Source organism: Dysidea avara, chromosome 15, assembly GCF_963678975.1.
Source record: "Dysidea avara chromosome 15, odDysAvar1.4, whole genome shotgun sequence".
In the NCBI taxonomy this organism is placed as follows: domain Eukaryota; kingdom Metazoa; phylum Porifera; class Demospongiae; order Dictyoceratida; family Dysideidae; genus Dysidea; species Dysidea avara.
In genome coordinates, this window is record NC_089286.1 from 11,473,911 (window position 1) to 11,545,999 (window position 72,089).

Genomic DNA, 72,089 nt, shown 5'->3' on the forward strand with positions numbered 1-72,089 from the left:
AATCCCAACTCCTGGTACTGTCTCCCTCGTTGTTGAGTCCTATACTATGACCTCTTCCACATGAAATATTGTTTCCTCCAGTTACTTCAGTACTCTAACATCTACGCAACCTTGAAAGCCACCTAATCATCAACTTGATTTCCATCAGCTTTGAATTGACCAGTTTTTTAAGCTAAGTAGCACAAGCTATATTTTACAAAATAATCAATGGACATTAATTGTACCTACACACAGTGGCAGATGTAAGCAAGGGGCTCTTGACACCCTCTCCAAAATTATTAGTATACATGTAAATAGTACTCTTTTGTCATCCAGTGATGTTTTATCTTTCTATTTAATAAGTAAAACCCACTATATTTAAGTGTTGTATAAAAGTACAAAGCTAGTTGTGCAGATAGTGTAAAGTTTGGACAATCAATTTCTCATGTTTACTATTGCAAGTAAAAGTCATCTGAATCAGGTGATCTCAGTCCGACCCATACGTTGATAATTTGTTACTTACCAACTGGTGGTCCTAGTGTTCACCATCAGAGTCATTCACACACAGAGTGATTTTGAGGGTGACAACTAGCTCACCACAGTTAATGTAATAACACTGTCACTAACATAGTCCTGGGTATCAATTCTTGTAAAGGTCACTGAATTGTGTGACTTTGAGAGTTGATGTCTAGCTCCATACCAGTCTATGTGGACCAGTGTGATGAACCCTGGATCAAGCAACTAGAAATAGTACAAATGTTTGGGAGAATAAAGGACTACGATGTGCTTGAACAAGTCTGAATTAGAGTGTAGTGGTTCACAAATCAGTTCCACTGCACTTGTTTGTTAATGCATACCTAAAGTGATGGGACCCCTAGTTAATTATGTGTAGAGTTGATTTTTAATGTTTGTTACTAGTTTGCATCATCTTTGTTAAGTGATTAGTAAAAATCTGTGACAATATCATGTACTCCAAAACAACACTTCTTTACTTGGAAGAAAGCTCAAACCTCAGGTTAGCAACTACACTGAACATTGTGCACGAAAAGTTGATATAAAGATGCACTCTGATCACTCCTAACATTCATATGTATGTTGTTAGTGATCTTAGACTAGGATTTTTTTTCTTCCATGTGAGAAGTGGTACAACTATTGTGCTTTCAAATAAGCCAATGACAAAGTGTATAACTATGCAGCTATGTATTTGTAACAAATCATAGGTATAATCACAAATTACATAACTCCAATACAAGTATTTGTGCTGAAATTATCTGCTGATACCAATACTAAGCATTGAAGCATGGACTAGTTGAAATTTTGCTATTGTACTACATAGATAGATAGCTATTAAAATATCACAGTAATTGTGTAGTTTGATTGATCTCAGTTCAATCAAGTTTCAAAATATTCATTGTATAAACAGCTAAACATGATAAACATCATTGTGGATTTGTAGTGGGTAATTGATTATGTGGGTAGCCAATTTTTAGAACTTTTCATGAAAAAGCAAGCCATGTAGTCATAAACTTATTTCTTTAAGAAACAACTGCACTGTCATTTAATTAAATTACAAAGAATTAATGTGCTCTAATATATTAGAATACACACATTGGAAAGAGTAACAAAGGCTTTGTTTCACTACTTACAGTAGGGGACAAAATAAAGTTTACATATCGTTTTTTAAAAACGATTGTAATTTTGTATATGTTCAATGGTTATTACGATTGAGTAGCCTTTAAAACGATAGTGTTTCAAAAGAAAAAACGACTGTATAATCGTTTAAACTATGATGCAAGCGTTTAAACTATGACGTAAAAATGATTGCGCAACCGTTTTCACGAACACGAAAAGGTGCAAAACCATCCTTATAAAGAAAAGGCGGTCCTAGTTCTGTCTTTTTCAAGACTTGCAGAGGATAACATGGAAGGCGAAAGACCCGTGGGTGCTCGACGAGCAATGGCGCTAATAAACGAAGAAACTGGTAAGCCATTAGTGGTTTGTGGGATATCCCCGTAGCATTAGAGTAATTTGTTGAATAAACTTTACACCGCCCAGACATACTAACACTAGTCCATTTATGTGTAATGTGTTAATATTATGCAACTTCCTTTTAGAATGCTACAGCCATTACGTAATTTATTGGCCAGAGGGAAGCGTTTCTTCCATTAGTGCTACAAAAGTGAAGCCAGAGAAAGTGGCCATAGGGGAGAAGTGTGAGGTTGGCAAAAGGAAATATATAGGCACTGTGGTTGCTAGAGGTAACACAATTTATATATAAAATAATATACAACATTATATTCCAGGCAGTAAAATTGAAATGGACAAGCTAGAAGACAAGTTCGTCACTGGTGAATGGGTTCCACCGGGTATCACTCCAGCAGCACCAACTACAAAAAAAAAAAAAAAAAGAGGAAACGTAAAGAGAATAAAGAAGCAGAAAAGCCAACAATAAAAAAGAAAAAGAAAAGATGCAGTATGCAAATCAGAATAAAGTGTATAATCACTTATAGTATACGTTTTATTTGTTACACCTACCTCTGAAGTAGGGTGTAGCTCTCTAGAGGTCCCAGCAACTAATTCCTCAAGGTCATCCGTGATACCTGCACCACCAGTGACAACATCAGCCAGTTCACCACCAGTGATGACACCAGCCAGTTTGGCTGCAGTGACGATGCCAGCCAGTTTGGCTGTAGTGACGACACGAGTTAGTGTGCCACCAGTGACAACACCTGTCAGTTTACCGGTCAATCTTCCAGCTGTTACATCTACAGTGGTGGCATCATCAACTAGTTGCAATTCAACATCCTTACCATCTTTTAGCAGCTTCCCTTTTGTACCACCTACTACCACAACAAGCAGTATCACACCAGATATGTTCAGCTCATTAGTCGAAGAAATGACATCTCCACAGGCTGACAGGATACTTGATGAATTAAGATACATGGACGCTGGTAACTGGGACCCATACGATGAGCTTGCATACATCAACTCAGGTATCACGTTTTGATCTTACAGAAATGTATTCATTGTTATTACATACAGGCTCCGAGGATGATGTACCCTACACCTGTAACAACAATGGCAACATCAGCATCAACAGCAGCACCAGCAACAACAATATTGGCAACGACAGCACCATAAGTACTGACAACAATGGCACTAGTAACACCACTGAAACTCTCCAATTTTTGGCTTCTTCTATGAAGCAAGTACTGGAGAACCAGCATTTAATAATTCAACAGCTTAGAGCTTTTGAAAGTACTTTACATCAAATAAATGGTAAGTACCTTGACATATGTTTTCAGTTGTATATTTTTTTCAACAGTGTGTGAATCCCAGTCATCGACAACCACCTGCTTTGTTAATGAATCAGCCAGAAGTATTCCATTACCTACATGTACACATCAATTATCACCATCAAATCAACACATGGCAATGGATCAACAAATGTCAGCAGCAAATCAACAAATCAACAAAGATCAACAACAAATCAGCGAACATCAACAACAAATCAACGAACATCAACAAATAATCAACGAATGACATCAATGACAAATCAACAAAGATCAACAAGTAATCAACAAATGATAGCAAACCAACCTATAGCAACAGACCAACAATCATCAACATCACCTGCTTGCATCGAGATACCGATATCCAACAATGCTCATAAATATGGTATGGTTTCATCAAGTGAAATCAACAAACGTAGTTTAGTAGATCCAGACATCATTGTTGCCAAATATAAATGGTACCATGTTGAAAGTAAAGTGTCAATACTTGCACAACGACTGGCCCAGAAGTCCTACTTTGGCGATGCTATACTAGGTAGATGCACTGTTGGGGGATGTAAAGAACACCTTGCTCTTCCCATAGTGGAATTAAATCAATTGAAGAGGAGGATTTTTCAATTGTTTCCCGAGTATTGGCTGGACCCCATCAAGTTTGAGAAGACGTGGACTGCTTGTTCGTACTCCATTGGCCAACGCTGCAAACGGAAACGAAACCACATGTAAAACTATATGTGTCACTACAATATTCAATAAGTTATTTACCATTGTATGTATTAATGTTTAATACACAATTACTGCATTATTGTTTATGTATGGCGGTGATTCTGCTTAACTTACCATTTGATGATGTGAAAGTATCTTTTTGAAGTGGGATCCGCTCTTTAAATTGTTCACCGTTATCTTGTAACATCTGCTTGATTCCAAACTTTAAGCCACGCGGAAACGAAAAATGTTCCTTCGTGTTAATTAGAAACTTTTCACATGCTAGTTCTAGAATGTTCTTTTTCTTCACTTGAGATGGTCTAGAATGTTCTCTAGCGCGTGTGTGTGTGTGTGTGTGTGTGTGTGTGTGTGTGTGTGTGTGTGTGTGTGTGTGTGTGTGTGTGTGTGTGTGTGTGTGTGTGTGTGTGTGACCAACTGTGTGAACTGGGAGAAGTTTGTTTTGACTGTCAGCAACCTTCCAAAGGGGAATACTGAAGAAGAGCGATTGTCCGGGTGAGGATCCTTTTACAAAAAATAATTGTAACTGCTTAGGCTACAATTATATATGGTACGCCATCTTGTTTTGTTTTATTATCTGTTTAAATACTGAGTGAAAATTTTTCTTAAGATACACAAAGGTAGAAGCTATTAACATACAGTATACAGTACGTTATATTTAAATATCCATAGTTAGTATCCTGTAGCAGCTCCGTTTACTTCTATAACTTTAGGTAATACTTTTTTTAAGTGGTTGATATATTTTAAACATTTTGTAACAGTTGAACCGTCCCAGAATTCTTTGATTCCATCTATCAGTTCTTCTTTTGTTTTAGGTTTCTTCACACGTCGGATGTACTCCTTCAACTCATGCCAGAGATTTTCAATCGGATTGCAGTCTGGCGATTCGGCAGGTGTTCGCCACCAGGTGACTTTATGGTCCTTCAGGAACTTCTTAGCATCATTGGATGTTGTGCTTTGGATCATTGTCTGCCATTAGACGATGTCCATCAGGATACACCTTTTCAAGGAAAGGAAGTAATGTTTTGTCAAGTATCTCGATGTAGAGAGTGGCATCCATTATCCCTTCAAATATGCATATCCCGGTCTTCCCATGCTTGCTGATTCCAGCCCAGATGTGAACTTTTACAGGATGTTTAGCTCTGAAATAATAATGTACAAGTTTAAAAATTTATCAATATTATAATTATTATTATTAATAAGTACCTTGGTTTTAGGCGAGGTGGTTCTCTTGTCTTTCGGCAGCAAAAGCGCTTGTGGGTCTCCAGTTGTACGGAGCACTCGTCAGTCCAGACAACATTGTCAAATGCATCACTCCTGTACTGCTGTGCCCACTCCAGACGTTTCAATTTGTTGGCTTCACGGATAAGTTGACAGTACGCACTTCCCCTGAACGTCCATCCCAGAGCTGTGCGGCAGCGAAGAATAGTTCTCTTTGAATTGTTATAGCCCATTCCTGTTAGCAATGCGTGTAACTGCATCGCTGTTGTCTCATCATCCTCCCTCATCTTCTCCTCAACGATCTCCTATATTTCAGTTGTTATTTTCGAAGGTCTTCCGGAACCAGGGGTTCTTGCAATGGATCCCGTTAGCTTGAACTTCTTGATAAACTTCACTACCCCATTTCGTGATGTCTTGGTGGTTCCTTCTTCTTTGAGGAGCTTTGCAATTGTAGGAGGTAGTAGGCCACGTTGATGGTAGTACAAAATTCGCCGTCTCTCGTACCAAGAATACACCATAGCTAGCTACTGTATTACTCACAAATAATTGCAATAAATCACACTATAACTATTCACTTGATGCTTGCAGCTTTATAACAAGATGTGTTACAGTTAAAACGATTAAATAATTACGAATTAGCTATGCATGCACTGCATCGTTTTTACTACACGTTCGTTTTTTTCGTCTAGCTAGCTAGCTAGTTGAGAAAACGATAGTTTTTGCATATAGTTACAAAAACAATCGTTTTTTTTTGCATGCAGCAGCTGTAAAAACGATCGTTTCGTGAAAACTGAACGAAAGTAAACTGATTACATTACAATCGTTTTTACTAAACAAAATGTAAACTTTATTTTGTCCCCTACTGTAGTTAGCCCTACTTTATTTGTTAGTCCTACTTTATTTCCTGCTGGAAACTTAGCTAGAGATTGTTTAATAAAAGATGTAAGTGTCTACTGGTGGTATCTGAACCTTGTATTACCGATACTGATCCGACACTACAGGTATCGGTATCGAACCAATACTGGTATCGGCAGTGATACCAAGACTGGTATCGGTATTGGTCTACCTTTATTTTAAATTCACATGTTTAACCATAAATAATTATAAACTTGGTTTTAAACGCTTCTCCAGTATAAATAATATATTGCACATCTATGTCTATTCTGCAGCTGGCAAATATTTATTCCCATACAGTAAATAAGTGCTGGAAAAGTGAGTGTGGACAGTGCATTCCACCTTTTGTTATCTTTTACACCGCTAATGACCTGGATAGAAACCTCCTTTGATCAGCTTTTGGATACAACCATCCATTGCTTGTCTATGCAGGTGAAAAGTGCCAGTATAATTTACTATTGAACACTTAATGGCTTCTACAATACATATTCTATTGATTTTATTTCTCAGGTTCTTTAAGCTTAACATGAGTAGTATTAGGCTTGAGCCTATTATGCTCAAAATTCTACCTATTGCTCCTTCCAGAACTCCCCAAAAATTTCTCCTATTCTTGCACATGTTTTGGTAGTGCAGGGGAGTATGATTGAATGCTGGTGCCTCTGGTGCTATGCCACCAAATAATCCACAGACCTTCTGCATGATCTGTGCACATGAAAGTTCACCCACACTCTTCTTTGGCCAAACAGCTCAATCATGAGGCATCCAAATGCATATACATTTACTGCAGTCCAAACTACTATTCATTTTCATTTACGTACATAAGGGATATGCCCCCTTTCAACTCCAAGTGATAGGCTATTCCTGGTTGTGTACGAGGCCTGCACCATTGTCTGTTAAGTTAATGTTGCCTTGATCCTGTCCATCCTTAGGTCTTTAGTGCCCGATCATTTAATATCCTAAGTCTTCCTCCAGATCATCTGTTTTTGTTGGTGACGGCAGTGGATGATGGTGTCAGTGACACCATGTCTACTGCTTCCTTGACCGCTCCACTATCTTTAGCTAGCAACATCAATGGTACAATAGCTGGAAGCAGGGCTAGAGGGTTTGCAACTCCTGGCATCAGTGGTGGGTGGAAGCGGTGGCTGTAGAGGATGCAGTTGTGGTGGACAAGAGGTGCCGGCGGTGGAATTGCGACTGGTAAAGGTATACTGCCTCGGCTGTTTTTTTTTTTTTATCATTAGATCTATCTGTTGTTTCACAACTAAGCAAAAATCATTTGTATTAATTTTTTTTGTAATCTAGCCTTTATTACACTAAGAATTCAAATAATTGATATAATTTTATTACTGAACTACTACCGATACACTTAATACTAGCTAGCTATATACTTAAAATCTCGATTTTCATGAGAAGGCCCTAGACAGTCTTCATAGTGAACATTGCAAATAACAGCATCCTTCCGGGTTGCCACCTTCCACCACTGGGACCCTGTCTAGTAAAGTTAATCATTACAGCTCACTTCACAGGTTCTGGCATACTACTTATGACATGTAAAGAAAGAATCTCAGGCTTTGGACAGTGCTGAACCTTGAGCTCCAGCCAGTGTATCTTCCGCACACCTTCCCTTCCTGTTGTGATAGCCCCCAACATAGCACTGATGTCAAGACATTCCACTTGTTCTTCAGTTTTACGAATATCTTCACTGTTGCGATGGATAGTCATTCACCGTTACTTTTTTTGAAATAAGTTCTGTACAAGTTTTTAGGTTACAAAGTTGAGTATATTGGAAATCACGTAGCTCTTCGAAGCTATGCAAGAGAATTTCAGACCATGATTAAAGATAGCTCAGTCAGCACTTGGAAAGGTAATTTATTTTTTATTTGTTTTGTCAATAGGTTACCAGGTAACAGAACAGACTGGGTAATTATTTTCCTGGCAGACTTGGGACCTCATGAAACTTATATGTTTTATGGTTTCAAAGGGATGGTTGAAGACTTTACCATTGCTCACCCAGGCTACACTACCATCCAGTCAGAGTGAATGGCAGTGCAGTGGAAATGTTTTTAGTCAATTAAAGCACACAACCTCTGGCCACTTGTCAGCAACCAACTATAGAGTTGGAGAGCTTCTGTGATTACAAAGGGTAGCATTCATGGCAAGATGTATGCCATAGGGGAGGCTGCTGTTTACATGTACAGTGGCCTCTGGCTCCCCTGCAATCACTCTGTGAACTGTCACTTATCTTTTCCTTCGCACAATCTGGAATTGCAGCATGGGTGTGCTACTCTGTGCTGGGTGTTATATAGAATTACACAATATCAGTTGCATCACTTACCCTCAAAGTATTGCATACTAAAAACAAATCCACATAGCTTTTCACAGCAATATCCCAGGTAGAACCCTTGGTCTATTACCTCAGGAAACTTCATTAAGTGTTGTTTTTCATTAAGCTCTGTTGCATTAATAAATCACATCTCACATCTTTTTTTTCCCATACAGATTTGTCATTAAACAAAAACAAATGGAATGTTTATGCAGAAAAGAATTAAACGGTATATACCTGAGACAGTCATACTTGTGTAATGTTTAAACATCTTTCAACAATTTCTTCCATTATGATACTGGCTACAGAACAAGCAGTTCCAAGGATCATTAGTTTAGTTGGTGAGCAATTCATATTGGACGATTATCCCAGTTAGTTCCACAATAGTAGAATTTTTGGTATGTGACTGTTTCATTGCCTTAATGCATAAAGCAGTAACTTTTTTAATCCGACCAGACCCTTCCATTAAAGGTATCAATGTTTCCAGTGTTAATAGAATGCTATTAATATGATATTCATCACTACCAACTATCAATGTTGTCTATACAGCATCAATTTTATATACCAAAGACTATGAAGTTTGGTGTTCCAGTATAGATGCCCCCACTTTGAAAGTGACAGAAAGTGTAATTGCAGCTTGGAGTCCTGGAATACTGCAAGTACAGTGGCAAAAATCTTAAGCCAAACAAACTGTGAAAGGCCATTTTATGTGATTTGTGATCAATAAAGATCATCCTCTCTTTCTTTCAGTGATTGTAAGGCTGTATCAAAAGTAGTTATATGTAAACATACTTCATGATACAATCCACAGATAACTACGAAACATGGTTCACAAGTGCGGTCCATCCAAACTAATTCTGATTAAAATATTCCCAGTCTTATATGTTAGAATTCATTGACTCTTATCAAGCTGTTAGGAGTTGGAAGTTATTGTCGATATATTGCAGCTGTGTTTGTAGCATGTGCCAAATGAGCCATTACAAATGACGATTCATACTGAAGTTTGATGTATAAATCAGTATACTTTTAAAGAGTGAAAGGTAGACAAAAATATTTAGGGTAAATTTCATTATAAATTATAATTGATATTGTGAATAAATGCACAGTAATATAAAGCATGCTTTTGCAAATAGCTTGGTAACAAATACCTAGTGCGAAAATGGTTAAAGTTAAAATTGTAGATATAATTTTATTGTTACAACTTGTTGCATGCTTTACATTTCATGTAAACTAGTAGTTTTTTACTGATTGTTTATTCTTATCAAAATAGCTAGTGCACAAGGAATCACAAATTTGGACAACCAGTGAGGAATCACTAACTTGGATAACCAGTGGGGAATCACAAATTTGGATAACCGATGTGGAGTCACAAATTTGGATAACCATGCAGTGAGGAATCACAAATTTGGATAACCAGTGAGGAGGAATCACTAACTTTTTGGATAACCAGCAAGGAATCACAAATTTGGATAACCTGTGGGAATGCAAATTTGGATAAATGTGCATGACCTTTGAAGTATTAAATGAGTGAATGAGAGAAATGATAAGTGATGGAGATTATTTCACTGTATGAGGAATTTCAAATTATGATAGCCTATGAAATTAAATACAAATGGCTACAGATTATGAAGACAACTGTAGATATAGTTATCATTAGTCTGTTGTTACCTACTGTCTATTGTACAATATGCCTCTTTAAGGTGCTCTACTGTGGCCTTTCGCAGTCAACTTGTTTTGGTTAGCTGGAAGTCAAACAAAATGACTGATGACTTGGGCACCATATCAGTCCAGTCTACCACTGCTCTGCCTTCTTTCTTTTTAGCAATCTTCTAAGGCCTTGTGTAGCTACCCTCTAGCCAAACAATATCCAAATCATCACCACAGACATCAGTAACTCTTGCCACCAGTGGACGTTGGTCACAGTTGAATACATTTAATGCAACTAGGTGCTCAGCTTCTATCAAATTGATGTTGTCTACGGTGACCACGTTTCTTGTTGTTGCATTTGGCCACCTGTATGCTCCTGTATACACCTACATATATAGAATTGGCACATTGATTGTAGTTGATACAACATACTGTATACAGTGGAACCTCAGTTATCCAGACCCAACTTATCCAGATTCTCGGTTAACCGAACTACGAAAATATTTATACACAGTTTCAGAGATACAGACTTTCACACTTATGAACCACCCCGGTCCCAAGGGGTTCGGATAACTGAGGTTCCACTGTATGTGAATACAAAGCATTCTGTATACACATAGACAGATCAGTGCTGGCCACTGTAAAGTGCTAATAATAGTAATACTAAAAAATAAGATTTAGCTACGTATAGGTACTCTACACATACAGTAACTATATTACACAGCAACACACACAGACACCATATTTTACCAGTTATTAGCAGTGGTTCACTTATAATAATAATAATAGCTACCCTTGAATAGTATAGCCACCAATGCATAGTAGTCAGCATGCATGCTTTTCCATGCTAAACGTTATAGTAGCAACAGCTATTAAATGTAGTTTGTTGCCTCAGCAATAAACAAAAGTTAACAGGCTAGCTTCCTGGAGTGGTGGGTCAGGAGCAGAAATCAACTTTTAGCACCATCTGTCATCTGGTTGCATAAGTGCATATCATAATTAAATTCCACATTCCTTTATAGTAGTGGAATTGAGTTGTATCTGCCACAATTGTCTAATTGTGTCATCTGTGCATTTGGTGCCCGGTTTTAGTTTCTCAGCAATTAGAGGTCGAACTAGAGAAGTTGGAGGTCTAACTAGAGAAGTTTAACAGGATAAACCGTCTTTGGCCATTCTGAGCTGCTGCTGCTGCTGCTAGAGAAGTCATAAGGATAAGAATCGATGAATTTTCAAATTCACTCTCAAATGAGTCACAAAACACTGGCTGCTTTGATAGTGGAGTTGAAAGAGGAGTTGAATGCATTGGTAGTTGCCACTGCAGCAATGAACAAGGTGATAAGGGTGGGGTTGGTTCACAGCTACTTAAGCTTACGTCAATGTAGTCAGAGCCATAATATGATCCCATATGGGGGAAATGCAAAGGGAATTGACTGGTTATATCAGTTGGTGTAGATTTGAATGCCTGGCTGAGGTTAGTTGCTCCAGTTGGGTCAGCAAAACTTGTAGTGTCATCCAAAACAGCGTAATAGTACTGACTGTAATGCTCGAAGTCTAGCTCATCCTGCTCCCTTTCAAGGTAACTGGCGGCCTCGTAGTTTGCTGACATCACAGCGCCGGGAGAAACTCTGCTGGCGGCGAAATGCGGGCTGAACCCACCTAAACGTCCAAGAATAATACGTACAATATTAATAAATTCTTCAAATCACTGGTGGGGTGAAGCTTTTAACAACATTAGAGTTTAAATCCGCCATTTCGTTGGCCAAGAAGTAAATCCCGCTCCTAAGCAACTTAAAAAAAATTAACGAGCCCATCCCTCCCGATATTTTTTTGCAATAAGTCACTCAGATGGCAGGTTGATAGTTGCGTAACCGGTTTTATTCAGCGAGTTTTTCAATGTCGTTTGTCCAAGGCAGCTGCTTCTAAAGCTTGAGATGAGGTGATTCTTCCAGTGTTTGTCCTGTACTATAATGCCTGGAAACAAACGTTGGTATTTTGGACTACACGGCGGGACTATTTTAGTTCTCAGTGACGGAAAGGAGATTACCACCAAGAATATACCATTTGGTCCGGTGAAAGAAGTTTTCTTCGGCGCAGAACACCCCAAAGCAAGTACCTTCAAGGTTTATGCTCTTGAGGTCAGTTGAGTCAGTAACTATACAGACATAGTAAAGAATCTATGATGTAGCTAGTTACCGTAAGGCGTGAAATATTCGTGGGATACAAATTTTCGAAATTTACACAGTCTATGTAGATACAAGTGGTATGGAAATCGATGTCACAACCACGAAAGTTTGTTAGCAATCTACGAAAATTTTAATTCCACGAAAATTTTTCTCTATGCAGTACCTTGTATGTTTGTGCATTTGTGTAGCTATAGCTATTTATAATAATATATTCTTGGTAGCTAAGGAAAAGTGACGTAGCTTCCATCTATACAAGTAACCTAGCTGCCTAAAAAAAAGCATGCATGGGATGAAGACTTTAAAGACAATATTTAGAATCAAAATTCTAACAAAGCAGTCGCATTATCTTTGCCTCATAAAGCAGTCACACCTCCTCAGTCACAAATTTTTCATTGGTTAACTAGTTTTCTATGAGACAGAGCATTGTGCATTGATTTTATTGTTAAATATAACACAATATCTGTAGATTTCCTTTACATCTGGCTACAAAGTTATTCTAAATCGACAAAATTTTGAATGGAACAGATCAGATTTTAGTGAAAGATTCAGGAACACAACTACTGCAGGGGACTTCATAAGTGTTTGGAACAGGATAACCAAGTTACATGCATCTGGGGGGTTTGCTGAACCAATTGCCTCTGGCTATGTGAGCTCTTCGGAGAACATGTACAGTTGTGATCCAACTGAAGGATCAGTTAATGTGGTTGCATCCACTGGTGTTAGCAAGCGTCAGTCATCAGATCCAGACAGTTCTCTACCTCCTTCAAAGAGAGCAGCGACAACATCATCATCTTCAGACACCGATTTGACACACGAAAATCCAATTGATGATAGGATATTATCAAAAAAGAAAGGTACAGTATGTATAGGTACACATGGATACTTTTACTGTCATAATGTTATTACATGCATGCTTATAAGTACATACATACCTACATAAGTACGTATGTACGTACATGCAGTGGACCCTTGGTTATCCCATTGATCGCAGGCAATGATAAAAGTGTTCAGATAAGTGAATTGTTTGGATAACTGTAGCCCCATACCTCCTAAATAGAGCAGTGATTTCTATTTTGGGGGAGATGTATGTATGTATGTATGTGTGTGTGTATGTATGTATGTCTGTCTGTCTGTATGTATGTATGTATGTATGTAACATATGTCTGTGGCGTACGACATATATGTACATACATACATACTATGTATGTACAATGTAAGTACACACACACACACACACACATATATACACAATAAAGAAAGGTCCAGGGTGTATGATATTAATTATTGCACATAGGACTGTTCCAATTACCAGTAACCAATTTGGTACAACCACAATCAGAGACACGGCTAATTAGGAAACTTGACAACACATTTGTTGAAAACCTCAAGAAATCCATTGAGGCCAATCCATCTGGTCCAGGAGTTCCACCAATGGCAGTCCTCTGCATTGGGGTAGAGGAGTTTCAAGAACGATACAAGGACTCCTACAGATATGAGGTTTTGGGAGGACAGCACACAGCTGCAGCTAAAAATGAATTGTTGAAGGAGAACCCTACTAATCCTTTTTATAAGCATGTGTATGCCGAGGTATAGTTGGGGCTTGATGATAAAGAGGCTTTAAGGCTAGCATCACGTCACAACTCCAATGGTATAATATTCAATTGTACATGCCATCTCAATTCGATTTGTATCACTAGACATACATAGTTTATCCTTCAATGTGTAAATGTGTGTAATTATAATAATGGGATTAAAACAACTGAATTCATGTATCCATCAGCATGTGTATCAGGTGGCACACACCCCTATCACATAAAATACTTTACATAATGTATTTGTGTACACAGCTTGAATCCTGCCGTGCCATGCTTCATAGCATGAATCCAGATGAAGAGAACCCGTCACCAACCAAAAAATGGAAGGACGTATGCCAAGAATGTATTTTGCCACTGGTATGTTGTGTTTCAATTGAGAGTTTAATCATTTGTTCCTCATAATTTTCTTTACTTGTAAAGACAAGAAATTTTTTGGTTTAACAAATCACCAAATTTGCAAGTTCCCGAACAATGCGAAACTGTTATATGATCTGATATAATTTGAGTATATCTCTTATAAAAAAGAAGCTATGGACAGAATGCTTGATTGTTGTTTTATCAAAATGTGTGAAATTAATTTAAATAAAATCTCTGAAATGTTCAACCGAGTATATACTCCCACAAATTTTGCATGTGTCTATGTGTATGTATAAAATATGGCCACACAATTGTCATATACTTGTTTGTTTCTTACAGGGAATGTCAAGGACTCAATGTGAAAATGTTTTCTCTCAAGCTTCATTTTCTCAACAAGTATGGGAACAAGCAATCCAAGTGATTGATCTCTTTGAAAATGGAAAATTAGACAACCAGAAGGCTGAAGAAGAAAAACCTACTCTCCAAGCCAGAATTTAAGCCACATCACTTTCAATGCCTGCATAATCTTAAACCGTCTTTTCAAAAGATGTACTTGAACAAGTAGTGAAAAAGACCATTACTTTATCAAAAATGAAGCAAAAAGCAAAAGAATACAGAGCCCTTGAGAACATTAAGAATGCATTTATGAAAGTCACCCGCTGTTCCAGTTGGCAGGAAGCTCAAGAAAGATACCCTAGGCATACAACAGAGCAAAAACTTGGCCAATTTCTTTGATTGAACTTTGTTAACAACGTTCCCGAATCATTTAAAAACTTTTGCAAGTCTGGCTCTACTAGCAGAGAAGACCCCATTGTTACCAGTGCCATTCAGGTGTATCAGGGTGCAGAGGCTGCAGTAGTTGAAATAGATTTTAGTTACCTTGAAGATGCAGCAATTAAGAGAGTGTGCCCAACATACTCAGGAGCTGGATTAATTTTAATGAATATACCAACAGTTAGTATACTGTATTGTTGAATTGTAGTAATACTGTATGTAAACATAGGGATGGACAGAAACACAGGTCAGGGAAGTGATCCTTGGGTCCAGGCAGTTGAATAGTGTAGAGACTGGACTGGTATTGTACAATGTAGCTGTGGTCTGTTCTTGCCGGGATAAGGGTGCACTGATAGAAGAGGGACTGAAGCAATGTCTAGACCATGTGGAAACAGCTTTTTATTATGATCAAAGCGTTTCATGTTCAGGTACATAATGTAACAATTTGGAATGCATGTACAATAACAGTATCTAACAAATCTACAGGTAGTGGGCTGGAATTTGTTGAGGCTGTAGGACTTGTTATAATTGGACACTTCTTTGGATGGGCAACTGAAAAAAGAGCACTACACAGAGAAACACCATAACATGTTTGTTGTTGAAAACAGATGTGAACTGTTACGTAAACTTATGAAGTTATTTTCGTATACTGGCCAGACAGTTGTGGAAATTGTAACAGAAACAAGTTATTCTGGTAAGAATGTTATACATACAGTGGAATCTCAGTTATCTGAACCCCTTGGGACTAGCGTAAGTCTCAAAAGTCCATACCTCTGAAACTGTGTATAAATAACCTTAAAATTTAAAATAGCACAAAGAACATTAGTAAAACTTCAGTATTATTCAAATACCATAATAGAACAGTCACTACTCTAATAAAGATAAGTGAGTTTCCACTGTAATACATGATTTATAGTATGTATACATTGAACTGGATCCTCAAAAAACTTTTAACTCATGGATAAAATTACATACAATCTTGAAATTTGGCTCACTTGTAGTGCTGCTGCTTGACCTACTAAAAAATATTTCTAACTTTTTCATTCAAATGTCTGACATAATGCTTGCAGCCAATCAAAATTTTCACCATAAATTTCCTGTGGGCAAGCCATAAAAGTGCAATTTCCATTACAGTGTTTTCCTCAACTTGTAATGAAGCCAAAGCGTACGTATCTGTTGTTGACACCTTTGCTGTTACCACTAATCATCTGGTTGGGTGAAATGTTAACTCTCTTGCGAAAAAATCCACTTTTGATTTTTAGCTGTTTTTCAGGATCCAGCTAAATTTGTACATGCTATAGCTATATGTATACATGTTTCAATATTAGTGTATCATTTAGCACTTAAAATTTGCACATAAATACCAGTGCACGTGTATCTACTGCTCAAATGCCAGCTCTAGTTTCATAGGTCCAGAATACAAAGCCCCTTTAATGATAAAAGTGTTTAAATAACTGAAAACGTACATTGAGCTCTGTTGGAATACTCTAAAAAACATACACATGTACTCAAAGTACTCTAATAAAACACTTCCAATTTCGGATGAACAAGCTAGGGTATATGGATCAACGAGGTTCAGATAACTGAGGACAGGCATAGTGGGATTTTATACAACTATATATAGTCAGTTTGTGTTCGCCTGACTCCTGCCAAATTTGGTAATATCAAGAGGTGAACGTTTGTTCACTCCCAATGGTTTTGTACATATGTTTTTATGTTATAAATATGTTTGCACGCCTGAATCGTCTATACTAAATGTATGGGGATATATATTTTATAGTGACATAACTCACTTGTTCTTACCAGTATCAAAGGGCTTTTTGATAAACAGTTCTGGCATTTGAAGGGCTTCACGGCCCCAGTAAATGCATGGGCAGCTGGCCAATGTAACAAAAGCAAGGGCTCAGGTGAATGCGAACCAACTACAGCTACCCATCATATTACAAGTCATTATAGTTTCCAACTATAGGGAATACAAATTTGTGGTTCCACAAAATTGAGGTACAGTAGTATTATTTATGTTGTGAATTGAGCTAATAGGTTCCAGGAAGCACAAATTTGTGATTCCACTAATGTACCTCTAGCTATATAGTGTGACAATTAGCCATGTTCTGCACTAGGGAATACAAATTTGTAATTCCCACAGCTTACTATGATTAAATGAAAATTGTATTGCTACAGTTCACAATGGGTCAGCTGCTTTGAGAGGAGGCCGAAACTACATAGCTGTAGTTCCGAACAGAGAAATGGCAGCACAGTTGAGAGGTGAACTAATTTGTGGGGATGCTGACCCAGATGAAGACTGACTTGTTGTGCTGTGTATTATGACTGTATTCAAACAGTTGATACTATTATGAAGAAATTATTGACTGTACACATGATGATCTATTATTCATAGTTTATATAAACTGATTTATGCAACTATATAGTGATTTGCTCAAATCAAGTTTAAAATTAATCACTGAACAAATTCCACATGGTTATTGGTTCATATAGAGCAATTCAGAATGTGAATAAATAAAACAGAATGTGTTTCCATAACGGAAACATCCAGCAGCATTCACAAGAAAACGTCTATATAGAACTGTAGTGACACTAAATTCCTAAATTGAAAGTTGGGTCAAATTGCTGCTAAAGGCAGCAACTACGCTACAAACATTGGCAGGGATAATGCAAACCTCACAACTATGCGAACCTTAGAACAGCTACAACATGTGCCATCAATGACATAATCACTCATCCACAGATTAGAAACAAACATGACAAGTAAGTAATTCTGTGAAAGTCAAATGGGTTGCAGTAGAATTGGACAAGATCATTCAATTGCCGCTCACTGCACAATATAGCCATTGGTTCAGGTGCACATGTTACATCTTGTACAACATATCATGTATTACAGTGACTATTGCTGAAACAAGATATATTCACCTCTTGCTGCTTTCTCTTAATATTGTGTGCTTGTGTCCTATCTCTTGGTAGATCTCCTGTATTTCCAGCTAGCATGATTCCTCCTTTCTGTATTTGTAACAACTTCAGGCGAACTGTGTTCTAGTTCTGCTTTAAGCATATTCTTTTACTCCTATAAGGCTGGGTATTGCCTCAAGTGCATGCAGTGTTAAAATAGAAAACAAACTAAAGCATTTTTGAAGTGAACTTGTATTCAAGGATGGATACTGTAGCAGAAAAAATCCATAGTAGTGACTGAATGATTGTATATACTTTAGCTTGTTTTTAAAATGACACACACAACTTATCAAAATGCTCTCAATTCAATCGGACAGTGTTTACTATGTAAAATTTTCTATGTTAAAAATACAACCTCAGGTTCAGCATCAGATCATTTAATTCAAAAAATCTCATGAGGTACATATACAACAAAATTCCTGTAGTGTTCAATATCTGAGAGCCAAAGTTTACTTAATCTTTTTCTAAATAGCATACAGTGGATCCTCACTAATCCGAATGCTCGATAATCCGAACAGTACAAATGACTGTTTTATTAGAGTAATTGAATTAGGTTCTGTACATAATCAATGAGTTCACTAATCCAAACAAATTCACTAATCTGAACAGACTTTTGTCAACTTGAGAACAGAACTGTTCGAATTAGTGAGGATCCACTTAACTCTTTAAAATATCTCAGAAAGTGTAATTTTGTAAAATTTCTAAGCTGGTTTACTTTAAAATAATGTGTACTGCCAGCAAAAATACCTGTTGAATCTGTTGAAGACACAATTTGTGAGAAGGTTATTTGTAATTGTCATTGTATGATACCACAAAGCACTAACAAATTAAAACTGCATGGGTGAATGTTAGGCAAGTAAAGACTATAATTAACAAAATGATGTTAACATTTCAACCAAAGTAACTCCACACAATTACTGGCACATTTACTTTATGTGTGACCAAGAGTATATAATGGGGAGGGTTCATGTACTTTTAGTTGGTGGCTATAGCTCCATGAATGCATATATTCAAACTTGTTATCAATTAAATAAACTTTGTTTGGTCATGTATTGTATATCCTATTCAAACAGGCAGAAGAATTGTACTTTGATGTATATAGCTTTATATGAAGCTTGCATAAACATGTTGTGATGCACATTTGATGATTATTTTATCACAGTAGTTGAAGTGTTAGGACTGCACTGTATGGCAGTATTGTTACTACATATATTTGTGGTATTGTGCAGTAGTACAGATTTGATTTGGGATCACTGCAGTTTGTTGTATGGTGTTTGATGAATGTATGCAACTCTTGAGTGCTGAGCTTGTCTTCAGCGCTTTAATGCACTTTTATGACCTACATGTAATTTCTCAATCATACATCTGAACTTATAGTTTTGAAGAAATTTCCTCTTAGCAGTACATGGACAATCTTCAGTTCAATTTAGCTGACAAAAGGCAAATAGGATCTCTCTTACCTCTTAGGCTCTAATGTAGCCAATCAGATCATAGTAGAGAATACCTCATTTATGTAGCATAACCCTTGAATACACAGAAAAAGCCATTTATTTACACTTGGAGAAATTTCTGGCTGGGAAACTAGCCAAATACAATGACCTGTTCAAGACATCTTGATGTGACATCACCTACTATTCAAATTCTGTATGCTATTCTCTTATGCATACATGTGCACGTGCACAAATAGTCTACATGCAGCAATAAGATAATATAATCACAATAATGTCTGTTAATCAAATGGGCAGCTATATCGAAATTTTCAAGTGATAACTGGTTCTAACCAATCCAAAATTGGCTTAGCGCTATAGCTATAGTTATAATAGTTATGTAGAAAGGAAGGCTACAGTGTGACAAGCCAGGGGCAGATCCAGACTTATGGAAAGGCCCATAATAAAAAGCATATTAGGCTGGAGTGCATTCCCGCATAATGCTATAGCGCTAACATATTAGGTGGATATAAATTTTTTTAAACTATCAAGCTCAATTCCATGAAAATAGATCAATTTACCATATCAGTCCAGTCACTTTGTAGTGAAATACTCTAATAGAGCATTCAGAGCATTCACTGATTAAAATGATCCAAGATTATTGTAAATCAGCCTAGTAGCATATTGCAAACATAACGGGACAGTGAAGAGCATACTTATATAGGTGAAAATTTTGGGAAATTCCTGAAAGCATTTTGGGCAAAATTGCCCCCTAGGAAGTTTATGAGAAATAGACTCTCTGAGATGGAAATTGAGAGTGATTTCAGCACAATTTTTGACTCAAAATAATCACTCTTAAATTCCATCTGAGAGTGTGTAATTCTCAAAACTTTTCCTGGGGCCTCCCAGACCCTCTAGGTTGCCTTGCATGCTAAGGTGTGCCTTCCTATAGTATCATTTTATTTTGATTCACCTATAAGCCATGCAAATATGCTCAAAATTTTTCCCAAAATGCTTTCAGGAATTTCCAAAATTTTGTGCCTATATAAGTATGCTCTTCCACTGCTTGAAGGTTCTTAGTTTACTAATTTGTTAAGTTACTTTACTGTAGTTGTATCCAGATATGCTGACAGTAAAATGTCAGTAACTTTAAGTATATGGAACATAATTGTTTTACTAAGCTTTAACTCTTAGTAAAACATCAGTGAATGCGGGTTTACTGAAAACTACTAAAATAACAAACGATTAACTGTTCCATATACTGGGGATATACCACTGTAGTAAACTAAGATACTTCAAGCGGTGTTCAGTGTTCTCAAATTCCATCTCAGAGGGTCTAATTCTCAAAAAGTTTCCTTGGGACAGCAACGACTGTTACATTACAGGTGATTGCTCTAATAGGGTATTGTGATCATGATACTTATAAATGAAACTGTTACTGAACATACCTGTTATACAGAGCAGTTCTGTACAGTACACACCTATGTGCACTTGAATACAATGGCAGTAGCTAGATAGGATCTTAGGATGCAGCTCCTAGAGCCATCATTATTATAAATGAGAAAACACAATAAGTAGAGTTAGCTTACAGTATGTGCGACCACAATCAGATCGTAGTAAAGATATCTATCTACATGAGTATCAAGCAAGTTGGTATGCCCCAAGTATTCTACTTTAGGGCACATGTCTAGTGGTTGCCCCAAGCATTCAACACACCTTGCATTAAGTGATAGTTATCTCATTGGTATAGGAACCATGAATCCACTAACACAAATGGAATGACGTACAATTAAAACATTATAACTACACTAAAATATGCATAGCATGGATTCATTTTGCTTAACACAAGTGATAAATTACTGGAGTTCTATATCTTTAAATACTGCACACCAAAGCTATAGCAGTATAAGGTCATGTTCAGCTTTGAATTTAATGTTAGAATGTCTGAAAAATTTCACTCATGAAGTTCCTTTACATTATGGACATGGATATTTACATGCATGTTCTGTTAGAGCATATGTGATTGCTCTATTAGAATATATTAATTTTGAAAAGGGCTCATGTTACCTAGTCTCTCAGTGGCTGGGGCTATGCCCCCAGACCCTTGCTTCTGTAACTTAATACTGTTGTTGGAAACTCCCATCAAAAAATCCTGACTATGCCCCTGGGTATATACTCTAATAGAGCAGTCATGTATACTCTAATTGAACATGCATGTAAATATCCATAGACATTGTCATATTTAACAGATGCTCTTGCAGGGGAAAAGCATGTTACTGCATCAGTGGTCAACCCAGTTTTGAAGCATCTGAGATAGAAAGTGACACTAGCCTAGCTAAAGAATTAAAAGAAGTTACCAGTTCAGATTTGAAAAGAAGATATTCTGGTATGTGAAATATTAGATTTGGCTTCATTCCTTGATCCCAGGTTTAAAGAGCAGCACCTGATCAGTATTTACAATATTATCAAACAGTCAATGTGAATGAAGCCAGTGAAAGCCCCACTGACTCCAGTACTTCTGATATACAAGTGTTATGTCCCGCTAAATGATTGAAAGGTCTTGCAGCTGTACTTCAACACATCACAGAAGAAAACAATCCAGAACATGGCACACCCTTAACTACCCTACAGAAAATAAACAAAGAAATAACATCTTACCTGGATCATCCAGTGCTTAAACCTGATACTGATCTCCTTGTGTGGTGGAGAGATGAAAATACCAGATTCCCAAACCTGGCCAATTTGGCAAAAAGGTATCTTTGCATTTATATGGTACTTCTGAAAGAGTCTTTAGTAGTGCTGGTCACATAAATAATAATTTAAGAAATCGTTTACTTCCAGAAAATGTAAACAAACTAGTGTTTCTGTCTAAAAACTTTTCACACACTACGATCATTTGCTCGTACCACTGTTTACTTGTACTACTGTATTGTGTGATACTGTATTGTGTACTTCTTCAATACACTGAAAGGCGAACCTGCCATTGGCTCTAGTATTGTGCCCAGACCGTTATTTTCCCTTTTGTATTTGAGTGCCCATCCAAATATTATTTATCCAAATATTATTTATCAAGTTCAAGTGGCAACTGTATGAACATGAAAGGTGGGTTAACATGGAATGAAACTTATCAAAGAATTGTAGACTAACAAGAGTGAAATTTTAGATCTAGATTGAAACAGTTTATTTTAATGTGTTAATTCTGTACTTGGATTGTGTATGTTGTTCTGTTTTTGTAATTGTATTTTGTAACTGTAAAGATTGTATGTAAGGGTATCACTTTGTACAGGCACATGCCTTTTGTGTATCCCTTTAAACAATTTGATAATATAATAGAAGAGATGCAGCCTGGTACTATATATTATCCTAACGATCTATTTTCCCAGCTGTAGATTATATTTTGTAAAAGATCTCCAAAAACATAAAAAGACAAAACAAGTATTTTGTGCAAGTTACTTTTGTAGAGAGCCACATCGAGAAGTTTTCAGTTTATAAGAATTAAGTATGTATTTTCTATTAAGAACACCATTAATATGAGACCACAATTCAGCAGCAAATGCTGGCTGAGATTTAGCCCTAAGAGATGAACTTTGGCTTAGCTTGATGAATAACAGATTTTAGTATTGCTTATAGATAATTTGGTCACTTTGTTGATCGCTGTGCTTTCCTTTTTGCCTTATTTTTCAATTTGATTAAATTGAAAACCATGATGTGGGTTTTTTAGATTTTCTAGAACAAAACAGCAAGAACACCTGATACACGTAACTTAATGCAAGTATAATAAGTATAAATTAAACTTACACTGCGTCAGTCTTAAGACATTGCAATAATTATTGTGTATGCTTTTCGTATGTCTTGCTGCTGTTCTAGTAAACAAAATTAAAGCATGGTGACATGATAAATGCATTATACCTCACTCAGTTCTCTCTTGTTCATTTTCTGAAGCAAATCTTCCAGCTTGTCCAGGCAGTCTTCTGATGTCATTGGTCCGGCAACCCTAATGGTAGGATTAATTAGATATCACACCAAAGTACTCCTAGAAGATTTTTTGGCACAGTAATGGCAACTCCACTGCTGACCAGTTCGGACGTTATTTTTGATAAAGTTATACAATTGACCAAAGAGTTTAGACGACGTGAAACAATTATTCCACATCTTGGCAGTAAAATTAAGGTGTGGTGAGGTGAAGTGTGTTGACCATGGACCTAAAAGACCTGTAATGTGACCTCAAAGATGAGATTGGAACTCAAATAGTCATGTACTAGTATATTATAGAAATAAAATAAAATTATTAGCAGTCATGATCAGTAATTGTTTGTAAAAATTATTTGTAACACAAAACATTGTATGACAAAACAAGCAAGGCAGAAAGGGTGGGGATGGGTGAGAAGTGTTAACTATTGAAAGTGTTTGTGTTGGGGGTGGCTGAATGGTAAGGGTTCTATTACACTACTGCCAGTTCATAATATCAAGAGTTCATATGTATGGGGGAGAGTGTCTAACTGGAGTACATTCAGCAAAGGCACTGCTGCAAGTAACACCTCAGGCTTCTCTTAGAAGAAAGACTTGACTTTATCAGCCCCAATCATCACCTATCAACAGTTCTTTGTCATACGTGGAACTTGCAGCAGTGGGTTTGTACAGGCCATACTGGCAGTTAGTTAGAATTCATTGACTCTCATCAAGCTTTTAGTAGTTGGAAGTTACTGTTGGTATATTGCAGCTGTGTTGTAGCATTTGCCAAAAGAGCCAATACAAATGATGATTCATACTGAAGTTTGATGTATAAATCAGCACACTTTTAAAGAGTAAAAGATAGACAAAAATATTTAGAATTGATTTTGTGAATAAATGCACAGTAATATAAATCTTCCAAGGCCTTATATAGCTACCCTCCAGCCAAACAATATCCAAATTATCACCACAGACATCTTGCCACGTACTAGTAAATGTTGGTCACAGTTGAATACATTTAATGCAACTAGGTGCTCAGCTTCTATCAGATTGATGTTGTCTGCGGTGACCACATTTCTTCTTGTTGCATTTGGCCACCTGTATGCTCCTGTATACACCTACATATAATAATTGGCACATTGTATTTGCTATAAAAATCACAAACCACTATATATGTACGTACATACAGTTGCCAGTGTACAATGAAACCTAATACTATCACACAGTGAAACCAAACTAAACAAAGACAAAGGTTTCAGCACAAAAGGTCAGGCTCCATAATTACATAATTAAATTCTTACATCTAGTTACACATATATACTGCACCAAAGCAAATCAAGTTTCTTGGTCCCAAAGTAGAGGGATCCATTGTATATTTATACAGCTTGCTAAGACATATTAGTATATAATATAATCTGTTAACTATAAGCTAACCATACATCCCTAGCAACTAAGCATTATGCCTACAGAAAAATGAAAAATTTGTATATAAACAGTAGTTATCTGTTATTGTTAGATGAGAACTCTGAACTGATCATTAAACAATTAACCAGATGCTATCAGCATGTACAAAATTTTTTTTTAGCTACATTGTATAGCATACAAAATTTCTTGTACTTAAGTATGTGGCTACCTCAACTGCTACTCTCTCCTCATCTGCAAGCATCTCTTCAAGAGCGCGAGCTCTCTCCACCCTGTTGTGTACATTCCCTTCCATCCTACTACGGTCAGATGTAGCCTTGATTATCAATAATGGTCAAACATTCACATCATCGCATCCTGTTGCAAGCCTAGGAAGTGTTGATTCCAAAAACTTGCTGATAATTTTTTTCTTTATGCTATTTTAAGTTATTCATACACAGTTTCAGAGATATGGACTTTTCAGACTTACGAACCACCCCGGTCCAAAAGGGGTTTGGATAACTGAGGTTTCACTGTATGTGAATACAAAGTATTCTGTATCACATAGACAGATCAGTGCTGTGTCTAGTTTGTTCCAAGGAAGCTACCAGTGATGTCTTTGAACGCTTGTGGTGTGAAGGAGTACAGTACACAAGTTGTTCTAGTTTCAATTCTGAGCTATGGCTAATAACAGTGCTAATATTGTATTCTTCTGCACCTTGAGCTTAGAAGCCTTACCCAACGTGTTGAAACAATACGATACTCTGAAATGTTCAACTGAGTATATACTCCCACAAATTTTGTACGTGTCTGTGCATATGTATAAAATATGGTCACACAATTGTCATATACTAAGGACTCAATGTGAAAATGTTTCTTTCAAGCTTCATTTTCTCAACAAGTATGGAAACAAGCAATCCAAGTAATTAATCTCTTTGAAAATGAAAAATTAGACAACCAGAGGCTGAAGGAGAAAAACAAGACAGAATTTAAGCCTGCATAATCTTAAATTGTCTTTTCAAAAGATGTACTTGGACAAGTAGTGAAAAAGACCATTACTTTGTCAAAAATGAAGCAAAATGTAAAAAGAATACAGAGCCCTTGAGAACATTAAGAATGCATTTATGAAAGTCACCCGCTGTTCCTGTTGGTAGGCAGCTCAAGAAAGATACCCTAGGAATACAACAGAGCAAAAACTTTGCCCAATTTCTTGGATTAAACTTTGTTAACAACTTAGTCACCTTGAAGATGCAGCAATTAAGAGAGCGTGTCCAACATACTCAGGAGCTGGATTAATTTTAATGAATATATGTACACATTGGTCTGTTCTTGCAGGGATATATAAGAGTGCACTTATAGATCATGTGGAAACGACTTTTCATTGTGATCAAAGCTTTTCATGTATGTACAATATCTAACAAATCTACAGGTGGTGGGCTGGAATTGGTTGAGGCTGTAGGACTTGGCATAATTGGACAACAGCACACTATTAAAAGCACACTCAGACGTGCAATTTTAGCACAATGTGCTGTTAAGTCAATGTTTAGGAGTCAGGAGTTACTAAACTGATCATTAGAGGACCATATTGTAAGGAAATTTAAATCTATAGCCTATCTGATGTTTCACTGTGAATTAAATTCCATAGAGAGATGTTATGGAACAAGCTAAGTTATATACTAAAGCGCATACAAACTATACTCTTCCTCGCCTTCGAAATAATATTCCACTGGCCTTAGACTCAGTAATGAAAATATTGTTAACTTCTTTTGTAAAGCCAGGAATTATATGTTTGGCTATCTGGAGGGATTAACTGCAGGGCCTGAGCTAGAAAAGTTGATCAAGAAATACAAGAAACAATACAAATCTTTCATAGAAGGGTTGGCATTAATGACTGATGCAGCCAAATGGGCCTGCCATTACATCAGACATGGGGCCAAGTACATTTGAAAGTACTTAAGTAAAGTAGTACTTTTGAATTTTCCAATTATAAGTACAAGTACTCTGGCGACAGTCAAGAGAGTACTTAAGTAAAGTACAAGTACATGCTGGAAGTACTCAAGTAAAGTACAAGTACATTTTGCTGTAGCAAAATATATACTTATTCAGTGTATTGTAGTATGTAAGTGTACCTAGTGGGGTTGGTACTTTCAGGTTTTTGTCAACTATTCACTCTCTTAAACATTTAAAATGCACTAACTTTAGCAGCAGCATTGTTTTTATTTGCCAGAATTCTATGACATCATTAATCGTGGCTACATGATACATAGTAAGGTTAGGGAAGGCACTAGAAGAATTGTACAATGCACCTTCATGCAATTTCGTTAAGTACCCACTGTGTACAAACTACGTACAATGTTTGCAGTACTTACAAGTACTTAAGTACTCAAGTACATAGCAAAGTACTTGAGTATAAGTACAAGTACACTGGGGAAATTAAGGAAGTATTTAAGTAAAGTACAAGTACTTTCAAATCTGTACTTAAGTGTACTTAAGTATAAGTACTCATGTACTTGGCCCCATGTCTGCATTACATTATGCTACACTTGAACTTAATAACTCTATAGCATTACTAACTTATGTAATAAGTTTAGTTGAGATATCATGGTGTACATAGGAGTCGATGCATTTTTTTAAATAACACAAATACGTTATTCTTTACCTGAAATAAAACCAAAATACGAAGTATACATGAGGTACCCTATAGATTGACCGACTTGATGCATTTTAATTACAGTAGTAGTTAGCGAGCTATGAATTTTACAAAAAAATTGGTTCGTTTTGGAGGCTAATGGCTTGGTGCACTGTAGGATCAGGTGTCCTACAGACCTTCAGCTTGTGCTGTAAAGAGGTCATTACTCCATATCAGGCAACAGACAAATTCAAAGTCTTCTTGATGTTCATTTGTCATCTTAACCAAATTGTGATATACATGTATACTCACAATATCTTCATTATTAAGAGTAAGGTATTGCCTTACATAATTGGCATCATCGTGGGTCAGAATTTGAAAGGTAGTTAGAAGATATTGTTTGCTGTGTAAGTATATAGTGTTATTCTAGTGTAGTATTTTGGTTACAGTTTGTCAGCTTATGTGCTTATATAATTAATAGCTTTGGAAGTGCTGATGTTAGGGCAGAATCTCCTGAAGCCCAGTCTGGCTACGCCACTGTACTGAGATACCACCGGGGAAGTAAATGCTCAACTGTCCTTGACTTGTTTAGCGGTATTGGGGTCATCGTGGAACTTCAGATTTCTCGGCCTCTCTCTGGAGAACATGCCTTCTATATTTATTATTCTTTACAACCAGTACTTTTCTCTTTGTTTACAACCAATAACAACCAATGCTTTTGGACGTGATATTACAGCGGCAGGCTTTCAAGTAAGGATGTAATACTATGACGGCGGTCTTAAAGGGTTGATGTAAACTTTGCAAATTGGTACAGTAGATGGTTCCACCTCCCAACTTATTACAATGGATGTATGTAGTTCATGAAGAAAAGATCTGGTAATTTAGTATAAAATTATAGGTCTCTTTAAGAAAGTGTAGCAACATGCTACCAAGCTTCTATCGGACATATCCCATCTACCTTACAAACCCCACTTATTTAAATTAAGGTAAAAATAAATCGAAATCTTTAAGATCTTGAATGAATATTTTGATATACACTTTTTACCCTCAGCTGATCACCAGAGGTCATCAATATAAATGTTTTAATATTTAATCTTGGCTTGTTGTCAGGCACAAGTTCTAACAAAGTTGTTAATGATGTTTTTAGACAAGCCTACACTGTACATGCAGATGATTTTTAAGATTTGGGCATACTCAAAAGGCCTGTGGCCTAACCTTTATACATGCAGAGGCGTGACTTATTGGTGACCAGCCACCAATAATGTGAAGTCATTACCACTTAAATCCATCTAATCTTGAAGAATGCATTTTACCACTGAAAAATAGGTTTTGCACCAGAAATAGAAGACAGACTTGTATTCTATTATTTTAACACTCATGGCATGCTTAGTTAGTTGAAGCATTCACTGAATTATATAGAATACTATAGTGTAGAGTTAGTCATGAAGTACGTACTGTAAGTTGAACTATACAAACTTGTATTTTGAAAGTACATATGGTAATTGTGCCCAAGTTTGGCAAGTAGGGTATCGTTTATGATCTAAAAATCATTCCTTTTTGAAGGAGGCAACACAAAGCTACTGTACATGTAACAGGGGCAGAGGAAGTAGTTGATATGAGGGGAAGCTGGGCTGACCCAGACTTATGGAAATGAGGCACTACATTGTCTCTGGTTTGTAAGGTGAGACAAAAAAGTCACAGCCAGTGATAATAGTTGCGCTACGCATTTATACCTGATTAACTATATGAAAATCCTTGCATAGCACACTACACACTGTTTTAATACTGTGACTGCTTTATTAAAGTGACTGCTCTATTAGAGTATCTTTATCTTTATCACAGTTTTCAGCCCCACTCCAAGAAGGATAATTTCAGCATGATATCATTTTGAGGGGGGGCCATGTAATGTGCAAATGAAGTATTCATTGAGTTCGAAGAAAGTGATATTGTGAAACATCGTGATTGCAAACTTCTGTATCACGATACTTACAGGTTATTTTCTGAAGAATATATGAGCAGCCTCACTACAGGAAAGTGATAAGCGTCTCGCACAATTTACCAGCTGAAACACAATACTTGCACCCACAGTGAGGAGTGCCTATTTTCTTGGCTGCATGACACACTACTGTGCTTGTCATATCTCTACATATATCTCTATAATATATTGCATGCTCTTAATACATCCCTATTTCCTACATTGCCATTTGTTTTACAGTGTCATCAACCTCACTTCTCCATCTTCAGACTGTTTGATAACCTGACCTTGTTATCCATGGGTGTGGTGGTCTACACTGGTGTCAGTAGAACCACTCTTTGCAATACCGTCTGCGAGTAATGGCATGAGAGTGTCTGTCATGTGTGACTTGCAGTGTGTTTTTGTGTTTATGCACATTAACTATATCCAGGCAAAAATAAGTTTATTAACACAGGGTTTTGCACATTGCCTACCCTAAAATCTGACACATTTTATAAATATTACGTTTTATGAAATTTAACAAACTAAAACAAGTTTGTCCAGTTGACAAAGCCCCTAGAAGTAATGAATGCTACAACAAAGTGTACTAGAAAATTCACCTGACAACACTGAATAAAATTACCATTTCTTACTATAGAACTAGATTTCTTCGTGACGTGGTCATACATGTATATTGTAACACATGTCCATGTATATCAAATTATTTGCCTCTATTAGTGAACACCTTAGTGTTTATTGTAGCTTGATGGAAGGTTCAGAACAGAAGTTATTGAGCAATATTTATGAATTCAGTTTTACATCATCAACATAATAATTAACAGGATACATTAACAGTATGGTTTGTGAACAGCGTGTACAATCAGAAGGCTGCTTTCATTAAATCACTTGACAGTTACATGTGTGTATGCATGAGTCAGTTATATAGCTCCTACACAGATGAACCTTAGTATTGCAGCTTTGTTTTAAGATGCAATTGACTTTGTTCAGAGGACAGCAATGATTATATACTGCCAAAGGCAACATAAAATGATAAGATTTGACAGGACCTGAGAGGGTTAGGCTTTTTAAGCCATAAACATACCAACACTTGTTCCCTGCTTTAGAGGGAAAAAAGGAGCATTAAGTACAAAGAAGGTCGAAGAGCATGTGTCGTTGATGGACAATACCATTGCTGGGTCTGAAACTCACAACCTTATACAGCCTACTATTATAACTTATTACTGTATATGTAACCTCCATGGTGCTTTTACAATAGCTGCTGCAGTAAACCACAAATTGGTATTGCATTAATTAAAACTATTTACTGTACATGCATAAAACTATACTTGACTTACCTGCAAAAGAGCACACAATTAGGGACTACTGTGATGGACAGCACTTTGCTAACGGAGTTACAGAAATTGCAGGCCAAAGGCCTTAGTTTTGAAAAAGAAATGGAGGGTAAGCCAAAATTGTACCGGACACACATGTTATTGTATTAATGTTTGTTATCAGGCACAAAGAAAATAATACATACAATGGAAACAGTGGTCTTTACGGCAGCTCCAGTCTGCTCAACAAAATCACCCTGGAGAAAATCACACATTTAGTACTGTGAGTATGATGCACAAAGCTCGGCACAAAGTGGACTACGTCTTGGTTTCCAGGCAGATACTCATACATTTGCTGCAGCTGGTGGCTGTTTCCTCGCAGAGAGTTGAACAAATTGAACAGTACTGGACAAATGATCTACCCCAGTGACCCCACCCCCCAACAATAAAACTCCACCTGTCTATCGTGAATGGGACCCCAAACACAAAGTTGCAGATATTTAGTTAGTTAGTATTATTCTGGTGTTGCTGATAATCCAGCTAGTAATTTAATAATTTATCATCAGCATATCGCAAATTTTGCCATTGTCTTGCCATCAGAAACACAAACCAATATGTGTTTGTTGCATTCTCATTGTCAAATACATCAACAATAAGGACAAAAACACAGTAGAAAAACTGTATGACAAACCTCAGAAGCTTCAGTTGCTTTCTTGCAAGAAGCTCCATGGGGTAAAGTTTGTTCCAGCCCTAGCTTGGTCACTATAATGAGGTAATTTTATTAGTGTGAAGTACATCTTAGCTATATATGTTTGTTGACGAGATAGTCTTATTGATGAGGTCATGCAGTACACCACCTAAGTTTGGGATCTATGTACAGTAGACCCTCGGTTATCCGAACCCCTCTGTTCTCAGGCAATGATAAAAGTGTTCGGATAAGTGAATAGTTCGGATAATTGAAGCCCATACATTTATATACAGAGCTCCATTGAAATACTCTAATAGAACGCACACCTATACTCAAAATACTCTAATAGAACAGTCATTTTCAATTCTGGATAATTGAGGTTCCGGATAAACTGGGGCCGGATAACCGAGGGTCTACTGTACTTGACATGGGTTAAGGTGATACTATATTTTAGTAGTAAGTGGACAGCAAGTTTGTTATTGTAGACTGTAATGACATCTGAGGCATTGAAAGTGATGTAAACCTGGCATGTGCTAACAGCCTGGATCTGTGGACATGCACCTGAATGGTAATCTTAAATGAATATCCTGAACCAGATTTGACCAGGTAGTAGCATAGCTTGTACACCCTACAGATTTGACCAGCAGCAAGAACCATAGAGCTTTATTCATATTTCAATTCCCATAATAAAAGTTGTATATGACCACCCACCCTCATGCTTTGAAGATGAACTATGCCTGGCCTAATTATATGGCTGTTGCTAAACATGAGGCCATCTCATGCACGCTTGCACACTCATCCATGTATGCAAGCTGAATCATGTTTGTAGATCACCTCATGCGTGGGGTAAAAAATGGCGTAAAGACTCTGGGAATACAAAAGCAGACTGTCAGCTGATTGCTGTGACTGAGAGGTGAAGCTGTATAAAAGTAGAAAACATGCACTTTTAGTTTTATTAATGCTGTATGTTTGAGGCTGCATTTGAGGTGGAGCCAGGGCTGCCCTGGTAATTGTATCACGAGTCAATAGGATAACAACAAACAACAAGTGAGGTGCCCAACGAAACTCTGGAACCAGAGCTGGAGTACAGCACAGTGAAACCAAAAAAAGAAAATTGTGTTGAATTAGCAAAGATGTCAAATTATTGAGGTAGTATTGCATAGAAACAAAACAATGTCAGATAATAGAGGAATTCTGGATTACAGAGATGTTGAGGTTTTAGTGCAGGGATGGAGGAAGCATCTACAAGTTGAGGTAACTGTGAGATCATACTTCTATGACCACCACCAGCATCATAGTTGTGCGAACACAATCAGCATGTGCAGAATGCTTAGTAGAATTTTAATTGTTTTCCTACCTGAATCTCACATCTATATGATAACTGCTAAAAATATATTTCCCCTGCAAGAATTCCATCCAAGATGATAGTATGGACACTGCTTTCTTTTTATTACATGTCGAATCAACAAGGAATTGTCAGACCTTCCTTGACACTAGCACACCTCAAAGCATAACAAAACATCCCTATCAAATGTGCAGCAATGCAAACTATACCATAAATGACGAAAGTTTGGTGCAGCTTAAGTTTGAGAAATCAGCATGTGAAGCAGGTTGGTAAACAAACGTTTGGCAAGTTTACTATGCAGCGAGTAGAGAATAATATACTGAATAGGTCTGTCAAGTTCATCTTTGAAACTGTCTTCAACCATGTGATTGTCAAGACTGTTCAGTGGTGCAACAAAGGACATTATGTCCAACGGTAATTTAATAAATTTGTTAGTTAATGTTTGACAAATAAACAAGGGAGGTCACCTACACTTGCGGATATATTAGTGGACATTTAATGTTTTCATCTGAATACATGCCCTAACTGTGAATTATTGACTTGTAAGTGGCTACTACATACTCTTCGTTTTCAGCTATGGTCAGCCCTTTTCACAGCAATACAAATGAAGGAGAATTACCTCTGCAGTCACCATAGAAAATACGCCATTACAGACAATTCCTGTAGGGAGGAACACAAAGGAAGACAAGTCCATAATGCATGCATTGTATGTACTGAAGGAACATCTCTGGATGATGTCAAACAGTGAAAGAATCAAGCTCGTAACCTTACCCGTTATCAAGTCATGCTTGCCTGAAAGCATTAGTGAGCCAAGTAAGTCAGTCAGTCACTCAGTCAGTAAGACAACCAGTCCCAACACTTCCAGATAAACTGACAGATGAGACAAGTACACCAAGATGTGTTTGATATCACAAGAAACAGTTGTTTACTATGCAGTCCTTCATTAACCCTTAAACGCACAAAGGCCATTATAGTGGCCCTCACGCATGGCAGTAAACAAAGCGCTGTAACTTCCGAACCATTGTCCCTATGGCTACGCAACTGCCATCATTTAATTCGTGATGTAATAGTGAATGAAATGATATGTAGGGTTTTACCCTACACTGAAACACAGGGCCAAAACTCGCCATGAAACTAACTTTTTACGAAATGAACACGTAAAACTGTTTACATACCTTTGGAAAAAGACTCGTATCTCCTTCCCAGTTCATTCTATTGTTCTGCAATAAACGCCGATCGATTCGCCATTCAATTATGCCTCAGGCCATATATGGGTCACGTGACTCAGCCAATTACAAATATGGCTGCCACCGGAAGGAATACGAAATCGCGAAAAGTCAAGACGCTATTCTTCATCGCTTCATAACAAGTGAGCGCCTGTTGTTACAGTGGTTATTTAAACTTCCCCTGATAGCCTATTGAATAAACTTTCTGTTTATATAAGGTGTTAGGCTAATTCAGTTTAGCAAACTCTCACCACTTTCAATATAAAACCAATTTTGGTAAACACGCATTTCTCAAAACCTGCGTGCGCGTTTAAGGGTTAAAATAGCTAGCTAGACATCAACTCTCAAGGTCACACAATTCAGTGACCTTTACAAGAGTTGATACCCAGGACTATGTTAGTGACACATGTGACAGTGTTAGTATACTGACTGTGGTGTGCTAATGTCACCCTTAAAATCACTCTGTGTGTGAATGACTCTAATGGTGAACACTAGGACCACAGGTCATAACATAAAAAGACTCATCATAAAATTATATTGCCATCATGTTAGTACAATATCAGTACCTCAACATATCACTGTGACCTTCACCTTTCCAGTAGTGAAAGAATGATAAGGCAAGTGATTGAGTAGACAATAGCTCAAGTGACATTATCAAGATGAGATACAAGACAGTTCTGTATTTCTCAAACCTGTGTAACACTTTGATGATCACCCTGACTCCTTGAATATGGCATTTAATTCACAGTATATTTTAGCAAACCTGTGGAGACCCCTTAAAACTCTTGTTGTAGAAGTATAGGGACCATGATTATTACAAGTTAAGTCCCTCCAGATGAAGATGACGAAAAGACTGTTGCACAAAGAGCATATTAATTGTTCTTTATATAGCACTGTAAAGGTTCAACTTATGAGCAAAGAGTAAACTAAATTAAGAAGTTGGATGTCTTTTCCCTAGGACTGCAGCTATATTTATTATTTATTGAAGGGTTTACAGCACAAGGTCTGTAGAATACCTGATCCTACCACCTGTTACATAAAAGTATTTGAAAATGTTTAACTATTTCATGGGTGAATATGTGACCATTTAGCTAACATCAACTTTTCTCTGTGTTTGCAGTCTCACGACATAGAATACATTTATTGAATCAGTGATCAACGTTATGAATAGTTTTATTTTAAGAATCAAAATCCACAACTGTCGTGAGACTGCAATACAACCCAAACGGTATACCTCTGAAGTCAAGCATCACATCAAGTGTCTTCAAACCCACAAATATAGGCATCATCCAACTGAATATTGATATGCTAATGTAATTAAATCTACTATATAAAAGGGAAAAATTTATCTAGAAGGTTGCAATTGCCAGTGTACCAGGACGAGGCAGATCTTGTTTTTTTCAGCAGGATCCTTTGTTTGTGAATATGCCAGCATAGTCACCACCCCTGACAGCAACTAGTCCGAAGATCGAAATGCTTTGCTCAATATTGGATCATGCTGTGTTAATGCCACCGTAATGGGAAACAGATTACATTTGATGCTGCAAGTAGAATCAATGATCCAGGAAGGTACAGTGTATCATGTCTTTGTATGTTTTGCCATTGTAAACTGTACACAGTAAGAAAATGATGTACATACATGCATGAGAACTGTGCTGTAATTAAAGAGGCACTTAGTGGCATGGCATGGATTTTGTACAATGTGTTAATATACATCTCATTCATATCATGCCTCAAAAAATTATAATCTGTAATTGATGAAGCCAGTGATGGTAGACACCCTACCTGATCAGCGCCCACGCATTGGATTTGTTGAAAAGTACAATATACAGAAGGGTGAGGAGTTACTTTTCCATTGTTACTTTTCCATTGTTACTTTTCCATTATGGTTTAACTCCAAGTGAAGAATTTCCTTAGATAAACACCAATGCAAAGAAGATCTCAACAAAAATATCTAAGTAGTGAGATGCTACGACCATTCAGAATACTTGCAAATGTGTTTCACTTTTAATATAGGTTCACCTACCACCAAGTCTTTACATGTACACAGAAGTGAGGGTGAAGCTGAACTGCAGTTTACTGCCAGTACATATAGGTTTCAAATTTATAATACTGTACATGCATGTAACTTGCATGTGCTTTGATATTATCCATCCAGCTGCATGTAACTATGAATTTCGTGTGTTGGATTTTACTACATTAATTATATGCAGAATTTTTATTTTATCACAAGGTGACAAGATACTCAACAAGGATGAGTTAATTAATTAACCCTTTGCTACCTAAAAGCCACTTAAGTGGCACACATACCGTTACCTGAATCAGTTTTACCATATTTTATATATTACACTGGAGTGATCTCACCCACAAGTAACCCTTTACCTAAGGCTCCTCTGTGACTGAAAATTGGCCTGAACGCTCTCCATTGACTGCTCTACAAGGTGAGATGTTGCTGAATTAATTATTGTAATATTGTCGCTTTCCTTTTTAGAATACGCTTGCATCTTTTGCTTGGTAGCTTGTATTCCGCGGAATATGGAATAGCAGAATTACGGAATAAGTGAAAATCACATTCTGAATATTTTGTTATTGTTTATAGCCTCTATAACGTTTTAATATACATTCCTCACCTCGTAGAGAACACAATCACAATGGCACTGATCCTTGGGGCGATCTTTAAATAGGATATATGTAGCTACAAAGATATTCATTTTAGAACAATCTAACAAAGCTAAACTACCATCAAATACACTTCACTACATAATCGCTAGAAAACTAGAAGTTCTTTGTGCTATACTTGCTCATACCAGCTGTCACACATGAGCAGCTAGCTAACTGGCCGAAGAGTTTAGGACAAAACAATTCACCCCCTAGGTAGCTACCGTGTATGGAATAATCTGACCTTTCTTATAACTCTGTTACCATTTCCTCAAATAAATTTGGAGAATAATACTGCTGTCAGCTCCCAACATCAGAGCTCCAACCTCGGCTCTAACACTTTTGTATAACTCTAATAAATTCGGGCAGTTACTCATGTGTGACAGCTGGCATAAGTAGGTATAACACAAAGAACTTCTAGTTTTCTAACAATTGTGTAGTGAAGTGTATTTGATGGTAGTTTAGCTTAGTTAGATTGTTCTAGAGTGAATATCTCAGTTTTGTACATATCCTATTTAAAGATTGCCCCAAGGATCGGTGCCATTGTGATTGTGTTCTCTACAAGGTGAGGAATGTATATTAAAATGTTATAGAGGCTATAAAATATTTAGAATGTGATGTTCGCTTATTCCGTAATTCTGCTATTCCGTTATTCCTTATTCCGCGGAATACAGGCTCCCCTTTTGTTTGTGATGGTCACAACTTCAACATAGAAACAGTCAGCACTGCCAAATTTTGAAAGAAATACTACAGTGACGTGCCATGATGTTTACAGACTTGTAGAAAATCGTTTGATCAAGTTATGATATTTACAAAAAAGGACAAACGTGCATGCTCCTTGACACACTGTAACACAGGCCAGTGGGAAATTATGGAAGTTATTTGTGTGCTGTAATACTACTGTGAACCACGTATCTTTCGTGTGGTGTTAGTGTGTTACCAGAAGGCCTTTACAAAGGAGACATTAGAGCCAGTAAGTCACCACAAAAGTTGGTCGCTGCTTTTTCAACTGATGTTTTATTGTTTTTATCTGATTAAACCCCAATGTTTTGAAGCCATATCCACAAATTAGTGGGATTTGGCCACCACTTCAACTAAATCTTTTGCTTCTCATGTCCAACCAACCCTATGTTTTCAGTTTACGTTCATCACATGATCACCTTGTAAGTAGAGATAACACCACGATGGAGTTGCAAGTTATCTTTAACTCTTGTTAGCATGCATGTATGTATACATCCAACATGCCTACCTATTATTGTACTTATCATGGTCATCTGCAATCACCAACAATTCCAAATATGTAAATTCTATTTATCACACACTAGTACCTCTCACCAGATATATTAATTTCCAAGTCTAAGTGTAACACACGTGATTTCCTAAAAAGGATACCATTTTACGTAACGGGTGCGATAGTCAATCAAAGATAACTACACTGTACTGGTGGTGTATTATTGTCATGGCAGATAAGCATGAAACGCAGTCATCATCGTCAAAGATTCCAAAACTCGATCGAGGATCGTCTCACGAAATGCAGCTCACCTTTTTTTACTTTGGAACAGTGTTGGTGTATCAGACAGTTTTTTGTCTTCCTCAACACGTTTTTTCTATTCATGAAGACATTTTCAGTAATGAGTTAAGGGAATTGAAAAGAATAATTGAGCGAGACATAAAGGCACTCCAAAGGCATGGTGTGGGCTGCAAAAATAAGAATTGGACATTAACTGGACAGTTCTGGAAAGTAACACAAACATTTTACGCGTATTGTCACCCAAATCATGCCATTTTTTCATCGTTAACATCTGAGGTAATGTTTAATTTATTCCGTGTGCCAACCAGAGGCTATGTCACTGCCGATCTAAAATTTTGTGAAGAACAACATGTGGATCATGATGCTTTGCAGGCGTGTTTATCACCTAATGATAGCTATTTGTTTCATTTGAATAAACGCCTTGAACAAATTGAGGATCCGGGTAAAAAGGCCGAACTTCAAACTTTGATTCAGTCTGTTGATAAATTGTTTAGCTAACCAGTACTTGCCCTCGATTGTGCGCATTAGGTGTGACAACAGTCTGACTGATTTTTAAGGACCAATGCTTAATAATGTAGTCTATCACACCACAAAGGCAATGTGGTATATTATCTATGCCTCGATCTATGCTCGAATGTACTAAAGTGATGCAGTGGAATCCTGGTGAGTTCATATTTAGTCAGTGTGTTACATGTAATATTCCAGCATTGATAATGTAGATTGTATTTAAATTCTTTCTATGCCAATTTTTATCATGTTGTTTAATTCTAAAATTTTTAGGGAAGACTTAAGAAAATAGGTTAGCTGATTAACTATTTACTGTATACACATTAGATGGCGATTACATTAATCATACAGCAATATACATAAATAATTGCATTCTTAGAATACTACAATATAAGAGCATTACAGTACTAATTTCTAGTATTAAGTTACTGAAGAGAAGGTCTTGGCTTAAATTAAGTAATGCGAATGTCTTGCATAGCAGTCACTCAAATTTTGAGACTTGATTTACTCTAAATTTAAAATATTTCTTATAAATTTAAAGACGCCTCTAAAAATTAGACACATTCATTATCACCACAGTAGTCCTTGGTTACTTATAATACTTTAAAGTTTTATTTTTACCACAGTGAATGCCTAACTTTAAGAACAATATACTTAAATCTACTACTTCTGTATGTGCTATGTAGACCAATGCCACACGACCAGTACAAATCTCCTCCTAGCCACAGTATCCCCGGGGTTTGCAGGTCGAGACTTGGTTAGGGTTTGCCATTGTCAGTACTTTCCCAGTACGTGAGGAACTATAATTTTCAGTGATGTAAATCCCCACCTTCCCCCACCTCAGTCTGCATCTGTGGTAGTTGGGGATGGCAGTGGTGCCTTCATTGAAGGTGAATTTATGGCCGTTACAACTGAACAAGGCACGCATCTTCTAACAAGGACAGCGATAGTGTTACAATAGTTGTTGCACTAACATCTCATCTTCTGGAGTAGTTATCGGAGACTGTTCACGCTGATTTTCAGCCATGGACAAGTTGCACTTCGAAAGTTAGACAGCTGAATCATGCCATTATACAGACTTGTCTTTTCTGAATTTATGTAAGCAAGTAAACAAACCTGATATGAAGAAATTGATGACTTAATCCTGGACAATCTGTTTATGGACATGGATGTACTTCCCACCATAAATCCCACGATAGAGGAAATTCCCCATCAATCCACTGAGGAGCAACCCTCCCCAACCACCCCATTTCTCCAGCAGAGGCAGGCAAACGCCGCCTCTGGGCACTGACTAATCTAAAGATCCCAATCATCCACCCCAGGTTAGAGGCCACCAAACCCCTTTCACAACAACAGTGTTGCGTACATAAGTATTTATTATATACTTATATAATTAACGAATGATCCAATGTCACTTACTCAGTTAAAGGAACATTGTACAATCTGTGTCTAACTTACGTGAGTAAAGTCCTTCAGTGCTACTTTAACGTTTTCAAATGCACGCTTTGACAATGTCCAAAGGACTAGATGTATTCCTATGCTTTTGCTGTTCAACTTCAACCAGCTTAAAGATGATAAGGTTTAAGCGGTTATGAAAGAAATTAAGGGCATAAGTTTGCAAGTCATGTGTGATGATCTTGGGCTAAGTAAAACCAATGCATTTTACAGTATTGCAGATAATGTATTGACTGTGCTAGGATAAAAAGGTTACCTCAATAACTTGTCTTTCTACCAAGACAAAAATCCAGGCAACAATGCTAAACTGTGTATGGAATCTTGACTGGTCTGGTGGCAGTATCTTCAATCTGGGTCATGCTACTGTCTTGCCTCACGTGTGCACTTGAAACACCAATTACTTCCCAACCGGTAAATCAAATACTGTAATGCTGCCAAGGGGTCAGCCAACCCAAGAATTGACCGTTCATCAAGTGACTACAGACATTTTGAGGCATTTCTTTTGTGTAAGTTAGCTTGTTTTGAAATAGTTCACATAGTTAGCTATAGTGTCGACTGTTGTCTAACACATATAGCTATCCCAGTTATGTTATAGTAACGAAATTTGGTTGACATAGATGACACATTATACTTCCTTGATGAAAGTGGTTGATTCAGCATTATATCAAGCGCTTACGTTACTTTGCTTGTTGAAAAACCTCCAGCTCCATCAGCAAACAATACCGTATCTCATGCTGTAACCTCTGGAAACCTTCCACCGCTTCTCCATGCACAAGACTTGAAAGACCACTTGGAATTCAGGCGTAATATTAATTGTAAGGTTCAGTGATTCTGTCGCTGCAACAGTCAGTGCGTGTACATGATAAAAGCCAGGTAGTTGAACTTGCAAGACATCCCCTAGAAGTAAACAAGATAATCATTAGTGTGTATTAGTGTGTAATCCAGCTGATCACGTGATCCAGTCACGGTTTCCATGCTAATTGTAATGAATTGCCACAATTTTAATGTATAGCTTTGGTGATGATAATTCTATGCAGTACTCCCCCAATGGGGACATGGTCAAGGAAATTTATGCATAAGGGTGACTGTCAATAAGACAGCACAAAGAAGGCTGAAGAGCATGCGTAGTTAATGGGTAATACCCACCACTATCAGATGACGGTGGTGGATAAACCAACCAGTAACACCTGTGGGAGAAAGATTGGTGACAAGTATATTAGAAATCACTCTGTGTGTGAATGACTCTGATGGTGAACACTAGGACCACAGGTCATAACATAAAATGACTCATCATTTATTGTCATCATGTTAGCATACTATCAGCACCTCAACATATCACTATGATCTTCACGTTTCCAGTAGTGAAAGAATAAGACAAGTGATTGAGTAAGCATTATGAAAATGCGAGTTCTGCATTTCTCAACGCTGTGTAACAATTTGATAATCACCCTGACTATCTCTCACGGTGGCATTTAAATTACAGTGTATTTTAACAAACCTGTGGAGACCTTGAAACTCTTGTTGTAGAAGTTGGGACTATGATGATTACCAGTGAAGTTCCTCCAGATGAAGATCACAAAAAGATTGTTGACGAAGATATCACAAAGAGCATATTAATTATTCTTTATATAGCACTGTAAAGGTTTAACTTATGAGCAAAGCAAAACTTTGGTTGAAACTATCAACTCCGCTCTGTGCTGACCACTATCATGCTACTGAAACAATTGTTGCACTGTATTTCTGCTGTTCCATACTGCCTCACAATTTGTTAATCTCTCTAAAAAGAAGTATTACAAACATTGTGGAAAAGTTGATTATTGACCTTAACAGGGCTGAGCGAATTCTGTTGATTTTGTCTGTCATGCATTTGTGATTTTATTGAAATATATACCTACCAAAAGACGCGACAACTCACATGTATGCATTTTCTATGGATGTTTCACAGTTCATGTACCTTTATGGGAACATGAGGGTGTTTAGCCCCAATGCAGTTGTTGTGGTGTTGGTAATTGAAAACATTTTCAATTAGAGCTACAGAACAGCATGCATATGCACATAACATGGTGATGATAATTCTTTGCAGTACTTCGCCCAATAGGGACATGGTCAAGGAAATTTATGCATAAGGGTAACTGTCGATAAGACAGAGCAAAAAAGAAGTCTGAAGAGCATGCGTAGTTTATGGATAATATCATTGCTGGGTCTGAAACTCCATGGTGCTTTACAACAACTCCTGTAGTAAACCACAAAGTGGCAAAATTATTCACTATACATGCATAAAACTATGCTTTTCACATCCACACAAATCATGACTTTACATGCAAAAGAACACACAATTAGGAACTACTGTGATGGACAGTACTTTGCTATAACCACCCTGTATTTTCAGAAGATCCTAAGGCACTTCAAATTAAACTCTACTATGATGAAATGGATGTCTACAACCTGATTGGATCAAAATCCAGTATTCACAAACTTGGTAAGGTTTATGAACAGTGATGTGGCATGATACTAAGACCCAGGAATATTCTACTACACACATCCATCCTGCACTGCAATCCAGGTTGTAAACAATCATGTTGCTTTCAGCAGTAGAGTTATTTGTGACAGAAGTTAAAACTGTGAGTTAATGTGCGTGCGTGCAACCAATATCTTTACATTACAGCCAGGTGGCATCCTATTTGAAATACATGGAAACACATGCTATCTTCATGGTGCACTTATTTCTGTTGTTGCTGATCAATAATCCAGCTAGTAATTTAATTAAAAAAATATCATCAGCATATCACAAACGTTGCCAATGGCTTGCCATCTTTGAAGAAACACAAACCAATATGTGTTTGTGCATAGATTGCCAAATACATCAGTAATAAGGACAAAAACACAGTAGAAACTTAATGACAAAGCTCAGAAGCTTTAGTGGCTTTCTTGCAAAAAGCTCCATGTGCCAAAATTTGTTCCAGCCATAGTTTGGTCAATATAATGAGGTAGTTTTATTAGTGATTATGAAGTACATCTAAGCTATATATGTTGATGAGATAGTTTTATTGATGAGATAGTCATGCAGTACACCACCTAAGTTTGGGATCAATGTACTTGACATGGTTGCATGAGGTTAAGGTGATGCTATATTTAAGTAGTAAGTGGATAGCATGTTTGTTATATTGTAGACTGTATTGACATCTGAGGCATTGAAAGTGATGTAAACCTGGCATGTGCCAACAGCCTGGCTCTGTAGACATGCACTATGTTGAATATTTGAGGTTGATAAAATCACAGAAAATGTGAGATCTGTCATTTAAAGTCGCTAAGCTTGATGAAATTACAGAAGTGCAGAATGTGGATCTGTCATCAAAGAACAAGTCGCTAAATTTGTTTATTCAGGGGAAATGAAAAGTTAATCAGATCTATCATTCGTGAAGAGACTTGTGTGCCTTAGATGATGAGGAGGAGAAATCTTTATGGATTGGGTTTGTCTGTTCAGCATGTTTTATGCTTCTGTTTGCGTTTCTGGTGGAGCTGATAAACCGGACTACCATCTCTTGAACAATGATAAGGAGAAGTCTGTACATGATGAGGAGAAAGACAAGGACAAGAGGTAGGAGGAGTTTGATATATTAAGCTTTGACCAATTGACTGATAAACAAAAGAAATACCATCAATCCAACAACTAATAGACCAATTTAGTTCTCACCAGCTACTGTACCAGCTCACTGAGGGAGCCAGAAGTACCAAAGACACTGGTAATCCATTTGTACATGCAAACAAAAGGGCTGGCCACCCTCACCATTTTCTTCCTGGTGGCTGAAGGGAACATCATTTCACATATTTGAACTGCTCTATATTATTTAGGAATGGGTAGCACTGTTGCTGGCTTTTCATGTAGCATTGGTTGCAAAGTTAAGTGGATTATTGATGTGGAAATGTCAACCAGCATAACGAAAAGACAACATAAACAACTTAAAATTATAATAGACATACTTACACGATAAAGTGAAGAACTTGATTGATAACATAGACAACTTCAAGAACAATTTAAAGGCCAAATTAACCAATTATACAACAGAATCTCCGAGAGAAAAACGCAAAGACAAGGAAAGATGGAAGAATTAATAAGAATATAATCATACTGTTGGATATACAGTTGTGCATACTCAAGAAACTTACATGAGCCAAACCCATATGTTTATTTTGTACTGTATACATGCATTTGTATAAATATATTGTTTAGTACACAGAGGGGAATAAGTTATCCTTCGGTGAGGAGCATGTGAAGTCTCGGTGCTCACTTGTTCGCAGACACTGCAGCTTTTAAAGAGCTCTATCCTTGTACAATAGCCATAATAGATGTTAAAATGAATATATCTTCTTCACTGTAGCTATTTTCTCTATGTACTGGTGATAAATATATAGTGAAATCTTGGGAAGGTACTAGTAGAAAAGGATCCACTCCAGCTATGTAGGATGTAGTTGCCATTAGGAGGACTACACAACCATGATGATCAACGTGTAACAGTAATAGCAGTAACCAGACCAGTGGCTACTCAAATGCATATGTAGAGGTTGGATGTTAGACCATCTAAGACGAAAATTCCTTGAAATGACAAAGCTACACTTGCATGCATCTATATTACTGGCCATCACAATTATGATACGTTTACACAAAAAATTTCCACAAAAAGTTTGGATTAAATGGTAAGATCAGTGCCACCATCATTGACAGTAGATCCAATTTTGTGAAAGCTATTACTTAATATCATCCTTAATGTTTATTTATCCAATAAAACTAGTACTGTGACCAGTTGGGGATCAGACTGGCTATCCCACAGAGACTGTTTGAGTGAACTTAGTCAATCCCTATTGAGCTAGTCAATCCCTATTGAGCTGCTTTCACAGTACTAAGCAATGCTGAGCAGTGTAACCATACTTTATTGAAAAATCCATGTTTTGTAGCAAAACTTTCAACAGTTTCCTAATTGATTTCTGTACATGGTGACTTTTATCATGTCTGGCCCCTCTAATAGATGCCATGTGTAGTTCTTGATTCCTCCACAAGTTACCTATTATTCCCAATAATTATAACGTCCACATAATTGCCATATTCCTACTTGTTCATTCTTGTTTCATTGTAGACATCTCTATTTCAACATTTTAATAGTTACTAATTATAGATTTAGTTTTAGTTATAACACAGATTTGCTTTTAGTTATAGTTTTAGCTAACTAATACAAAGTGCGGTTTTAACATGCTCATTGTCTCCCTTCTAAGCCATGGTGCTAGCCTGTTATGGATGCCTAGTTCGTGAAACTAAAAGTACTTTTTAGTTTCACGAACTAGGCATCCATAACAGGCTAGCACCATGGCTTAGAAGGGAGACAATGAGCATGTTAAAACCACACTTTGTCAAGATAAATGCCTTCTCTATCAAATGATGTCATTACTGCATGGCGTGAACAATGATTTTAAAAGATGTTTTGAGGAACTGCAGTTGACACCACATACGGAACACTTTATATCTGAACTGAAGTACTTCCTCCATCCAGGTCTTACATTACAGAGTATGATAAAGCTATTAGATTTGAAATTGACTAAGCGTTGGTCTGGACTTTGGCTGAAGTGATCAACTGTCACTTAGTACTGTCATAGCCATATCATGTGTTAAATGTACATATATTGTACTTTGCGTGGGAGAATCAAAGCGATGCCACATATTGTATTGTTCATACAGTACTAGTCAGCTGCATAACTGTGTTGTATGAGTCATAAAGTACAGTTATGTAGCATAAAGTACAGTTATGTAGCATAAAGTACAGTTATGTAGCATAAAGTACAGTTATGTAGCATAAAGTACAGTTATGTAGCATAAAGTACAGTTATGTAGCATAAAGTACAGTTATGTAGCATAAAGTACAGTTATGTAGCATAAAGTACAGTTATGTAGCTACACACTGTAAATCGCCAACACCAGCCAAAATATTTCTGAGTTCGTTCTACAGCTAGAAATAGATTGTATAAACACTTACTGATCGTCTGATCACGAGGCTTTTTAAATACGACTCCACTAAGACAGCACGATTGATCATGTGCGATACATTGTAAATCGCTAAAACTAGCCAAACTAATCCTATTAGTTCATTCTACGACTAGAAATAGATTATATGAACACTTACTGATATCCTTATCACCGAAAATCGCAACGGTTTGAGCAATAGAGAAAATTGTTCCGAGCCAGACATGACCAGGAAGTACAATATAACACTTAAAGCACCGCCTTGCTTGTGTGTACGGAAAATACAGTACTTGGGGGGTGTCTCGAGGCAAATACAGCACTCAGCTTCACCTCATGCTGTATTAGCCTCTCGACACACACCCTCGTACTGTATTTTATGTACACATGTGCAGCGGTGCTTTAATTCTAACATACTGTATTGCTTGCTATTTTATTTTGGTTTGTAACAATTTTGTACCCATGCAGCAATAGCTACAATTTCATCTTGAAAGAAAGTCAATACATTATAGTAAGTTTACATAAGCTTTTGAGCTAAAAAAATGGTCATGCTGCACACACACATGTAAATAATATTAACTTGACTACACTACAATCACATCTGCAATACAGGTGAATATAGGTGAATGATTAATAAAGTTGATTATGTGATGAAGTAGCAAAAGTTATACCACCAAATACATTTTAGTACTTGTGTTGACATTCATAATCCTATAGCTTGATATGTACATTCAAGTTTTCAGTTCCTAGTTTCTTCTGATGCTCAAAAGCCAAGGGTGCCAGAGTGTTTCTAACTGGTATAAAAATGTAAGTATATGAAAAAGGTACTTTTCCATGCAAAATAATTCTTCTTGCACATAATGTGATTACTTACATGCATACAGGTAGCTTGAACTTTATCAACATTTATTTATACATATATATATATATATATATATAAATAGATCCCAAATTTAGTACTTCATTATACACACACTGGTTTGTTGTTTATAGTATGGATCTGGAGAATTACGATGCTCTATAGGTATTGTTTATATAATACTTCCCATTTGTGTCATTGTTAGACTGTTTCACTGAATGATATTGGACAAATTGGTACATCAAAATCAATACAGAAATATGATATTTTGTTCAGAACTCCATACATTCCAGGTAAATAAATATAGCTTTCTCTTTGTGAATTTTCTAGGTACTGCTTATTGCACACAGACTATCTGGCTACCAGATTATACAGCCGCTATAAAAGGAAGTCTCTGACTATTTATGTAATTTGTTACTCATACATAGTGTCTCTTTAGGGAATTGACAGGAAAATTATGATGGTTAATGGAACACTGATGTAAGAACAGTAATTTCCATTATAATACACAACATATACATAACTGCATTCATTTAGGAGCATGGAAGAGTGAAGTCATTTATTAAAGCAGTGAGTCAAAGGATAAAGTAGACATCAACATGTACATTGAGCCATTCAGTGCTAGAAAACTCCAGCACAACAACAATAGGCAGTCAGTCACACCAACCATTTTAAATACTTCTTTACCCTCAGCAGCACTAGCCTGTATAGCTGCTTCCACTCCTCCAGTGGATCAGTCACCAACAAATACATCAACTTCTTCATTGCTATCAGTCGATCAGTTACCAACAAATGTTTCAACTTCCTCTCCATCTCCCATCAGTCGAACTGGTTGAGCCATCGAAAAGGCCTCAGGTGCAATTAGTAGAAAAGGACTAAAAGACTTCTCTGGTGTAGTTCGGCAAGGAATGGTGGTTGAATTAAATATTGTCAATATTGGTTGTTCAAACATTTTTAGGAATGAATCAACTTTCATCTAATGGATTGAAAGATGGAATGAAAGAAGTCTCAAGCAGAATCCAGAAAGGTAAGTGGAGGTCAAATTAATCAGTATTGTCACGTTTGGACATTAAAGATTCATATAACTTTAATATATCCCTGGGTGTGTCGCTTGGTGTTGCTGTAGTATTAGGATGTGTGGTGCTAAGTACCAGATGTCACCTCACCACAAACATGAGGGTGAATTGTGATGAAGTAGAATGGTTGCTAAAGTTGAGTAACAATGATTTACCAGTGAAGAGTGATCAGCCATTTGAAGGATGCATTGCAATACCTGATAGATGTGTGACCAATTCAGTGGTGACATCAGTATTATTTTGGTGATGAATTTGACCCAAGTTCTTTTGCATACCATTTGATATTGTGCCCGACCAATGATGAATCATTAAAGTCATACTACAGTGTATTCCAGGTGAGACTAGTACTTGTTATAGCTCTGATTACATCATAACAGATGATGAGGAGAGGGCACAATATCCAATTGAATTCATGAATAGTTTGCAACTATCTAGAATACCTCCCCATAGGCTGTCACTTAAAGTTGGTGCAGTTGTGATGCTACTGCAGAACCTCAACTTACATGAGGGACTGTGCAATGGTACATGCCCATTGATAAGCCATCTATATGAGAACTGCACTGATGCTGCAATCCTAACTGGAACAGTAGTCAACAGCAGAGTGTTGATACCACGCATACAACTTGCACCATCAGAGTGTGACATGCCATTTGTCTTAACCAGATGCACTGTGTTCATCTTATTCTATGAGTATCAATAAGGCACAGGGGACAAACATTTGGGAAAGTTGACATTTAACCCTTTATTACTGAAGTTTTTTTTACAAAACCGCAAGTGTGAAAACTTTTATGGCTTGTGTGAACTGTGGGCGATACGAGTGGACCCCACCCATTAATTAACCCATCAAGCTATATACCGTTTGATAGCCATCTCTCTCTTCTACCAACACAGCTAGAATACTTACAGATCACACACACAACTCACGCGCTATGAAGCGAAGAAAGCGTATCTTCTCCGTATCGCCATAGCATTGAAAGATGGGCGCCGCCATCTTACTAATCAACGCGATGACATCACACTATTTATTTTTCCTTATCACGTGGGGACTGGAGTAATTCCAACTAAAGCCTCCTAGTAGCAGGGAGAAGGCGAACATGGAGTTTTAAACAGGTATTATTGTTTTGTATACACTATTTTATATTGCCAAGTGCCATAACTTGCCCACGCTTCTTCCTATCGCCGAACGGTAAACTTCATTAGAAACGCCCGGTCCTTCTGAGCAGGTTGGTAGCAATATCAGCTTCGTAGCCCCTAGGAAAAAGGAGTTATGGCTCCGTTTATAAAGGGCACTCGTTATGGCAATATATTAGCCATTCGATAATAAAGGGTTAAACCACATGGACAGTGATATGTGGCATTTTCTAGAGCCCGTTGTTTTGCAGATGTTCTTGTGTAAACTGAAGAATCTACATAGCAAGGACAGCACCGAGGTAGAACTTACACAAGGAACAATGGTGTACAATCAGATACTTTGTTGATGTTACTGATATCATATATTTTAATTCACATATTATGGATGGATGGATGTGGGCATTTCATATGCAATGTAGCAATTAGTGTACTGCATTTGTTTGAATGAATGGATATCGTTTGAGTGTATATAAATGAAGTGCATTTGTGTGTTCCACATATTGTATACAGAGAGCATTAGTAATGCACATTTTGCGTGAGTACACCTAGTTATATAGTATTTCCAATAGTCAGTAAACTTCTGCAATGTCTATATAATGGCTATAAACAAAACTGGAGTTGATCTCCGTCTGGGAGGTTACCAAAGACTGAGGACAAATCAGTGACTGAATCTGTTAAAGAGTCATACTTTGGTGCAATGATTGTACTGACTTACCAATTTTCTCTACTGGTGGTTTTGTGACAATTTCCAATTAGAAACAAGTTGCTATTATAGCAGTTAAATTTGCAGCAATATGATACATTGATGACACCTGAGAACACCTCATACAGTTTACTATAAAATTACCTGAGATCCCTCATACTCACTGTGAACCCAGAAGTGGTACAGATTGCATTAAGTGATTTGCTTTCAGCAGTACAATCTTTACGAGGGAATGTCCATATATGAAACCGTGTTACGATCATCCTGTGTGACTAATGTGACATTGTACTGTTGTGATAGTAACGCATACAGTAGTAACGTTTAGGAGCAATTGAATTGGTGGAGTATGGCTGACCCAACAAGCGGGGGAAGCCTGTTTGGGTGGCGGCCTATAAAGAAGTAAGTACTCGTGTTTGTGTGTGGCTAACTGTAGTGGCCTAAATAAAAACTCTAATAAATAGGGCGATGAAATTACCACAGTGAAGGATGGGAGTAGGCTGGCTGAGTGGAAAGAGGGAAAAGGTATTTCTATTACAAGGGAGCTAACACAACCTCAAGATGACTTTCTACAGTCTCTAGGTACTCCAGAGTCTCTGAGTCTGGAAAAAACTGATAAGTAGTCTTCTTTCAAACAGGATCTTTGTACAGGACTATAATGGAACCAGTATATATATAAAGGAAATCACACATATATATACCACACCTGTGGTTGAGATCAAAAGCGCCGCGCTGTGGTATATAACAGGCTTTGTGGCTACGCTTACCATATATGGTGTATCTTCACACATTCCAAAAAATCCTTATCTAAACGGTAAACAAGTCTCTAATAACAAGTGCCTAAATCAACCAATAATTATTCACTTCAGAAATTGGAACAAGTTTCGATGAACTCTCGTCTCCTTCGTGGATAACTCACTAATTGCGACTATGTGGGCGTGGCACCACTAGAAGTGTAAAACGTCTGATCCATCAAGAATTTCTATTAATTTCCATCTCCAGGAGGTGCTGTTTCACTAACTTACTATCTATAATCGTTTTCTACTGGGGAGTAGAATATAACAGTTATAATAACACGATTACTCGGGATATGACTAAATATACACACTCTCACGCAAGCACTGTGCGTTCTCGTGAATTGTATGTATATTTTAGTCATATCCCTTGTAAGCGTGTTATAACTATAAAAAAAAATTATATATATATATATATATATATATATAGGAGATAATGATTATAGACTGTATCAAGTATGCATAAGCTGCTATTTACAGATACAAAGAACTTGCAATAATCCAAGCATTTTGCAGATATGTGAATGCTACTTCCATCCTACCACCAGGCTTCAACATTGTCTTCCTCTTCATGTTAATGATTTTGTCTAATTACTGTCACTTCAACTACTCAAGTGTTGTTCTCTGCCACACTAACTGAACCCAAGATTGCTCCTATATATATACACATCGTGTGACACTATCATGAAAATACCATGAGTATAGCACAGGTAGTCAACTCGGTGGCCAAAGCCAAGTAACTTGAAATGATGATGTACATAAAGTCTTTGCTATAACATTGATTTATTGCAAGCCCAGAAGTTGTTTGACAACACTTTGAGTTTCTGGTAGGAAATGACTAGTAACAAAATTTCTAGATAAAATTTGTTAGATCACAAGAAATGTAAAATCCACAAAATATGTATATATATATTATAATTTAGAATACATTTAGCAACGCTTCAAAAAGATAATTTCTGTAAGTCACATGATGCAAAACTCAAACCCACAATGTAACTACATACCATCAAAAGTCTACAGAATGTGGTCCCTCTGTTTCAACTCTCAAGGTTACATGTAATACGCTTGGGTGTCGACGTGTGGCCTGCCGCACTCATTGTACATCATACTGACTAGCATAGTCCCATTGATCAACTCTTGTAATGGTTGTAACCACAAGAGTTGACAGAGGCATATGCAGGAAATTTGAAAAGGGGTTTCTACTACAGCTAAACTGTTGTTTATATTACCTGACTGCTCTATTAGAGTATCTCGATCTTTTCACCAAAATCATAATTCAGAACAATGTTATAGGATTGCTATTATGTTCAAACTATTATTTAATGTTTAAAATGTGTCCTGTTCCATGATAGATTACAGATTCTGGCAACCTGAAGTTTCAGTTTCTTAATGTTTCAAGTGGTGTGTAAAATCCAAAGTTGCTGAAACCCCTGGAAACTCCCTTTGGTATGCCCCTGCTTTACATTATGGCTAACTGTGGCAGTATAATACCATTACAGTTTTGTTAGAAATTTAGCCAGAAAGTACAATTGAAATCTCATATTAGATGATTAGAACAATTAGCTAATTTTATGAACTCTCAGGTAACTTGCATTGATCAAAATGTATAGCTTTATAGTTTATAGCGGTATATATCTTTTGTAGTTCAGTGTTTTACATATAAAAATAACCCACGTATGTGTGAAGATTGAACAGTTTATTACAATTCTGGTCCATGCTCAATGCACTTTTCCATTTTCAAAATAAACCAGTTCATTACACCTGTATTGAGATTTTCATTGACCAATACCTGCTGCAGCTATACTAGTGTGTGGGGCTGTTGAATGCTTCAGTAATAACAGGCTGAACAGGAATAGAAGTGACTGGCCATAGATGACTGGCCGTTTCTCTTCAACAGCTTCTTCTGGCTCTAAGTCAAGATGTTTCTTGATCTGACGAATCTGTTCCAAAATCTTGTTTAGTTGGTGATTGACAGTTTCATAATTATGAAAACTAAAATACTAGTGTACCAGCACACTGAAGGCCATTGCACAGCAAACAAAATCCACAGCACAAAATGAAGGCTCTCCATAATTTAATGTCCATGTGTTGATGCTCCTGAGGTACCATCGTACTAATAGTTGCTCCACATAGTTGGCATAGTTGGCATTATACTTGCTAACTTATAGCAAATTCACAGCAGGGGCCAGGCCCATAATGATGGGATAATTATGGTCCAGTGTACAAACACTACAATACACTCAAAGTTAATGAACAATCCTAGTAGCCAGACATGGGGCCAAGTACATGAGTACTTATACTTAAGTACACTTAAGTACAGATTTGAAAGTACTTGTACTTTACTTAAATACTTTCTTAAATTCCCCAATGTACTTGTACTTATACTCAAGTACTTTGCTAAGTACTTGTATGTACTTGAGTACTTAAAGTACTTGTAAGTACTGCAAACATTGTACATAGTTTGTACACAGTGGGTGTACAATGAGAATATCAAAATTGTATGAAGGTGCAGTTTACAACTTCTTGCGATTCTTCTAATGCCTTCCCCAACCTTACTGTGTATAATGTTGCCATGATTAACGATGTCGCCAATGCTGTTGTTCAAGTCAGTGCGTTTTAAGAGAGAGAATAGTTGACAAAAACCAACCCCCCTAGGTACACTTACATACTACAATACACTGAATACAACATATATTTTACTACAGCAAAATGTACTTGTACTTTACTTAAGTACTTCCAACATGTACTTGTACTTTACTTAAGTACTCTCTTGATTGCTGCTGGAGTACTTGTACTTGGAAAATTCAAAAGTACTTGTACTTTACTTAAGTACTTTTAAATGTACTTGGCCCCATGTCTGCTAGTAGCCAATCGAGCATCAATTGGATAAGGTCCAAACCAGTAGATAAAGACAGGAATATTTCATTACACTATTCTTTGAAGGACTGTGCTTGTTGTTGAATGTCATTGAACATGATGGATACTTCTTCCTAAGCAAATTGTAATTGAATTTGCAATTGCTGACTTCTTTTGACCAGTTGATGTTGATTGATTAATGATCTCTACAATATCTTATGTTGCCCTAAACTATCTGTAATCTTCTTTACAGCATGTTATGACATGTCTGACAAGTTTCCTATTAACTTTTCTGCCTTCTCCTGCCACAGCTGATGTTGCAAATAGAAATCAAGTGTCTTCAGTGTGATTGTACATACAAAATACAGACTTGTTCATGTCTCTCGTACCCTAGCTGATCAACACATCTTCAGTACACTTATATGACTGATGTCCTGTGCTGATAATTGGAAAATGCGACTGCTAATCTTTCTCAGTAGAGCAATTGAAACATATAGTGAGACAAGAGATATAATTGTTCATTGCAAAACAGCAGTTTTGGAAAATCCCTATATTGGTATTGATGCTACTTTAGTTCACCCCAATTCAAAACCAGGTTATACAAACAAATCAACATCTACGTTACTTTGTATTTACTTCAAAATCATATTGAGTGTTTAAAATTATATCAGAATAGCTGATCAGCCAGTCTTTTCTTATGGCATATTACAGGCAAAACTATGAGCTCCAAATGCATATTTTCTCAGAAAGTTTTCACTGCCTAACTGTTGTTTTAAGAGAAGTATCAGAATTGTAACACACTGTGTAAAACAGAGTAAATCAATTACATCATACTAAGATCACAACAATCAAACTGAACAATTGCTGCAAAAGAAGTTCTTGCAATAAGTTAAGTTGGGATGTTGAAGACATCTATCTATTGTGCCATTTGATTTTCAGCAGTTGTTCCTGAAGTATACAATCCTTCCAGGGGCTGTACATTTATGTTAGCCACCAAATTTTCCAAATCTGGTAAACTATCAACTTATCAAGTAGACGACTTCCTATAATCCCCAAGTACTTGAGAGAAGAAAGAAAGCACATTTCACATCAGCCACTAAAATATGTCCTTTAGTTACTTAAACCTAACTCTATAAAGGATGCTTCATTGGCTTGCCACTGACCTATCCCCAGCAATTTGCTTGTCTCTAACTTCACCAGTCACTATTGTAACTTCACTAGCCACTATTGTAACTTCACCAGCCACTATTGTAACTTCTTCACATCATCTCCTTGTTTAGCCTCAGGCTATAGACTAATGTTATGATGAGTTTCATTTTCAATATCATCATCGCTACTTCAGTTAGCATGCCAACAGCAAGTACCAATAACACACTGCCCTACAGAGCTATCTACTATATATTATAAACAATGAAAATTTAATGATGATTGAAGCAGAAAATTGTTTTGTTTATTCCGCACATCCTAATCTTCTTGTTGACTTGCAGTGGGGATTATATTTTATTGGAAGGGGTTTGGAAAAGGAATCAAGCATTAGCCCTGATGCTGATTGTAACTGAGGTATTCCAGTGACAAAAGTATGATTCTGATCCAAAGTAACAGCTGGTAATTATCAATATTTTGGATTTACAAATACTCAGTAGCATAGCTACACCCAGGCATTTGCCAAGGCATAACTCACCTTGTCCAGGCATTAAAATCTTCTGGCACGGCAGCCACATATGAATTTACAATTTATTAATTACAATTCCATCCACTACGGCGCCATGGACTGTAGCGAACGCTTACAGCAAACTCTTGCGTGGAAAATAAGTGCTGTGTTTAGTCTTTTTATTTGCTGTGACCTCAGTTTTAAAGATGCTCTTAAAGTTGAATTATTTCGTTTTGTAAGTCAATCCCTGCTGATTTGAACAGTTACCTACCACCCTGTGCACTATTTGGAGTATGGATTCCTTTGGAGTCTCAAGAATTGTCAGAACTTTTGCGTACTTGTGTTATACCTGTTCACAGGAACTTGGAATTTGTAGATGTAATGTTCCCTTTTTTGTGCGTGTGCATTAATGCAGCTAAGAAACTGTATACCAGCATTTGAAAGCAAAAGAAGATGTCACTTTGTGTGAATCTCTCAGAAGACGGGCACTGATTAGATGGGCAATGATGCAGTAGTAAGCCTATTCATTATACAGTACACCTGAAACATTGATTTTAGTAATAGATGTTTATAATTTAAGGCACTTAATACATTTACTGATGTGCAGATAGTGGAAAGTGTCAGTTAGCAGGTGGGAGCTACTGAGTGTTCATCGCAGTCTAGACTGAATAAATCATCTTTCCTAAAACCAAGGAAAACATGTTATTGACTGAAATATTTTTACTCATTGATATTACTTTTGATGCTGTGCACTGACAGAAAATCCTGGGTAGCAAGAAAGGATAAGAAGCTTTGGGAAGATGTAGCCACATTTATCAAGCAGCACTCACACACTTCTTATTGTCACACAGATGGGTGTATGTTCTTTGTTATACTTGTGCATAGTAGACAAGCTATTTTTACAGGTGCACCATGCAGGTCAAGAGCTACTTGTTGAACAATTTCATCTCCTGCTTCTACTGAGCAATATTATCTTGCTAAGTGTTCTGCTGTGTCACAGTCATCTGTGGCAACTAGATCAGTTTCATCTTGTTCGTTATCACAAGTTTCATCAGAATTCCAGCTGCCACCTGCATCTAGTACTTTGGCATCTTCTATGACTATGCCAAGCTCTAAACCACTGACTGGAATTTACCAAGCTCTACATCACTGTCCTGGACTGTACCAAGCTCTCCCTGTCCTTGGCTGTACCACATCAATGTCTTGGACTGTACCAAGCTCTACATCACTGTCTTGCCAAGCTCTACATCAATGTCATGGATTGTACCAAGCTCTACATCACAGTCCAGGGCTGTACCAAGCACTACATTGCTGTCCTGGACTACTGTACCAAATACATTATTGTCTTCTCAACTGCAGTCATCATCAAATGTATTAACCCTTTAAGGACCAGCATCGTACATGTACGTCCAAGATATTAAGAGCTATATCTTTGCAGTATTAGAAGTTATGGGCATTAAACAAAGACGATTTTGTTCGCCATTAGTAGGCGATTCTTTTGATATACAATGCCTATATTACGTGAAACTACACTAGTCCAGTCCAGCACAAGATGTTACTGGCCCTTCCTGGAGTCATATCCCTGTAGGTCAAGTACTGTCAACATACCAAGCTACATCCTGTTGCACAAGTAGTTATTTATTTTCTAATCTACCTTTTGGGTCCATATGTGTTGTTTTTAGACTTTAACCAATATTCCTGCATTGTCTGAGAGGACAATTAGGAGATACTGCAGCCAATGATTTTACAACTGGACTAGAAGCACAGGTCCGTTTGTTCAATTAATATTTTTAATGATTTATACTCTTTAGACTGCAATTTAACCAGTGATAATCGTAATCCAAAGGTGGTGGATAGAGAGTTAGCTCTGATGTTACAAAAGGATTATGGGATGGGAATCCACGTCTGGGAAGTTTCGTGGAGATGTCAACCTGAATGATGGAAAGCTTTATTTGTACAAGCAATAAGAGAATCAAGTGAGTTAATAGTCTTGGTATCAAGGTCATGGGACTGATCAAATCAGTCAACAGCTGGTGCAGGTTCAAGATGGTATTATAACTGACAGAGAATTTTTATTCAATGGTATGAGTTATTTGTAGTGTTTATAATTTGGTTATTTAATCTACTGAATAGATCTACAAAATGCTAATAATGCCATATGAAGAGAAGCTGTCACATGTGCCCTGTTTAGTTTGTCGTAGGACACTATAGAGCATCAATTCTGAATGCCATATTCTCTTTCACAAAGTTCACTGGTGCATTGACTCATGCAGCCCCAAAGTATTTTGTACCTAGGAAACTGGCAGACATCAGATCAAGGCTGTCTAATGTTACTAGAAGAACTGTACATTTCCAAAGAAGTCCAGCTACACATTTATTTGTGTTTATGGTCAGTTCGGAGAGTTGCAGCAAGAAACCTTATGTGCTACCAGTGCAGTATATTCCCAATGTTGGACTCAGAACTACACTGGTTGAGCAACAATTTGTACAAGGAAATGATATCATTGGGGATGAATGTATGCAATTGTATTTTATTTGGTTGTATTAAATTTGTAACTATGTTTGATATAAGGTTTGTTAGTGATGGCAAATTAAATTTTTTGCATGCAAAGGGTTATTGTATACACCCTTTATCTGTGCTGCATATTTGTTGCAGAGCACAGAACATATACAGCAAAGATTATGTATGTAAGATGTTGACTTGAATACCCCTAAAGGTGAACTACAGTGATTTTTGTCCTTTTGCAATTTCTTAATCAGAGCAACTATCTGATGGACAATGGTGCAGGCAGACAGTAGCATCATTCCTCACTGTGTTTTCCATTCCTCAACATTTTTGCAAATATGGACATGGTTGAGACAAGGAAAATGAATATACCGAATATTTAAATTCGTATTCGTTCAAAACAATTATTGTAATTGAAATTACAGTAAAATGGATGGCAGACACTAGCTAAGTAATGAGGAATCTCTACAACTGCAACAACATCAGACACTGGACTAGAGATGCACTGATAGCTAATCGGATCGGCGATCGTGAGGGTGATCAGATCGGTTGCCAATATACCTCCCATATTAATAATGGTTACAAATGCTCTTAGTTTGCATGACAAATATGAGTACCAGCTATGAAAAGCCTTTTGCTCACTACAAACAAATATTATTCCATAAAATGCTAAGTTATGAGAAGCCATACAACTATGCATGCAAATACTGCTATTAGAGTTAAAATATTCTTACCCAGAACAGTAACTGTTACACTTTAAGAACAGAAAACGGCACCACAAGAAACTAAACTGATCATCTGTGTACAACAGTCATCTTGGTAACCAATCAAAACAGGGAGTAATTCAGCCAAGGGAGCATGTATTAAACCATTTGTGGTGCCTAATTGTCTGGGTTGTGTAATAGAGGCCACACCACCATAGGTAGTTGTGTAATATAGCAAAGTTACATCATTTCGGCCTACTAATCATTAGAATATAGCTACATCATGCAATGACTACACCTGTAGTTCTATTCGATTTACACTTTACAGAATATACAATAATTTAATTGGTATATAATCAGTGTCAGCTCTTTTAGGTACAGAATAATCAGATATCGATACAACTGAAAAATCCTGATCACTTCTAGTAGCTACATCATCAGACACGGGGGTTACTATTCAGTGGACTGGACTACTGGACTGGAACACTGGACTGGACTACTGGACTGGAACACTGGACTGGACTACTGGACTGGACTACTGGACTGACATATTTTTGGTTTTTACACATTCTGAGGTTGGTTTTATTGAGTCTTGCTAGTAAGAACCCTTTGGGTACCTGCAGCCCACTTCTAAATACAGAAGACAAACAGTGGAATATGCGAAAACTGTCTCTTAATATTTTCGCTACTGTTCATTATGCCACTATACAACACTTTTTCCTTACCTGGTGTGTAGTAATGCTGCAGGCAGTGCAAGGAACTGAATATGACAGCAATAGTTAACCAGCGATCGACTAGCCAGTAGACAACCTTTCGAGATATCCTTGAGGAGCAAGCTAGTCTCGCCAGCATGGCCAGACCTCTCTAGTCAGTGCAGGGGCTTACCAAATAGAGATTTTTCAGCATGGGCGCTTATAATCTGTATTTGATAAGCCACTACACTGAAACAGCGAGACTAGTGAGACTAGCTTGCTCCTCAAGCTTGCTCTAAGGATATATCTTGAAGGATATTGTCTACTGGCTAGTTGATTGCTGGTTAACTATTGCTGTCACATTCACTGCCGGGATTCCCTGCACTGCCTGCAGCATTACTACACACCAGGTAAGGAATAAGTGTTGTATAGTGGCATAATGAACAGTAGCGAAATTATTAAGAGACAGTTTTCGCATATTCCACTGTTTGTCTTCAGTGTTTAGAAGCGTTTAGAAGTGGGCTGCAGGTGCCCAAAGAGTTCTTACTAGCAAGACTCCGTAAATCCAACCATAGAATGTGCAAAAACCAAAAATATGTCAGTCCAGTAGTCCAGTCCAGTGTTCCAGTCCAGTAGTCCAGTCCAGTGTTCCAGTCCAGTGTTCCAGTCCAGTAGTCCAGTCCACTGAATAGTGACGCCCATCAGACACCTCTATTTCATTTCAAAAGCCTCCTACTGAAATTTTAAGATGGGTGTAACTAATCACTGGACTGGAACACTGGACTGGAACACTGGACTGGACTACTGGACTCGAGTAATATAATTAGCAATGCGCATGCGCAGTCTAATAATGCCACCTGTTCCGCTCTGATGTGTAGCTCGTCTTGTACACTGTATCACTATCACTCCTGAATATGTCACAGGTAATTTTTAATAGTAGCAATGCGTTACTTACCATTCCGTTCATTTTTTCCCAGTGCGGCCGTACGAAGGAGACTGCCATTGTGCTGACTGACAACGATGATACAAGCAACAGCGAGCCCTTCGACTCTGAAGAGGATTTCCCAGCCACTTGGTTTACAGAAGACTTGGTACAGAAAGCAGAATCTCCTTTACGTATAGTGAAAGCGAAGAAGTACAGGTAAGCCATTCAGTAATCTCGCGCAGCTGTTTTCCCTAACCAAGCCCACTGAAAAGAAAGGTCTGGCTGCACGAGGCTATAGCTACCTAGTTATGGTACGAGTCACTGACAGCTCGAGGCTTTGTAGATGCATGGTTAACGAAATATCTTGGGACGCTGCTGGATGGTTAATGCCAAGTTCAATTCTGCTGGTTCTGGCCTAGAATGGTAGTTTCCGCACGAGAAGCCGTCTAAGTGTGAGTACTGGTTCATTGCTACAGGGCTTACCAATTGTAATGAGTTTCAAAAACCAACCATAGGAGTGGAGTAGAGCACAATATGGAACAACCAGCCGTCTTCACAAACTAATAAAATGCGGAGTAATCCTAAGTGATCTATGGGGGCATGCACTAAAATATTTGTGGGGTGCCCTATTGTCTGGGTTGTGTAATAGAGGCCACACCACCACAGGCTACTCAGCATTGCCAGGTATTGGATACTGTCTAGTAGTCGATGGTAAACAACCCTTTCTTACTAGAAAATATTGTAGGTAAATGGTTGTTTGTTACAGAGAGATAATTACTGTGCTGGATGAAGACATGAAGCAAGAATATGCTGAAAATAGTAGTGGTATGGTTGCTGTAATACATGCTATGGTGTCATGTTAAGATTTTATCATAGATGAAGATGACAGAATAGATAAGGAGTCAGTCAGGAAAAAGCTGAAGTTCAGGTTTGCATTATAAAATAATTGTAAAGGTGATCAGTATTCATTACAGTGAACAACAATCTCAATGCAGTCAGCCTATTTATGAGTACCCACCTTCAAAGTATACTTCAGAAAGAATCTTACAGATATTACTTGATCCTAAAATACCTAATGAGAAAATATGTGCAGCCAAACCTACCGGGATTACTTCTAGTGCAACATTTGTGATAGACATTCGTCAGCTGAAGTATGTAGATGATGTTAAGAAGGATGAATTTGGAATCTGGAAGTACTCAGGCTCTCACCCAACAGCATATAAAGTTACAGTACATGATGATATAGTTGAAGTAGAGAAATGCAGTGATGATTGTTGTGAAGAAGATAGCATCATTCATTTACGACGTCTCCATTGCACACATCCTTCCAACCAAGAATTTAAACGTATGATTTGTTTTGTGTCAGGTATGGTCGTCACCTTGTACGTTAAGGCACAAAATTGATGAAAGAGTAGTATTTACAGATAGATACATCTTCCACAATTTTATTCAATTTCTGTTGTTAGTATATATAATGTTCTGATATTGCTTTTTCACTACTGATCCAATACCAATATAAAATTGGCCAATACCGATGCTTTGCTGCACTGGCATCACTCACAAATAATAGTCCAATAATAGTTGGTTGGTATTGGGAATTTACAGCTTTACCAATACAAGTCTGATACCACCAAAATTAATGGTGATATTGTGCATCACTAAAAAACATTTATAATACCTGAGTATTAGAGCTGGATGATACACCAGTACTGTTAGTAATCTGTGTACTGCCTGGTTTTTAATACTGCCTGTTTTTTTTTTATAATACTGCTATACACTCTGAGCATCATGGCCTCCCTGTGGGTTTGTTTTATACCATATTTAGAGGGTAACCAGACATGTGACAATGTTTTTTAGGCAGGTGGTGATGTAGCCAGCTAACCAAACAATGTAAATAAGTTTGTGGTAATTTGTACCTGTGGCTTGCTGAGCTACCATGGGTATTTGGTGCTTTTGTTGAGGTAAATGGCAGTTACTTTAATACGAATGGCTTTTACATTATGACTGTGACATTTAGTAATATGGTGATAGTTTTTATGGAAGGTATACAGTCTGCTGCTTTTCAATATCGCCCAGCACTAGTGAGTGTATAGGCTGTTGGTGCTAACAATTATAGATCGAGTGGTATATTGTATCGAAATATCAAATTTGAGAAAGATATCACTATTAGAGGTGCACCAATAATCAGATTGGTTATCAGTTACAGTATATTGACCTTGTTTCTGTGTTACAGTACTGGTATCAGATAGGTAACGTGTAGAAATGCAGCAGATATATGCATACACAATTATGTAGAAAAACATGTTTATGAGCAGCTATGCAAGTAGTAACGCATGTTTATGTCAAGGTAGTAATCTCAACTGTTACAGATTTTATCCTCTGAAATTTCTTTGATATGAGGTGGAATTTAGTTGTATAGCAGGCTTATTTAGATTTCCACAATTGTATTCATATCAAATTTACGGATATCAACTGTGACATGATCTGACTCAATTATGCTAAGTCAACTAACATGAAAATGTCTGTCAGTTGAATATACAATTGTGGCCAGATCTGCAGAAACCCAACATAAGAGTACAAGTAAACAAAATTTTATTTTAAAAAACCACTGGTTGCATATGAACTCTTTGTTATAATGGGTAAAATAAAAATATTTGTTTATATTGTGTGTTATCAAAAAATCTTCAAATATTTTAAATGTCTTATGGTGAAAATCTGGATATCATCTTTTTGCCTACCCAAGAGGAGTTTGGTTTCAGTGCAGTAGACTTCATCACATCAAAGCAGTGGTTTAATTTTGTCGTAGTCTGCAGTCAAGAGAAGCAAAAAAAATATTTATCGTTTGCAACCTTCTCGGTAAGCACCTGTGTTTTATTTTTCCCTACACTTGCTGTTGTTACTTTGTAGGGCTGTAACTCAGTTTTTGGCGTACAAGGTTGAAACTTCCCCCAGAGCATACACTTGGCTACGTAGACTATTAATGAAGAATTCAAAACGCACTATTATTAAGTTTTTGGGTTTCTGTAGATCTGGTTACAATTTAACTATGTATAATATACACGTTTAACGAATTACTCAGTTAACTAACATGTAATATGTCTTGTATTTTGCAGATTCATCAAATAATCCTCACCATCTTTGTCTCATTACATATCGAATTCCGCATGGATACACTCCTATTATACAGGGACATGGAAATGCCAAAGAGTATAAACCTTTTTTCCCCACTTGGCCTAGCACTATAAAACGAATTAAAGAAGAAGGAATGACAAAGAGATCAAAAGAGGCTTTCCAATTAATTGATTCAGAGATTGGTGGCGTAGTGAATGCAACAGCTCCTGGAGAGCTCCCTCGTAATGAAAAACAAATGTATAACCACAAAAGAAAAACTGATGGTGGTACTACAAGAAGCAAAGCTGATGAGATTTTTTCTGTGATGCAAAAAGCTCACACACAAGATCCAGCACACAAATTTGTACGAGATATTAAAACTGCTCCCGAACCAGCAATCATATTAGCTGATGATCAACAACTTCAAGATTTAGTCAGGTTTGCCACATCCTCGGTGAACTTTGGTATTGTTACGATTGACCCTACATTTTCACTTGGAGAGTTCGATGTCACTCCAATTACTTACCGTCATCTTTTGTTAGAAACTAGGAGAGGGAACTCTACTCCAATATTTTTGGGCCCAATTTTGATTCATTATAAAAAGTCTTTTGCAAGCTATCTATTTTTTGCCTCTTCTTTGATAGGACTGTGTCCACAGTTGCAAGCAATCAGGGTGTTTGGTACAGATGGCGAGCAGCCACTCATCAATGCTTTCAGCCATGAATTTGGCTTTTCCCAACATTTAACCTGCTTTATTCATGTGCGTAAGAATATAAAAGAGAAGCTTAGTAACTGCAATATTCAATCTGATGTTGCACTCAAGGTGCTAAATGATGTGTTTGGTTATAGAATGGGAACTGTATTCCAGGAAGGACTAGTTGATTCCACTGATGTTGAAGATTTTCAAGCCAAGTTGGAGTCACTTATAGAAAAGTGGAATACTCTTGCTAACTCGAGCTCAGCAGATATGGCTGAGTTCATTGATTGGTTTAAAGCAAATAAGGTAGAGGTAATTCGTGATACGATGCTGCGTCCTGTTAGGGAAGAATGTGGGCTTGGAAATCCACCAGAGATCTTTACAACTAATCCTAGTGAAAGTATGAATGCTGTTTTGAAACGCAAACTGGATTTTAGAAAGAGTGAGTTGCCTGTGTTTGTTGAAAAGATGAAAGAGGTTGTGGGAGAGCAACAGAAAGAAGTTGAACGAGCAGTAATTGATCGAGGAAAATATTGCCTGAGGTCCGAGTATCGTTTCTTACAAGTGTCTCAAGATAAATGGTTTACTATGAATGCACAGCAGCGTGCTAAGCATTTGTCGAAGGTACATTCTTTAGTAATGACAGATGTAAAAATCCAACCTATCAATGATTCTCTGCAGCAAGGTGATTGGATTGAAGACAAGAAAGAGTTGTCCATGGACGTGAACATAGCTTCAAAACAGGTAAATTTACCTTTAACTTGTATTGAAGGAATTTGGAGAAAAGCAACTGAATTGATTAACAATCCAAATGCTATGGCATGTGCTCCTGGTCAATCTCCCGAGTCAAGGATGGTTCTCAGCTACTGTGGAAAAAATCCACATTTAATTACAGTAACAAAGGGGGGAGCCTTTAATTGTGATTCACAGTGTCCCAACTGGAAATCTCTTGGGTTGTGTGCCCACACAATTGCTGTTGCTGAAGTTAATAATAAGTTGTCTCAGTTCATGTCATCTCTCCATAAAAAGAAACGGTCACCAAACATTTCTAGCCTCATTACGTCTCAAATGCCAAGTGGTCGTGGTCGAAAAGGAAACATTGGTACACGCTGTCGAAAGACAGTGGAAAAACCAGATACAAGGATGTCCACGGCAATTGGATACAATCAAGGAGACAGTAGCATGAGTTATGCACCAGTGATGGTATCTGTAGCCTCACCATCACCTTCCTTTTCACCATCCCATTTTTCAATGAACCACCCACCCCCTTCTTTTACACCATCCCACTTTTCAATGAAGCAACCATCCCCTTCCTTTTCACCATCCTACCTTTCAATCAACCAACCACCAGCATACTCAGCTACTCCATCTGCTCATTATTTCCCATGGTGTCCCAGCCCTTTTAGCCCTTCGTATTCCCCATTCATCTTATGTTTCATCAAAGGTAACATTTCAGTCTGTATTGGCTGCCAAAACAAATACAACAAAACCAGAGAGCCACCAGATGACTTGTGCATTAAACATCAAGAATGGAGGCAATTCACCCCTCAAGGATCAGACACTCCACAGCAGAAGTATGGCAATGTCTATTATCACTGTAAACCAGATTGCGTGTGGTTACGGTGCCCATACTTTGATCCTCAACTGTTAGACATCACTGAAGTGCTTGATCAACTTGAAATTACACACAAGGAATACTTACAAACTGTTTTTAATCTACAAATGTAAACAGTATTAAAGTACTTACAAACTGTTTTTCATGTACCAGTGCAAATAGTATGAATTACTCGAGTTTGCTGTTTTGAAATCAAATCTAGCTGTTTAACTTAACTCATTGTGATTTTAAAGGCTGTACTGCTTTAGTAGTGATATAAAAAAGCCCAACATGATTGCATTATTTTCACACCTGTCATGGTGTGGTGGCACTTGCACTGTCTTCACATAATTTACAGTATAACAGGTCTAACAACAGTGTACTAGCCTAAAGGGAATTATTGTGCATTACTAATCTAGTAAAAAATGTTAATATTAAAAAAAAACTGAGTCCAGTAGTCCAGTCCAGTGTTCCAGTCCAGTGTTCCAGTCCAGTGATTAGTTACACCCATTTTAAGATATCAAATTTTAATGATGTTTTACAATTGAATACAAATAATAAGAAATAACATATACACTGTATTTCAGTAGTACACTAAATATAGAATATTTCAATTATTCATTCTGGACTAAAAACATTCGTTCTCTTTCATTTAGAATATTCGTTTTAGCCCTAATATTGAGAATATGTTTGCCAGACTCCTGGGGTGTTAAAACCTACGTTAGCGTGAGAATAATGCGTAGAGAAATTCAACCCTGTAACACTTGTCATTATACAATAGGCATTAAAGTTTCTATTTCAAAATGACAGTGGAATGACAAAATGCTGCTCAAGTGGTGTCAGAATGCCATTGATACAACAGAAAATAAAACTGCTTTTGTATGTCTACTGTTTATATTAGAGCTTGATGTGGACCAACAAGGAGGAATAGGCTAACAAAAATGACCTTTCACAATCTTTCCAGCCAGCGATGACACTTTCTTTGGTTGTGACCAAACCATCATTGTCACCACTTTCATTTCTACTGCAAACTCACTTATTATTTTGAACTGTTAAGCAGACATGTCTCTAATTCCTATGGCTTCATGTACAAGTGTTTTGAAACTCAGTACTAAAAAGTTATCCCTGATAGTTTATCTGATGAACTAATACTGTGACCAGAGTGGCTATACACTATAGTATGTTCACGTTGAGCTGAATCCTGAAAAACAGCTAAAAATTAAAAGTGGATTTTTTTCTCAACAGAGTTAACATTTCAGATAACCACATGATTATTGGTAACAGCAAAGGTGTCAACAACAGACACGTACGGTTTGGCTCCATTACAAGTTTGGGAAAGGGCTGTAATGGACACTGTACTTATATGGCTTCCCCATAGGAAATGTATTGTGAAAATTTTGATTGGCTGTAAATATTATGTCAAACATTTGAATAAAAAGATTTTGAAATATTTTTAGCGGATCAAGCAGTACTACAAATGAGCCAAATTTCAAGATCGTGTGTAATTGCATCCATGAGTTATTAGACGTTTTAGAGGATTCAGCTCAACGTGAACATACTATACAAAGAGACTACTTGACATGTTTTTTGTCATTACTGACTCCACCTACCCATCCCACATTGTCAACACGTTCACAATATGGGATGTAAGTACAACCTCCTACAGGTGTCAGGAATGACAAACACATGGAGGAAAAAACAAATACAACCAATATCAAGCAAGAGTATGCAAAAACTGAAAAAGCCCAGGACGCCTTTCGTCCTTAAACAGAAAATAAAGGCGGTCTGGGTGCATTACTAACCACTTTTTTAATCTCGACAATCCATACCAAAAAGTAGGCCAGGAAGTGATGTGGCGGCTGGTTGACATACCGGCATGACGAGACACTGTATGGTTCCAGCCGACACCTATCAACACCCACACGCTGATAGTTTTATAATAGTAGGACGAGAACATAATACCTCTAACGTATCTCTTTCTTCTCGCATCTACGTATCGTACAGGGATTTGCGAAGTTCTTGCAAATCCGTAATTTAAAACGTACGCACATGCGCATTACTTTACAGTTGAATTATTGGCGCGAACACTGGTCTTTGTACGCGAATCGAGAATGGCATCTTGTGAAAGTAAACGATCGCATGCATATAGTGAAGACTTACGATGGCGAATCGTTTGGCAGAAAGAAGCACTGGGATATGGTGATGCAGTAATCGAACAGAATTTAAACATTGATCAATCTACTGTTCGTAGGATTTTACAACGATTTCTCAGCACTGGAACTGTAAGCAAACTTCGATATCCAACAGATAGAGCTTCTAGAAAGCTAACAGATCCCGCTCAGTTACTTACATTGCATCTTGCAATGGGAAGGCCAGGAATCAAATTACAAGAAATACAGGAGGAACTATTAAATTCATTGTCAGTGAACATTCACATTTCAAACATATGTAGATTCTTGCAAAAGAGTGGATTTACAAGACAGAAGCTGAGGATCACTGCTACACAAAGGGATGATTCTTTGAGGCAACAGTATATATCAGAGGTGTCCATTTACTGCCCTAAAATGCTGATTTTTCTTGATGAGACTGGAACTGATCGAAGAAATACATTACGGCACTATGGCTACAGCATGAGAGGAAAGCCAATTGTGAGTCATCAGCTTTTGATCAGAGGAGATCACCTATCTGGCATAGCTTTTATGTCTGTGAATGGTTTATTAGATGTGAAGGTTGTGCGAGGTGTAACCAATGGTGATGTCTTTTATAGCTTTGTTGAAAAAACACCTTTTACCTTGCTTATTGCCTTATGATGGAAAAAATCCACACAGTGTGGTAATAATGGATAACTGTTCCATTCGTCATCTAAGTAGTATAGTCAAGATGATTGAAGAAGTTGGTGCAATTGTGCACTTCCTTCCACCATATTCTCCTGACTTTATGCCAATAGAATTGGCATTTTCTAAAGTGAAAACTTTGATGAAAGTAGATGAGCAAACAAGCATGGATGTGGAGACTACTTTGTTAGCAGCTTTTGCAACTATCACACCGCAAGATTGTCAAAACTGGCTTTCTGAAAGTGGACTGTATAATTATAGATAAGTAATAGTTGTACATGTACATGATAACACCAAAATTATTTATGTAGTTGAAATGTTTTCTATATACGCAGATCAAATGCTTATAGCTTCCTTAACGATGACAAAATACAAGTCTTTTGTTCTGAATACTCACTTTCATTGAGTATTCCATCTTCAAATAAACTTTGAAGATATCGTAGCTGCTTTAGGTTTTTCATCCGTAGCTGAACAGTTTTACCAGGAGATACACCCATCACAGTAGGAGTAGGCTCACGATGCACTTCACTGGAACTCGCATCAGGTGCTCCAAATGTTTTCACAAGAGTAGCTGCTGCTCCTGTAATAGCATCTGCAAGTGACTCTTTACGTGGCTTTTTAACACTGGCTCCAAAAGCAGGAACATCTGGTGGTTTGTCCATGTCATTGTGTATGCCTGAACACACCATTCTTGACCATAGTCTCAGCTGTGGCACAGTGTACTTTTCGTTATGTTTAGACTTGAGATCCACAAATACATTATCTACCTGGTCTTCTCTTTCTTGTTTCTGTTGACCTGCTGCTTCTAAGCCTCTCTTTCGACTGCCATGGTTATCTTCTATGCACCTACCCTCACACCATAGAATTATTTCACCACCTAGTTTGTATTTGGAATACATCAGGCTCAAATCATCTACGTTAAACAGTGACATCTGGTGTCTACCATCGACACCATCAATGTAGCCAACATTGAACTTCACAGAATCTGGTACCTGATCATTGAATTCATCTATCATGCTCACTCGAATGGCAGTGACCGTCGAAAATCGAGAGTGGTGTTGGTGAAGCTGGCGCAATATGAAATCACTCTTTTTGTTGGGATTTATTATCCTAACTTTATAAGTATATAAGGCACCTGAAAAAGAGATTCATTAGTGATTACATGAGTTACTTTACCTGAACAGTCTTACCTTGTCACCGGCTACAGAGCCTCGTACTGAGTCACGGTTATTAGTAATTGGAACCACCTAGTGGAGTAGCGGCAATGGGAATAACACTAGCCTGGGAACCGGATGATGAAGATGAACTCGAAGATGAGAGTAACACTTGTACCGTTACTGATGGTGCCGAAGATACACGTTGTTGGTTATTAGTACACTGATTCATCACTGATGCTTTCACTGGCACACGCACAAGCAGTTGGCCGCCTTTACTGTTAGTTCGCGCCAATAATTCAACTGCAAAGTAATGCGCATGTGCATACGTTTTAAATTACGGATTTGCAAGAACTTCGCAAATCCCTGTACTGCTGATTGCACGAATCTTTAAAAATTGCGTGACGCATGCGTGTATGCGCACACAAGAATTAAAATGTTTTGTTTCACGGAACAAGTTGCTTAGGTTGGGAATCTTAGTCCCCGACATCAGTAACCTGTTCCGTGAAACAAAATTCTTTTAAATCTTGTGTGCGCACATACGCATGCGTCACGCAATTTTTAAAGATTCGTGCAATCAGCAGTACCATAGATACGCACTGACACACTCGCCACCTTCGTCGAGCAGCTGTTCAATTGCACGCATGCGCAACAAGATCAATGATACTGATAGGCATGCATGGTCACTCCTGTAGCTGTACAAAGTGCCCTGTATATAGCATGCACACAATTTAAATAGTTCAGTATACTACCTTGGTCATCACAGTGCGAAGGATGCCTCAACAAAATCTTAAAAGCGGTAAGACAACATTTTTGTTTGTTTATATCAACAAGATGTATTGACAAATAAGGTAAGTAAGGGGGTTTCCGGACAGCTGGGTATTCCGGACACTTCGTTTTTAATCCGCTACTGAAGGATGGAATGGAAACCAATCAGGCTATGGTTTGAGTGCCTAAGTACCCCACTTGTGTGCTATAACATACCAAAGTTTTATCTCGATAGCTTTAAGGATTAGTGAGATTCGTCACGATTTGCTTGCGCATGTAGAATATTTTTGTGTAAAAAACTTTCTATACGCGTGTTAACAGTAGATTGAGGGCATCGTTCGTAATTCTGAGCGACCATATGCACCAAAAATTGTCAATCACACTATACAGTGAACGGATATATGATTTAGAGATAGTACAACTGGATTCCACGTCCATTATCTGCGTCGTGTCAACTTGAATGCGCAATCAACACAACCAGCAGCCCGGAGAACCTTGCAGCAAGGATCTGCTGGGCCAGTATGCTGTTTCTGTGTTCAGGTAAGGGCTGGTACAGATTTCCAGGCAGTAGATCAAACGTCGCATCTTTGAAAGCGTTGCAAGACAACTCCAAGATCCGAAGCAGCATAACACAATTCTGCTGTAAAAAAAATCGCTGCCATAAACAAAGTAACCAGCCAAACAGAATGCTATCAGTCTCTACTGGGCCATGGCACTCAGTGGAGTGCAGCAATTCCCATAGCAATGCCAGGTACGCTTACTTTTACTGGTGTCCGGAAACCCCAGCCACCTAAATTTTTAGTATTTTCTCAAATTGCAAGTTTAGACCGTTCTTTCTTCTAGCACCTTACACTTTACCACTCACAAATTATACCACTGATAGCCTATTTCATTGGCTACAATTCGACACCAAGCATGTTAGAATCCGTTCTTCCGTTGAGGAGAATTAAACAATTTTCTAACACATGTACAAACTTTGTCCGGAAACGCCCGCCCTTACCTTATTGTTATCAAACGTGCTATTGGGAATTGCCAACTAAAATGGTCAAAATAAACCATAAGAATTTAGCTACCCTTAGATTAAGGGGTAGTCACTTCAGTACCGTCTGTTGAAACACGACCGGGATCAAGATTTAATCGAGCGATCAAGGGGCTTTTGTACAGTGAATCAAGTGATCAGGATGTCCGCGAAAGTAACGATCAAGCACCTTACAAAGCTAACTTTACTAGGTTGACTATCAAGAATCAAGGCACTTTTATAAGTGTAATCAAGCGATCGAGGCGAAATTTCGACGATCAAAATTCTTTATCACAGTTGCAAGTGTATCAACTGGTGGTATGGAAGTGACTACCCCTTGTAGTTTTAAGAATTATGCACAGAAACAATCAAATCAACATCATGTACACCTGTATGTGTTTCCTCTGGGCGAGGAAGAATGGCTGTATAGTATGTTCATGTTGAGCTGAATCCTGAAAAACAGCTAAAAATTAAAAGTAGATTTTTCTCAACAGAGTTAACATTTCAACCAACCAGATGATTAGTGGTAGCTAACAGCAAAGATGTCAACTACAAACATGTACAGTTTGGCTCCATTACAAGTTGGAGAAAGGGATGGAATGGACACTGTATTTATATGGCTTCCCCATAGGAAATGTATTGTGAAAATTTTGATTGGCTGTAAATGTTATGTCAAACATTTCAGCAAAAAGATTTTGAAATATATTTCTAGTGGGTCAAGCAGTACTACAAATGAGCCAAATTTCAAGATCTTGTGTAATTACATCATCCATGAGTTATTAAATGTTTTTGAGGACAACATGAACATATACTATAGTTGATTGCCTGCATGGAGGTTAAATAATCAGTCTCACTTTTGTAGCTTTTGCTTAGCAGTGGCAGATACAGGGGGGTTGCAATGGTTTCAGTTGAAACACCGTTTGAAAATTGTATATGCACCCTAAATTTATTTACAGATC

At 37.4% G+C, this 72,089-nt stretch overlaps 3 protein-coding genes and 2 long non-coding RNA genes across 8 annotated transcripts; 3 read left to right on the top strand and 2 right to left on the bottom strand.

Moving 5' to 3' along the window:
• The first annotated feature begins 1,781 nt into the window (after window positions 1-1,781).
• LOC136245626 (probable basic-leucine zipper transcription factor D) lies at window positions 1,782-3,646 on the top strand. Of its 2 annotated transcripts, none has more exons than XM_066037115.1 (4): window positions 1,782-2,237; window positions 2,283-2,972; window positions 3,022-3,258; window positions 3,305-3,646. In XM_066037115.1, the coding sequence occupies exons 2-4, from the start codon at window positions 2,621-2,623 to the stop codon at window positions 3,520-3,522; spliced, it is 807 nt and encodes a 268-aa protein (XP_065893187.1). In that variant the 5' UTR covers window positions 1,782-2,237; window positions 2,283-2,620; the 3' UTR covers window positions 3,523-3,646. The 2 variants fall into 2 exon arrangements, with proteins under 2 accessions (XP_065893187.1, XP_065893188.1); XM_066037116.1 differs by having other exon boundaries at window positions 1,782-2,197.
• On the bottom strand, window positions 3,068-4,234 carry LOC136245627 (uncharacterized). The gene is made up of 3 exons (XR_010696022.1): window positions 4,110-4,234; window positions 3,580-3,967; window positions 3,068-3,370 (listed from the first exon to the last, which is right to left on the bottom strand). It is a non-coding gene; the product is annotated as an uncharacterized lncRNA (long non-coding RNA).
• Window positions 4,235-13,775: 9,541 nt separating this feature from the next.
• Window positions 13,776-17,398, top strand: LOC136245778 (uncharacterized). The gene is made up of 5 exons (XR_010696120.1): window positions 13,776-14,212; window positions 14,552-15,166; window positions 15,216-15,414; window positions 15,473-15,680; window positions 17,168-17,398. It is a non-coding gene; the product is annotated as an uncharacterized lncRNA (long non-coding RNA).
• Window positions 17,399-23,096: 5,698 nt separating this feature from the next.
• On the bottom strand, window positions 23,097-34,219 carry LOC136245793 (uncharacterized). Of its 3 annotated transcripts, none has more exons than XR_010696125.1 (4): window positions 33,852-34,219; window positions 24,318-24,446; window positions 23,287-23,371; window positions 23,097-23,240 (listed from the first exon to the last, which is right to left on the bottom strand). XR_010696125.1 is itself a non-coding variant. In XM_066037270.1 (4 exons), exons 1-4 carry the CDS (start codon window positions 25,043-25,045, stop codon window positions 23,141-23,143), a joined length of 393 nt encoding a protein of 130 aa, XP_065893342.1. In that variant the 5' UTR covers window positions 25,046-25,053; the 3' UTR covers window positions 23,097-23,140. The 3 variants fall into 3 exon arrangements, 2 of the variants coding, with proteins under 2 accessions (XP_065893342.1, XP_065893343.1); XM_066037270.1 differs by lacking the exon at window positions 33,852-34,219 and adding an exon at window positions 24,962-25,053 and having other exon boundaries at window positions 23,292-23,371; XM_066037271.1 differs by lacking the exon at window positions 33,852-34,219 and adding an exon at window positions 24,962-25,053.
• A 13,873-nt stretch (window positions 34,220-48,092) lies between these two features.
• On the top strand, window positions 48,093-48,695 carry LOC136245277 (uncharacterized). The gene is made up of 2 exons (XM_066036766.1): window positions 48,093-48,201; window positions 48,373-48,695. The coding sequence occupies exons 1-2, from the start codon at window positions 48,093-48,095 to the stop codon at window positions 48,693-48,695; spliced, it is 432 nt and encodes a 143-aa protein (XP_065892838.1).
• Window positions 48,696-72,089: the final 23,394 nt, after the last annotated feature.

Excerpts from the sequence above, each read along its gene's own strand:
- LOC136245626 (XM_066037115.1), top strand. The coding sequence starts at position 2,621 with ATGACACCAGCCAGTTTGGCTGCAGTGACGATGCCAGCCAGTTTGGCT. Across the intron at positions 2,973-3,021 it reads GCTTGCATACATCAACTCAG|GCTCCGAGGATGATGTACCC; the intron begins GTATCACGTTTT and ends TATTACATACAG. Across the intron at positions 3,259-3,304 it reads TACTTTACATCAAATAAATG|TGTGTGAATCCCAGTCATCG; the intron begins GTAAGTACCTTG and ends TTTTTTCAACAG.
- LOC136245793 (XM_066037270.1), bottom strand. The coding sequence starts at position 25,045 with ATGGAAGGGAATGTACACAACAGGGTGGAGAGAGCTCGCGCTCTTGAA. Across the intron at positions 24,447-24,961 it reads AGGAGAGAGTAGCAGTTGAG|GTGTATACAGGAGCATACAG; the intron begins GTAGCCACATAC and ends TATTATATGTAG. Across the intron at positions 23,241-23,291 it reads AATGAACAAGAGAGAACTGA|AACAGCAGCAAGACATACGA; the intron begins GTGAGGTATAAT and ends TTTGTTTACTAG.
- LOC136245277 (XM_066036766.1), top strand. The coding sequence starts at position 48,093 with ATGAGGGTGAATTGTGATGAAGTAGAATGGTTGCTAAAGTTGAGTAAC. Across the intron at positions 48,202-48,372 it reads CATTGCAATACCTGATAGAT|ATGATGAGGAGAGGGCACAA; the intron begins GTGTGACCAATT and ends ACATCATAACAG.